The sequence below is a fragment of the Dromiciops gliroides genome, chromosome 6 (genome assembly GCF_019393635.1).
Source record: "Dromiciops gliroides isolate mDroGli1 chromosome 6, mDroGli1.pri, whole genome shotgun sequence".
Taxonomy (NCBI): domain Eukaryota; kingdom Metazoa; phylum Chordata; class Mammalia; order Microbiotheria; family Microbiotheriidae; genus Dromiciops; species Dromiciops gliroides.
In genome coordinates this window covers 14,697,723-14,768,986 of record NC_057866.1, presented here as the reverse complement: position 1 = coordinate 14,768,986, position 71,264 = coordinate 14,697,723, and the positions used below count along the sequence as shown (strand labels likewise).

Below are 71,264 nucleotides of genomic sequence, written 5' to 3'. Positions count from 1 at the left end.
CACAATGTCCTCCCAGCTCTGCTCACTTCACTATACATCGATGTTCATTAGTCTTTCCAGGTCTTTTGGGGATCATCCTGTTTGTCATTTCCTGTAGCACAAGACCATTCCACTACAATCATATAGCACAGCTTTTTCCATCATTTCTGATGGACATTCCTTTGATTCTCAATTCTTAGCCTCCACCAACAGTTGCTATAAATATTTTTGTACAATTTTCCCCCCTTTTCTCTTTTTCATGATTACTATTGTTAACTGTTTCCCTTCCATCCTATTCCCTTCCCCATGATATTTATTCTATTATCCATCTTCTTTCATCCTATCCCTCTTCAAAAGGGATTTGCTTCTGTCTGTCCCCTCCCCCACTCTGCCCTTCCTTCTTTTGCCCTTCTCTATCCCCTTTCCCTCCTATTTTCCCCTTGAGCCAATTCTGATGAGATTGAAGTCTTTGGGCCAATTCTGATGAGTGTTAGGCTCATTTACTGCCCAGATTAAATAGATTACTCCACCCAGTTGGGTGTGTCTGTTAGTCCCTCCTTGAGGCAGCCTTTTCTGATGAGTGTAAAATTCATTTACTGTCCTGCTCTTCTCCCATCTCTTCCCCCACTCCATAAGCCTTTTCCTGTTTCTTTCATGTAGGATTTCACCTCTGCCCTTCCCCTCCCCCAATCAATTCCCTTCACCCCTCAATTTAACCCTAAAGATGTCATCACCTATCTAGGTGATACAGTGGACAAAGCATCACCCCTGGAGCCAGGGGGATCCCAGCCAAAACCCAGCCTCAGACACAAGACAGTCACCCATTTTACCACCCCAGGTATGTCCCCCAGCTCCAATTTTTTTATGATTCTCTAGGGTCTTGTATTTGAAAGTCAAATTTTCTGTTCAGTTCAGGTCTGTTCATCACAAATATCTGAAAGTCTTCTTTTTCATTAAAGTCCCATTTTTTCCACTGAAAGATTATGATGAGTTTTTCTGGGTAGGTAATTCTTGGTTGTAATCCCATTTCCTTTGCCCTCTGGAATATCATATTCCATGCCCTCTGGTCCTTTAATGTAGAAACTGCTAGATCTTGTGCTATCCTGACTGGGGCTCCACAGTACTTGAATTCTTTCTTTTGGGCAGCTTGCAATATTTTCTCCTTGACCTGAGAGCTCTGGAATTTGGTTATAATATTCCTAGGAGTTTTCCTTTTGGGATCTCTTTCTGGAGGTGATCGGTGGATTCTTTCAATTTCTATTTTAGCTTCTTCTTCTAGAATTTCAGAGCAATTTTCCCTGAGAATATCTTGGAAGATGGTGTCTAAGCTCTTTCCTTGATCATGGTTTTCAGGTAGACCAATAATTTTCAAATTATCTCTCCTGGACCTATTTTCCAGGTCAGCAGTTTTTCCCAGAAGATATTTCACATTGCCCTCTATTTTTTATTCATTTGGATTTGCTTTATTGTGTCTTGGATTCTCATAAAGTCACTGGCTTCCATTTGTTCAATCCTAATTCTTAGGCAATTATTTTCATCAGAGAGCTTTTGTACCTCCTTTTCCATTTGACTTTTTAAGCTGTTGACTTTTTTCTCATGTCTTTCCTGCATCCCCCTCATTTCTCTTTCCATTTTTCCCTCTACCTCTCTAACTTTATCTTCAAAGTCCTTTTTGAGCCTCTGGCCTGAGACCAATTCGTATTTTTCTTGGAAGCTTTAGATATAGGGGCCCTGATGTTGACATCTTCCTCTGAGGGTGCCCCTTGGTCTTCCTTGTTACTGAAGAAACTTTCCATGGTCCTCACCTTTCTCTGTTGGCTCATCTTGCCTTTCTTTTTACTAGACTTTTAGCTCCTTAAAGTGGGGCACTGTTTCCAGGCTGCAGTATCCCAAGCTTAAGAAGTCCCAGGTGGTATGATTTAAGGAAAATCAGGTTCTTCCTTCACCCGGCCTGTTCCCTGGTCCTTAGATGACCCCAGACCAACTTGCTAATCAACCAGCTTTGTGTGTTGTGGTCGTTAGCTCTGACGAGCCTGTGCCCCTCCCCCACCTGGGCCACTGTTACTTGAGCCTACCTCCTGGTTCTCAGTAGGGGTGTAAAATCCAAGTTCTGCCTCAGCACCAGCATAGACCCCTGTAGTCTCCCCCCTGCCCAGGGCTCAGCCCACTCACCAGACTGTGAGCTTAGTTCCAGATGACACTGGTGCTTCAGCTGATTCAGAGGCTCTGGGGGTCTCCTTTTCTGGTGAGGCCTTCCTGGGACTGGATCTGTGTGAGGGTGACTGTGGGGTTGGGCCGGACTCCTGTATCAGCACAGCAGCTCCCTCCTTCTGACCTTCCAAGCCATTCTTCATTTTTCACTTTTCTAAAGAGACAGTATATGCAAATTGAATATAGCAAATTCAAAAAGAATTTGATGCTAATAAGCCTTTGTATGACCATACTTAAATTCCGTTTGCGTAAATGCCCAATCCATATCCCTGTTGACATTGAGTCAGAGCTGTCCATATAGAACACGACATCTTATGGAGGAAAAAGTCATTAACTCTCTGATAACTATAGGAAACATGGCACTTAATGGCACTCATTCAACCTAGTTTGGTATGTGCTTCCTGTTTTTTCCATTTTAGTTCCATCCCCCAGGAAAGATAGATAGATAGGCTTCTTCCCCCTCGTCTGGGATAGGATGATGAAGAGGTGCTTTAGTGCTAAGACCCCTCTCATCTCACTGTAAAAAGAGCGAATCTTCATAGCCCAGAATCCCCCCTCCCCCCCCCAAGATATCATCTATATAAGATTCCAGGACTACAAATAGAAAACTAGAATTCTCCTCTGGTACTTTTCTTAGAACTGCAGGAAATTAGGAGCTGGGAGTAACTGGAACAAATCTCCTCTCTCTTTCCCCATACATTTCTGTATGACTGGTCTTTAACAGTCACTGACTTGTTATGAAATAGAACTGTTGCCATGGGCCCAAATGCTGAGCCTCATGACTTGTGTTTCCTCTACATGGACTGGTACGATATGGTAAGATATTAGGCATTACTGAATATCTAGACCACCATCATTGATCAGTTCCCATGATGCAAACACTTTTCACTCTCCATCTGCTCCTCTGCCCATTTTACTTTGGTGGGAGGGAGAGCATGTGAAATCATGAAGTTGTGGCACTGCATGTTGTCAGCAGCACTCATCACTGTGGGCATGCCTGGGACCTAGAATCCTTCAAGTCAGGGGAAACTTTGCCAATTTGCTACAACTATCACCCACACAACTCCTTTTTTCTTCCACCTCTTTCCACTCACTGCCCCTCTGCCCCTGCCATGGTATCCTGGTGTGAGAAGAAGGGAGGCATATTTAGAGATTTGGTCACCTTATCAACTAAGGCTTTTCGAGGATTGTTTCTCAATTCACTCCCATATTACCTTATTTGCTCCAGTGCTCCTTCTATTTGGGAAATTTTAAGGGTCGGTGTCAGAAGGCTTGGCCACTCTTTTCTCTCCACCCCTCCCCCCATGCCCCCACCTGTTGTAAGAGATCCTTACTTCTGCTCCATTCAGCCGCAGCTGAAAGCAGGGAAAAACAACTAGAAATTTTCATTCTTTTGACTCTTCTGCCCATTTTCTTTTCTATCTTTGAGCTCTGGGGCTCGAATTAGTGTGAATATATAGATAAACAAGTTAAAATACAATTTGGAAAGATGATTCTAGTTGCTAATATTTAAACTTCACTGTCAGCTCTCCTTGGCAAAATGTAGGACTTGGAGAATGGGGACTAATTGATATATTCTTTTGGTTTTTGCCCAAAATAAAAGGTTGAATTTTGTTTTTGCATGGGACAGAGTTAAAAGTAGCCATTTCCATTGTTTAGATATTTCAAGCAGAGTTTAGTGAATGTTTTTTTTTAATAGGAAAATGTTATTTCCGCTAGTTTGATGAGTAAAAAGAGTAATTTTTATGATTGTGTATTCAATAAATATTCACCTTTAATAAACAGAGTTCTCTTGGCACATGCTTAATGAAATTTACTCAGCATACCTAGGACCTATGTCCACAGTCCTTTATAGTCAGAGCCTCAATTGTATCTTAGGGTCCTCCAATAGTGTACTTGATTTTTAATTTTAGAATAAGAAATCATAATCCTTTCTACAGTTCTGGGAAGATTTAATAGTTGGTATCATCCTTTAGAGACAGTGCTCAGGTTCTGTCAATTGGCAAAATGCCAATTCTATGGTATTTTTTTTGTTTGTGAAATGTGAAGTTTATTATATCTTTAAACTATCTTTATACACTCTTCTATATCACAGCGATGACCACCAGGTAACCAACATTGTTACACTTCCCTTTGTGTAGCTTATTTTTCTTCCTCAAAACCCATTGGCTTCTTCCTCTTTGACTTCTCAAACTCCTGGGTTCTCCAGGTATAGAGGAAGTAAAAGCCTATAAATGGGGGTGGGGTGGGCAAACTGCAGAATGGAATCCTCTGTCCTGCCTAACATATTTGGGATGCCCTTCATGAAGTAGTTGGGGACAGGCTATAGGAAATGACGTGCCTCACCTGGATCAGCTTCCCAAACTGGTGGTCCAACTTCATGACACCTTCAGTCCCTACAAGGGACCAGATTAGCTAAGGCTCTCACAGTTGATCATTCTTGTTTTTTTTTTTTTTTTTAGTGAGGCAATTGGGGTTAAGTGATAAGTATAATATGCAATCTTTAAGATAGGAACTACAGAGAAATGCAAAAGAGGTTTATGTGAGTTTTGAAGAGGGAACTTCATGGAAACAAACCCAACTTTAAGTGCCAGTAGGTACCATGTGCTGGGAGAATTAAAAAAAATATATAAAAAATTTCCTATTCTCAAGGAACCTACAACCAAGTAGGAGAGATAAGGCTTTAATGCAAATAGATATAAGAGAACAAATGACTATGGTTAACATATTGAAGGAATATAAGAATAGAAATTTAATGTGTGTATGGATTTTTTCCCCATACTTTTTATTTGTCTACTCAGCACTAAGCATAATGTTTTGTCCACTGTCACATAGCACATATGCAGCTAGTCGATGTAGTGGGTAGAGCATGTGCCCTGGATTTAGAAAGATCTGAGTTCAAATCTGACCTCGGGCACTTATTAGCTTTGTGACCCTGGACAAGACACTTCACTTTTGTTTGCCTCAATTGCCTCATCTGCAAAATGGGGATGATAAGAGCACTTTTTTTACAGGTCCTTTGTGAGGATCAATTGATATATCATCCTCATATTATAAAGTGCTTAGCACAGTGACTTTTTATTATTATCATATGTTCATTTATTGTAGGTTTGTTTTTGTTTTTGTTTTGTGGGGCAAAGACGGTTAAGGGTCACACAGCTAGTAAGTGTCAAGTGTCTGAGGTCAGATTTGAACTCAGATCCTCCTGAATCCAGGGCCGGTGCTTTATCCACTGTGCCACCTAGCTGTCCTCTCATTTATTGTCAAAGGGAAGGAAACTAAAAAGGTTATGGAAAGAGTAAGGAAAAATTGAGAGATCAGTGAAGACTACACAGGAGGTGACATCTAGACTGGACTTTAATAAAATAGGTAGATTTAACTAGTTTGAAATGGAGGAAGGACATTTCAGACATACCAAAGATTTTGAGCAAAAGTATGGAGGTCCAGCTCTATTCCTTACTACCTGGAAATAGGTGAGCAGATCACTTAATTTCTCTGGGCCTCAGCTTCCTTACCCATGAAATTGGACAGGTAGACTTGATAAATAAATTTCAATTCAGACCTAAATCTATGCAAGTCTTGTCTTTTAGGGATATGCATTATAAAATAATTTTGATGGTAATTTCTGATGTTGCTGAATTTTTTTTTTAGTGATGCAATTGGGATTAAGTGACTTGCCCAGGGTCACACAGCTAGTAAGTGTTAAGTGTGTGAGGCTGTATTTGAACTCAGATACTCCTGACTCCAGGGCCAGTGCTCTATCCACTGCACCATCTAGCTGCCCCATGTTGCTGAATTTTTATAGAGCACTGGGGTAATTCCAGATTTGTCAGTACAGATGCCACCTCTATTACTGTCTCTATATTTTGTTCAGGGACAGGGAAGAGAGAAACAGTTGACTGAATAAATTCCATGAAATAATTAAAAAATATGTATATTGCTGTGTATTATTGTGGTTACCGTCATGGCCATTTTAGAGAAAAAGGTCAATCAATAAGAACTTTTCATATAAATAAATCACTTATTAAATACCTACCATGAACCAGAGTAACTAACTAGGTATTGGAGATCCAAAGACAAAAGAAAATAGTCCCAGGACTTAAGAAGCTTACATTATATTTGGAGAGAGGGGGAAATCACATTTACATAAATGCATTCATAAAAAACAAAATGATTTTTTAGGAGACCATACTATCCAATGAGGAAAGAGTTTATGTCATTAGAGCAGAGTTGTGAAGGAATCTAAAATCCTGATTGGGGTAACAAACAGTCAGAAAAGACTAAAAACAACAAGAACAACCACAACAAAGGACAAAGAATCCTAACATCAATATCATGAACTGTCAACTTCACTTTTCACCTAGTTGGTATGCTGGGGTTTTTTGGCGGGGGGCGGGGTATATAATACAATTTTTCAATACCTTCCAATATGAAAGTTTTGGACAGGAGGTGAGCTGATATAGGACCTAGCAGTACATAAAAGAGAAAGAAGAAGATAGTTAAGTGGCATGAACAGACAAAGCTCAGAAATGAACTTCTGAAGAGGGGGTCTTGCGGGCACATTGGACAAGATGAAAATTTGAAAGAATTATCATCTATAACAATTATAATACATAAAATATGTAATAATTTAAAAGATCAAGCAGAATAAAGTAAAATAGGTACTTGTCACAGTTAAACACTGAGAGCCTCAAGTTATTTTGTATATCATAGCAAAATTAGTGAACCACACTGGATCCATAGGATAACAGAAACTGGTAGCCTTGGTGTTGAGCCCACAGAACCATGAACAAACCACTTCCCAGACACCAGGCTGGGGTCACAGTGACCCCATAAAATATGGGTGGTCTAGCAATGAGGAAAGAAAATTCTGATGATCAACCCCCCCCCCCCAAATAAACAAATCAAAAAAGAGATCTGAGCAGAGCAGCAAAGGAAGGACAAAGGATTCACTCCCTGTTAGGGAATTTACAGTGAATCAAATGGAATTATTATGGAGATAAAGCTAACATCTAAGAGTAGTGAGTTGCACAGGAGAAAAAATAACATTTAATGAAAAAACACTTGGCTGGATTGAATTTAGGAACATTTTGAAGATCTAATATGATGAAGTGGATAATGCACTGAAGGACATGGTCTTAACAAGTCTAAAGGGAAAACGCTATTTATTTATGAAAGATACTATTAGCTAACTCATTAGTCTCAGGAGAAGAGTCAGAGAGTCCATAACAACCACAAATATTCTATTCACCTAAGCTCCACCGGGATCTAAGAGGACACTAGAAGGTATATTTTTGTGCTCACATAGGCCTCCCTAAATATATCAGTGAAACCAGTAGAGTCACAGGATTTTTAGCTTCTACTATCCTCTGAGTCTCTGAAGAAGCGATCTCAAAAGATATAAACTTTGGGCTGTGTCTAAAACCTAAGAGTGGTGAAAGTAACAACAGTAACAAGACCATATTCTAGAGAGGAGACACTTCAAACTTTTTAATCCAGGTATATTATCTTTATATTACTGACATCAATTTTCTCAGTTGGGTAATGTGTGCAGCCAGTCCATAATTTTTTTAATTTTTAATTTTTATTTTTTTAGTGAGGCAATTGGGGTTAAGTGACTTGCCAGGGGTCACACAGCCAGTAAGTGTTAAGTGTCTGAGGCTGGATTTGAACTCAGGTACTCCTGACTCCAGGGCTGGTGCTCTATCCACTGCGCCATCTAACTGCCCCCCAATCCATAATTTTGATAGATGGATAGATGAAAGATGGTTAGATGAAGAATAGAAGGAAGGAAAGAAGGAAGAAAGGAATGAAAGAAGGAATGCGAAAATGTATTGTCTCAATAAATAGTGAGATTTCAATAAATAGAAGTACAGTTATCTAGGATGTTGTAGAGGGGATTCCCATTTAGGTTGACATGCCTTCTGAGATCTCTTCCAGCTATAAGATTCTATTCATTATTATCTAGATGATTGTCCTATCATCTAAATGAGTTTTAAAGCTTGGTTAAAAATTTAGATAGATTGTCAATGATGATGATGAGAGACAAGAGATATTTACATGATAGAAGAAAGAATGGGCAGATAGACTAATACTAGATATTTAGAACATAGAAAAAGATATGTATGAAAGGATAGACATGGAGAGAGAAAAGGAGAGGGAGAGGGAGAAGGAGAGAGACAGAGAGAGAGAAAGAGAGAGAGAGAGAGAGAGAGAGAGAGAGCGTGAGAGCGAGCGCGAGCGAGCACATTTATTAAGTGAATACTATGTTCCAAGAATTATGCTATGAGTCATTAGATTCCAGAGGAGCAATGTGGCTTAGTGGATGAGATGTTGAACTTCAAGGTATGATACCTTGGGTTGTATCCTACCACCTCTATTTCTTAGCTGTGTGAACATGGACTAATCACTTAAATTCTATGAGCCATAGGTTTCTCTTCTGTAAAGTGTGAAATTACATTGAATTGATGTGCACATGTGAAAGGACTTTGAAAAACCGTTCTAGAGACCTAAAAGCTTAATGCTATTATTACAACAGCAAAAATAAGAATAACTAGCATTTATACAACTCCTACTATATGCCAGGAAGTGTCCAGAGTGCTTAAAAACATCTTTTTTGATTCTAATGAAAACACCAAAAGATAGGTATTATTATCTTCCTAATTTTACAGTTGAGTGAAGTTAGTCTCAAGTTCCATGACCTGTGCAGGGTTACACAGCCAGTAAGTGTTTGAGATCAGATTTGAATTCAGGACTTCCTGTCTCCAGACACAGCCACCTAGACACTATTGTGTATAATGACACCTAGCTGTCGTCATCATCATTAATGTCATTTTCATTATTATCTTATTCACATCTTTTTTTATTAGCTTCCTATAGAAATGGTCCAAGGACAAGTCATGACCTTGCAATTGTTCTTTCATATTTAATGTTCTGCAACCTTTTGCGGAAGTTGATAAAAAGAATGCTTTTTGCATGAATAAGAATATTGGATGTAAGCTCATCTTCTTAGATGCCTTGAAATCAACGATGAAATAATGTGAGGAGCAGTTGGAATGGTTGAGAACATATACCTTTTCCTGTTCCCATATTTTTAGTTTCATTTATTCTGTAAGGCCATCATATTTTGAAAGCTTTTACTGCATACGGCTTGGAGGTTAGGAACATTTGATGAGACATCTATTAAAAACACCCCAACAATTATTGTTTATATATATTTTTGGTAAAGATCAATGCCATGTCCAAGGGAGTAGGCAATCAAGAATCAGAAAAGATGCTTGAGTTCCAGCAGAGCTTTTATGTTGAATTCTTCACATTTTTGTAGGTTTGTATTTGTAGTTTGAGGATGGTTGTCTATTAGCTTATAGAGGACAGCAAACTTCTCATGTAGATTTCAAGATCATGGTTTTCTTACTTTCTGACACAAGACAAATGTTGAAACCTGGAGTGAAAAGTTGCACACTTTTTGTTACTAATATCCATAGATCAATAAATCTAGATGATCTCTTTGATGATAACTCTTCTCTACTTATCTTTCTGAATCTCTATCATAGACTTTTAAATTTATTTAACCTAAATCTCATGACATTATTATTGTTATGATTTTATTTCTAATTTTTTTGTTATCTAGTTCTTTCAAGTAATTTTGATGAGGTTCAGACTGACGTGGTCCTAGAATCAATTGCTATTCTGTGTTGTATGGATTATTGCATAGGTGAGTAAAATAACTTTTTCTAATTGAATAAGTGTTGTTGTAACTATTGTTGTTATTATAGGATATCACGCAATCACTGAATACTTGTTAGGTCTATAGCTCCAAATGTAAATTGTACCCCAAATGAGATGTTCTATGGCTTATAATGGCTTCAAGTTTTGATTCCATTGATTCAACATGTCCCCATTAATTTAAATTTATGAATTCAGAGAAAAAGAGGAAAATTGACCTCAATCAATCAAGTACATAAAGAGTTAGTTTCAAAGCCAGGAAGATGTGGGTTTAAAACCCTGCAGACCTTGCTCTAATAACATAATGACTGTGTAACCCTGAACGATTCATTTAATCTCTTCTTGCTCTAGACAACTTTTTAAGAGTCTTACTTGAAGAGAAGATACAATCCTACGTTGATAGAGGGACTTTGAGAATTCCTCACACCAAAGAAGTCACAGGTCTAGTCCCTTTCTCTAATTATAGCAACTCTGCTTTAGGCTATTTTGACAAAAAAAAATCAGGGTAGTGTATGAAGTAGCAGTATGTATGGACTCAGTCAGGAAGATCTAGGTTCATTTCCTTTACTGGCTTTGTGACTATGGGGAAAAGCTCTTGCCTTTCTAAACCTCAGTTTCCTTGTCTGTAAAATGTGGATAATAATACCTGAGATACCGATTTCATTTGTTAGTGTGAGGCATAAATGAGACAATATATGCTAAGGGATTTCTGTACTTTAAAATATGATCTAAAAGTGAGTTGTTATAGCACTACTATGCATGCAGGTTTGTGAATGTATGTTCTTATATGTGAATGTATACAGCTGTTTGTTTTGTGTGTAGGAGGCTCAATTAATGCATTTACTGGTGTTAGAATGAACTTAAAATTTAATATTATATTTAATAATCAGTGTTAGTCATCTTCCAGAGGGCACAGCCTAAGGGAAATCTCCTAACAAACTTGATATAACTGTCATTACAAACTAAATCTACTTGTAGTTGCATTTTGACAATAAACAAGGTTTATATTTATAAATGTACATGTGATATATGTATGCATATAAACATATATAGGTATAGACATCTCTCTATATGTTATATACATACATATATGTTTATTGTCTCTCCCCATTAGAATTTAAACTCCTTGAGGGTAGGTATTATTTTTACTTCTGCCCTTGAATCTCCAGTGCCTAAGTGCCTGTAAAATCATCACATATCATTGTTGATTGATTTAACTCTCTGGAATAAGTAGAGTATTGTAGTGAAAAGAGCTGTATGTCAAGGAACCTGAGAGCTACTTACTCTAGCCACTGCCACTAGCTTATAGGGCATTCCTTCTTTCTGGTCTTCCCTTTACTAACCTGTAATCAATAAACATTTATTGTGTCTGCTATATACTAAATAATGGGCTACTCTTGTTCATAGAGCATTTTCCAAAACACTTTGCCCAGGACCATCCTGTAGGTCTATATTAGCTGTATCATTATTTCTATTTTACATTAAGGAAATAAAACTTCAAAGAAGTTCAAAGGCTCACCTAATACAACAGAGAGAGGACTTCAGTCTGTCTCCTGGACACAGTCCAGATTTCTATCACTATTCCATACTGACTTTCATATATATGTGTGTATGTGTATGTGTGTATATATGTATATATACGTATATAGATATTTCTAGTTCTCTTCTATCTTTCAAACTGCTTCTCTGAACAATTCCTGCTCCACAACCTTTCTGTCACCACATTTATTGCTTGACAAGTTTCTTGCATAACTTGTTTATTGACTGTCAGTACAATGGATGCTTAATAAAATTGACTATCACCAGGACTTAATTAGATTACATTCAATTCAACAAATATTTTAATGACTTCTTTTGTATAATAAGTCTTAGAAATTAAAGAGAGTGTGTAATATGAAAAACAGTCCCCAACACCTAATCATGACTTATCTTTTTAGCTCTACTACTATGAAACTGTGGTACTTTGTGTGAGGCACATCACCAATTTGTACTTCATTTTGCTTTTTTGGAAATTGAAGGTCTTAGATCTCCAAAGGGCCTTCTAGGTTTAAAGTTCTGCATTTGTTGTGAGTTATGTATTACTAAAAATCCTTATCCATGTGATTGAAGATTTTATGTTTCATTCCCAAATTCTGTAAATTGCCCTGGGACAGAAAGGAAAGAAAAAACTTTTACACAATTCAACCCCTATAGTGAAGTGACAATTATCATAGACAACCAGAAACATGCCTTAGTATAATTTCTTAATCTCTCTCACTGCTTCCAAATCGTTGTAAGTTCCATTCTTGTTGCTCAGCTGTTTCCCACTCTTTGTAATCCCATTTGGGTTTTTCTTGGCAAAGTGGTTTGCCATTTCCTTCTCCAGCTCATCTACAGATGAGAGAACTGAGGCAAACAGGAATAAGTGACTTGTCCAGGGTTACACCATTAGTAGGAGTCTGAGACTAGATCTGAACTCAGATCTTCCTGACTCCAAGCCTGGCACCTATCCACTGTACCACTTAACTGCCACGCAAGAAGGTCAACTTATTGGGTGCTCAGCATTTCTTCCATATTTTTTTCGGATTGTCACTGCTCTCAGTTCTGAGCTAGATAAACATGTTCCCATTTGTCACCATCCCCACCATGGCATGTATGACTTACAATGGTAACTAGTTCATGACACTCCTCTAGGCCAGAAGGTGATGAACTCATTCTTGTAATTTGTAGTCTCAATTCTGCATACATTGATTGAGGGTTTGTAATATCCAGACTCAGTGAAATGGACCTATTGCCAAGATGGCTTTATATGAATAGATATTTCATTTCTCTTCATCCACTGCTCACATTGTCCTTTGGTTCTAGATAAATTGCAACACCTCAGGAGCTATGGTCAACTTCACTGTGATCACCGAATTCCTTCTCATGGAGTATTCCAATATACGGAAGATGCAAGTTTTACATGCTGTGCTGTTCCTCATCATTTACCTCATAGCCCTGCTGTGGAATCTTCTCACCATCACTGCCATTGCCACTGACCCACACCTTCACTCTCCAATGTACTTTTTTCTGAGTAATTTATCCCTGTTGGATGTTGGCTTCATCTCAGTGACACTTCCTAAATTCATTGTGAATTCCCTGACTGGAATACGATCCATCTCCCTATTGGGCTGCATGGCCCAGATTTTTCTCTTTATCTTCTTTGGATCAACAGAGGTTGCTTTGCTCATAGCCATGTCTTATGACCGATTTGTTGCCATCTGCCATCCACTACATTATGGGATGACCATGACACCAGCCAGGTGTCTTTGGGCAACAGCAGGCTCATGGGTCAGTGGATTTATCTATGCCACTATACACACAGGGAACATATTCCGGTTACCCTTCTCAGGATCGAATGAAATCCACCAGTATTTCTGTGATATTCCTAATGTCTTAAAAGTTGCATCATCTGACGTTTTGAATACCGAGTTTGTTCTGCTTGTGGCAGGGTCAGGTTTTTCTTTATTCTGCTTGGCTTTTTTGTTTGTGTCCTATGCTTATATTTTCTCTAGTGTGTTCAAGATACCCTCTGTTGAAGGTCGGTATAAAGCTTTATCTACCTGTATGCCCCAGTTGATTATTTTCCTCTTATTTCTCCTTTCTGCAATTATTGCAGCCCTGAAGCCCCCATCAGATTCAAAAGTTCAAAATCTTCTTGTTGCAATGTCCTATACAATAGTTCCTCCATTCATTAACCCCATTATTTATAGCCTGAGGAACCATAGGATCAAGGTTGCATTGAGTAGAATGATCAAGCAGGTCTTTCTACCAAAGAAAAATATGTCCATCCTTGAGTAAACTAAAAAGGAAATTTAGATGGATGGAGAGCTTTTTTGTTTGTTTTTTCAATATTTAGAATTTTATTTTCCCAAATTCCAATGTAAAATACAAATTTGACATCAATTTTTAAAAACTTTGTGTTCCAAATTCTCTTCCTCCCTCCCTGCCCCAAGAACTCAAGCAATTCAATATAAGCTATACATGAGCAGTAATGCAAAACATTTCCACATTATACAGGTGGTGAAAGAAATCAGACAAAAACAAAACTTCAGATAAAGGAACTAACAAAAAATTATGCTTCAATCTGTATTCAAATACCATCACTTATCTCTCTGCAGATGGGTTGCATTTTTCATAAGACATTCAGAGTTGTCTTGGATCATTGCATTGTTGAAAACATAAGCAAGTCATTCACAGCAGATCATCTTACAATATTGCTGTTATTTTGTATATAGTACATTTCACTTTGCGTCAGCTCATGTAGGTCTTTCCAGGTCTTTCTGATAGCATCCTGCTCATCATTATTTTTTATAGTAAACTACATTTATATAGTACTTTAAAGAGAGATTTCCTTACAATAAACCCGTGGGGTTGATTCTTGCAACAACAGTTACTACCTTATCCCTGACAAAGAATTTTCTTCGCAATAGCCCAGCAAAGTAAGTACCATAGGTTTTGTCATCATCATCAATCAAGCCTCATCTTCATCCAATCCTCATCAGTCCATCAGTCATCATAATCATCATCTTACATTACTCTTGCCTCTGCTTCAAATTTTTTTCACAGTTACCATTGTTAACTGCTTCCCTCTATCTTATTCCCTCCATGTGATATTTACATTATTTTCTTTCACCCTATCCCTCCTCAAGCGTTTTGCTTCTGACTGTCTCCTCCCCTTCTCTGCCCTCCCTTCTTTCACCCCTCCATCCTTATCCCCTTCCCCTCCTACTTTTCCTTCAGGATTAGATAAATTACTCCACCTGATTGAGTGTGTATGTTGTTCCTTCCTTGGGCCAATTCTGATGAGTGTAAGGCTCATTTACTGACCCACTCTTCCCCCACCCCCCCCCCCCCACTCCATAAGCCCTTTCATGCTTCTTTCATGTGAGATTTCACCCCATTCTACCTTTCCCCTTTCCTTTTCCCAGTGCAATACTCTCCCCCCTCATTTTTTTTTTGTGGGGCAATCTGGGTTAAGTGACTTGTCCAGGGTCACACAGCTAGTTAGTGTTAAGTGTCTGAGGCCAGATTTGAACTCAGGTATTCCTGAATCCAGGGCCAGTGCTTTATCCACTTTGCCACCTATCTGCCCCTCCCGCCTCGATTTTACCCTAAATATGTCATCACGGGGTAGTTAGGTGACACAGTGGACAAAGCACCTGTCCTGGACCCAGGGGTACCAGAACCCAAATCTGGTCTCAGACACAGGATACTCACCAACTGGATGGAGAGCATTTTTATGCAAACTGGTATATCAGCTAAGGTGAATTGAAATAACCACTCATTTGGTTATTTTCATCTTGGAGGTTGACAGGGGCTTAGAATAAATCAGAAGTTTCTCCTGTGAGAAGCAAAACCAAAGATGACCAAATAACAGGACAGACATATCAAAGGAATAAGAGACTATTAAAGCTTAGATTGGCTGGCTGGATATCAGGACAAACATACCTAAGAAGTAGGGGGAAATAAAATTCTATAGCAGGAAAGTCAATTAGGTGTGGCTACTACTTGAGCTAAGAGACAGAGATAACCCCAGAGCTCAGGACCATCATTCCAAAAAAAAAAAAAAAATCCCCTTGACTCTCAGGAATATGAAAAGCATCCAAGATTTCTCACCCCACCCCAAAAGGGAACTTTCTATTTTCAGGTGGTTACCCTATTTATCCTTTATAAAAGCATTGTCAGGACAGCTAGGTGGCGCAGTGGATAAAGCACCAGCCCTGGATTCAGGAGGACCTGAGTTCAAATCTGACCTCAGACACTTGACACTTACTAGCTGTGTGACCCTGGGAAAGTCACTTAACCCTCATTGTTCTGCCCACCCCCCCACCCCCCAAAGAAAAGAAAGAGAGAAATTAACTTGTTGGGGCAACTAGGTGTCACAGTGGATAAAGTGTCATTTAACACTAATTGCCCTGCAAAAAAACCCAAACAAACAAAAATAAAAGCATTGTCCTTCATCTGATTCAGGGAGGTAAAAGTTTTAAACTTTTCTCTTGACCAGATTCCCTTGTGCTGAATAAAATCCTTGCTTTTATCTTTAATCAGAATATGTGTGAGTTTTCATTCTTTAATAGAGGAAATTCAAGAACGAGTATTTTTTCCCTGGTATAAAGGGGAACCAAAACACACACACACACACTCTCCATTTATTTTCCCTCATTGAAATCAGTGAATGAGTCATTATTCAAACATAATGTAAACACAAAGTATTCCATCTTGAGCTTCTTACTGTGTTGATTACTCCAATCAGTAATTGGCTGATTATCTAACTGGACATCCAGCATAGTATGCAAAAGAACATTGCTTTCTTCCTTTCTCTGAAACTCTCTTTTGAAAAGGTCCTCAAACTTCAAAATCCTTATCAGATGTCACCTTCCACAGGAAGCCTTCCATGATCCCTTGAGAAGTGCATAATCTTTGATTAGAATTTATTTCATACTTTATTTCTTACCTCTTTTGTATATTTATTTGTTTATTTTTTCATTCATTCATCTATTTATCCATTCATTCATTTATATATCTATCTACTTATCTATTCATTCATTTATCTATCTATTTATATATCTACTTATTTATTTATTTATTTATTCATTTATTTGTTTGTATATTTCTTTATTTGTGAGGCAATTAGAGTCAAGTGACTTGTCTGGGGTCGCATAGCTAGTAAGTGTCAAGTGTCTGAGGCTGGACTTGAACTCAGGTCCTCCTGAATCCAGGGCCAGTGCTCTATCCACTGGGCCACCTAGCTGCCCTCTTTTGTATATTTATTATTGTATTATTTATTTGTACCCCTTTGGTATATTCATTTTTCTATATATGCTAATAGCTACTTGGATGTAAACTTCACCTTACTTAATAGATTCCAAACTATAGGTAAACAATAGATGGCAGGAATTATGTCATTTCCTCCAGCAACTAGTATAACCTTTTGTGCATAAAACTTGATACTTGTCAAATAATGAATAACTTACTTGGTTTCCTATGGTTTCTTTTTTCAGAAGTACCTTTCTGCTCATATAACACTTGTTATGCACTTTTCTAATGTATAAATTCTATACTATTGATGATCAAAGTTACTTGCTGCCTTTTTTTTTTGGTAGTATTAGATTGTGAGCATCAAGAGGTCGATGACAAGAATTTAGCTGGAGTCCTTTTTAGCAAGAGGGAAGATGGCGAGTGCAATTTCCATAGCTATCAAGAGAGACTGATGGGTTATGGGAAGTGGAAGGCATGGCAAATGAAGAGCCTGGGACCTTTGGAGCTTATGGAGCTGCTTCAACTAAGTATTGTTATTAGGATATGGAGTGATTTGGGTCTCATTGACTTTTTTTCATGAATGATTGCCTTGAAGGGTGTTGGCTGTGGAACTGTGTCCTGGTGAATTTTGGTGAATTCCCCTGTCCACTTTATCTCCCTCTTCTACCTCATCACTATTTAGCTAAGTAATGTTATTTCCAGTGAGATGTGTCCTTCTCTCTTTAAATCTGACTTATTTGCTGTCTATATTTTTATAATAGATTGTAACCTCAGATAAGGATAAGCTACTTATTGCATTTTGAAGAAATGTTTGTTATCGTACATTCCTGTTATCATCATATGATTGAGAATTACATTAAATTAAAAAGGTTTTGTACAAATAAAATAAATGTAGTCAAAGTTAGAAGGAAAGCAAAAAACTTGGGGAAAATTTATAGACAGCATGTTAGATAAAGGTCTTATATCAAAATATAAAGAACTTTGTAAAATCTATAAGAATATGAATCATTCCCCAACTGATAAATGGTCAAAGGATATGAACAGGAAGTTTTCCAATGAAAAAATCAAAACAATTTATAGTCATAAGAAAAAAATGCTCTAAATCATTATTAATTAGAAATATTCACATTAAAATTACTTTGAGACATCATTTTACACCTACCAGATTGGCTAAAACCATAGAAGGGAAAAGTAACAAATATTGGAGAGGATATGGAAAAATTGTGACACTAATTCATTGTTGGTGGAATTGTGAACTCATCCAATCATTATGGAGAGCAATCTGTAATTATGCCCAAAGAGTTATTTAACCACTTATATATATACCCTTTGACCCAGCACATCTTGGGTCTATTTCCCAAGATGATTAGGGAAAAAAGGAAAATAACCTATATGTTCTAAAATCTTTATAAAAGCTCTCTTTGTGGTGGCAAAGAACTAGAAATTGCAGGGATGCCCACCAATTGGGGAATGTCTGAACAAGTTGTGGTATGTGATTCTGATGGAATACGGTAGTATAAGTTCTATAAGATATGATGAGCCCAATGATCTTAGAAAAATATGAAAAGACATAAAATAATGAAGAGCAAAATGAGTAGAAATAAGAGAACATTACATACAGTAATAGCAATATTGTTTTAAGAATGACTTTGAGGGAATAAGTTATTTTGTCTATTATAAATACCCAAATTAATTATAAAGGGCATATGAAGAAAGATGCTATATTTATTTTGTAATTTAATTTTATTTTTGTTGTTTTTGACTGTTTTTTGGCGGGGCAATGAGGGTTAAGTGATTTGCCCAGGGTCACACAGATAGTAAGTGTTAAATGTCTGAGACCGAATTTGAACTCAGGTCTTCCTGAATCCAGGGCCGGTGCTCTATCTACTACGCCATCTAGCTGCCCCTGAAAGATGCTATCTTTAGAGAAAGAACTGTTAAATAGAAGTATGTATAGAATAATTTCACAAACATGTTTATGTATACATGCACACATATCATGCATATATGTATGTGTATACACAAGCATATACACACATGTACACATACATAAAACACACAATGCACATGCATATGCATAGACATAGACATAGAGATACACAAACACACACATATATGTATACTTATTTGTGTCTAATGTTATCTCTGAAGAGGGGCGAGGGAAGAAAAAAGAGGAAAAAGACATGCACATGATAATTTTGTTGTATAATTGAAAGGAATAGCAAGTTGTGTATAGCAGATCCACAGGTTCATATTCAATAATCTTTTTTTAAATTGTACTATTTCAGCTGAGCCTTCTTAAATTGAACACAATGGGTCAGGATTCCCCTAGATTAGATCCTCTTTATACATTAATCACAAACAAGCTTTCCCAGTTGGGTGGGATCCCACTCAAGACTGCCATGATTCTACCCTGGTACAGGATGTCAAAAGAAATGCTTATATAAATAAAAGCAGTAAGGTAAAGGAGAGTGGGAATGCCAAGGAATGGCAGGGAATTTTATCATATAGGAATATAATAAAGTAAAATGTAATTGAGATGTAACAAAGAGAAGGGAAAGTATATTTAAGAGACTGAATGGAGTTTGGGAAAGGAATAGTCATGAATAAAATAAACTTTGATTATGAAGTGGTAATTACTAAGGTGTATTTGTGGGGGGAGGGGAGATAAGTTAAATCCCTTTAATCTTTTTTTTTTTTTTAGGAGAGCAATGAGGGTTAAGTGACTTGCCCAGGGTCACACAGCTAGTAAGTGTCAAGTGTCTGAGGCCCTATTTGGACTCAGGTCCTCCTGAATCCAGGGCAGGTACTTTATCTGCTGTACCACCTAGCTGCCCCTAAATCCCATTAATCTTGATGTAAGTTAGGATGAGGGAGAAGGTGAAAGATTTGAATTACAATGTTCCAACCACTGAAAACTAGCAGTGATTTTGTTGCTTTCCTCCCTTTTATTTTTCCTCTTAAAGCAGAGAACAAAGGGATTGGGGATGGCTGAAAGAGAAATTATTGATATGACATGGAAATTGCTGTGGAGAAGACCAGGGAGTAAGACTTCTTTGACTGTGCTATGCTGAAAATGAAGTCATAGAGCAAGGTCATTGTGAGATCTGGCTGATATCCAGGCAATAGTGGGAAGTCAGCTCTTTGGAGAAAGCTGTTGATGAACCATAGACCTGCACCCAAGATTCAGTGGCAGATGCCCTGGCCTACACCTATATGCTGGATTTCTTTTGCCTAAATGTCTGTCATGTTTTCTGCAATGATGTTGAAAAATTCAAGTGGAAACACAATATTGCTGAGGCCATTATTACTGTACTAGTTAAACTAACAGCACATTAGCTAAGAACTATATATGTGTGCCAGTTTTCACAAGAACTGTGGAAGGAAAAACACTGGATGCATAGTTTTGATGTGGGATGGCTTTTAACTGATCAGATTGACCGTGAATTGTCCCAAAAGAATTACAAGACTCAGTGACTCAGTTTCCCATATTTTATTTCAATACTGTGTATGACCACAGGGAAGGCACCATGGAGGTGTCTCTCCAATAAGGGGAGAAAAAAAACCAGTTATATTTATAATTTGGATAAATTGATAATCAGTCTTATTATAATAATCTCCACATTCAGGAGGTACAGGGGAGGGCTTATTCTAATTTAGAGTTCTTGAGGTCCTAGGCCAAACCCTGAGGTAGGTACCTTTTTCTGTGGAGGTGTGTTTTGGGGGTTTACACATCATAAGGTGAGCTGGGGACAAATTTGGCCTTTTTTGTGAATATTACCTCAACTTGCCAAGGTCACAGTGTCCCTGTGTTTTTCATTCCCAGGCCTAGTTTCTGGGTATTAACATTTATCAATTAGGATTTCCATAACCTGTCTCTTTATGTTTTCATTGTAGTTAAAGTCTCTATGACCTCCCTATTTATGTTTTTCTTATAGTGGTGATTAATGAGGGTAATTAATAGGAGTCAGACTTCCAGTTAACAAGAACCTAGGCCCTGACTTCGATGAGATCCCAAGTCTTAAGTTATCCATTAATCCCTTTCAGAACTGGGGCCTGTAAGTTATAGCCCCTCTCGGAGCTCAGATTGGCCTTAGGTTTTTCTGTTAACCCCTTTTAGGTACTATTGATAGCTACTATTGATAGGTTATCTGTTAACCCTTTTAGCCTCCTCCATCAATTTGACAATGAGGTACAACTTGCTTCAATGGAATTAGCATTGATGATCTAGACTAAAATCTAAACTAAAATTCAAGAAAGACTTCTTGAACAAATTGATAATTGACTTGAAATTCAGGCTGTAACTGTTTGCATGGAGAAGGCAAGTTGTAAAGAACCAGAAAGGATATTTGCTGAAGTAAACTGACAGAGCTCTAAAGATAAAATTGTTGATGGTGATAATCAATAAGAAAGAGCTAACCCATTCATTTCCTCCCCCCAAACCTTCAGTTATAATTGCATGATGCAGAAAGTCAAAGCTAATGCTAATTATGTTAACTGAAAAAAAATCAGTGAACCTTCTAATGAAGGCAGAGATGGAGATAGTGGAAAGCAAAAAGACAAAGAATTTGCTGTTATCAATGGTGGAGATACAAGTAATGTAAAGGGGCAAGAAAGTGACAAACAGAATGCAAAACTGGAATCTTCAGAGAGTTCAACATCCATAACCACCCATGGAGCTTTGATAAGTACAATCTTGTTACTCAAGCAGGGCAGAGAAATGGCAAAAAAAGACTACTATATATCACTATTGAATATTGATATAAAATACTGTATTAAAAATGAACAATAAATTTATAGCAATATGTTCAGAAAATAAGCACTAAGATCATCTTGAACTTTTACTAGAAATTCAGTGCTGGTTCATTTTAAAAAATAAACCATAAATATAACAGATTGTGTACATAACATAAAATATACACATATAAAACAAATTTTATGTATATGTATGTTTATATCTATCTCTATATCTATGCTAGGCAGTTAGGTCATAAAGTGGATAGGGTTTTGAATCAGGAAGACTTATCTTCACGAATTCAAATGTGACCTCAGACACTTACTAGCTATGTGACTGTCATCAGTTCACTCAACCATATTTGCCTCAGTTTCCTCACTTGTAAAATGAGTTGGAGAAAGAAATTGCAACTCAGTATTTCTGCCAAGAAAACCCCAAATGGGGTCACAAAAAGTGAAACACATCTGAAACAAACACAAACACCTACCCACACCCACACCCTCCCATGTAGATGCAAACCTTATTGTATTATCTTTATCTTTTCAAATTCCTAGAATATGACATTTATACATGTGTATATACATACATGTGTAAGTACAAATGTGTATGTGTGTGCATATGTATATGTATATAATCTCCCTTGACCTTGTTAGTTATTATATTATTTTCTCTTTTAATTATACAATTCCTGGAACATGTATTTTACTCTTGCTTTTTGAAGTTACCTATTGGTTATATGTTGTAGCTGATGGGACATTCCATTTCCATCTCTATGATATGAATTTTAAACTTTTCAGAGACATATCTTGTTTTCTAACAACATTGGCAGAATTCTGTGATAAAAAGATATCTTTTCTTTCATTGAAAGCTTAGTTTTGTTTGACTCAATGTTTATTCTTTTTTGCCTCAATATTTATTCTTACTGAACTCTTTGTAGCCCTTGATACTGTTTTTCATACACATCTTTGATGTTCACTTCTCTATATTTTTATGACACTAAGCTATCCTTGTTCTTCTACTTGTCCAGTCAATCTTCATTCTCTTTAGCTGAATCTTCTCATCTAGGTCACACCTACTAACCAAGTATGTCTCCCAGGTTTCTGTTCTTGGCTCCCTTTTCTTTTTCCTTTATATTATTAACTTGGTAATCCCTCATCTCTGATGGATTCAACTATCATTTCTATACTAATGATTCTGAAGTCTAATTATCCAGTCTTAGTTTCTCTCATGATTTCCAGTTCCCTATCTTTAGTTGCTCATTTTATTATTTATTTATCTTTATAAAATTTTATTATTATTAATATATTTTATTTAAAATATTTGTAAATATTTTATATTAATGATTATTATCATTATCTTTTCTCTCAAATAGTCCCCCTTTCAAAACTTCCTATTACTATGAAGGATGCAACTGTCCTCGCAGTCTCAAAACCTATGTGTCATCCTCAACACTTTCTAACTCCTAATATTTGATCTGATGCCAAAGGCTATTGATTATCCTTCACAGCACCTCTCACATCTTCCTCCTCTCTCCTCTGATGCTGTTACCACCCTGGTTCAAGCCCTCATAGCTTCCTCCTTGGGCAATTACACCTTCCTGCTGCTTGGTCTCCATGACACAAGTCTCTTTTCTCATTCCATTCTATCATCCACTCAATTGTCAGAGTTAATTTTGTAAAGCACACGTCTGGACATATGACCCCCTGCTCTATAAATGCCGATGTCTTTCTATAACGTCTAAGATCAAATAGAAAATTCTCTGTCATTCAAAGCACTTAATAATCTGACCTCTTCCTCCTTTTCCAGTCTCCTTACACCTTACTCTTAATCACACGCTCTATGATCTGGTGATATTAACATCTTTTCTTTTCTTTTTTTTTTTTGAACAATACACTCTATCTCTTAGCTCTGGGCATTTTCAGTGCCTATCTCCCATGCCTAGAATGCTCTCCTTCCTCATATCTAACTCTTAGTTCCCCTGGTTTCTTTCAAGTTTCAGATAAAATCCCATCTTTCCTGACCTCTCTTAATTCTAGTCCCTCTCCTTGTTTTTATTATTTCCAATTTATCATGTATATAACTTGTTTACACATAGTTGTTTACATGTCATCTTCTCCACTAGACTGTGACCTCCTTGAGAGAAGAGACGATTTTTCCTATTGTTTGTATCTCTGGTGCTTAGCCCATAGCCAGACACATAGCAGGCACTTAATGAATTTTTATTGATTAACTGACCTGAGATGGTTTTTTAATATATTTTTTTCTAGTTTTATAAAGTAATCCTTTGGTTGTTTGATCAGTGGCATGTGATTGAATAAGCAAAATATTTTGAGTAGTATTATAATTTTTACTATACCACTTTGACTCACTCAAGAGTAATTGCTATTTCTCAAAATTTTTAGCTCTGCCTTTATTTGTATAAAGAGTATTTTATAATTGTGTCGGTATAGTTTCTATGTGTGTCATGACCTATAGATTTCAAAGTATTTCTATTTTCTGCATTTATTTTAAATACATGTTTTATTTCTGTCTCCTACTGAATTTTTTATTGCGTGCAGAAATGATTTCTATGCATTTATTTTATACCTGTCAACTTTATTTTTCATTCATTATTCAATTTACCTTTTTTACTTAAATATCTAAGGTTCTCTCAGGAAACCATCATATCATTGCCAAAAAGTGATGTTTCCTCTTTGTCTGTGCTTATTCCCTTTCTTTTTCTTCTCATATCACTATATCTAGCTATTCTAATTTTATATTAAACAGTAGTAGTGCTAATAGAAATCCCTGACTCAGCCCTAATCTTATTAGAAAGACCTCTAGTTTATTTCCTCTACATGTAATAATGATTCTTGGTTTTACATGATGCTACTTATCATATTAAAGAAATATTTCTTGCCATGCCTTCTAGTGTTTTTTTTTAATAAGAATGGGTACTAATTTTTGTCTAAAGCTTTTTCTGCATCTAGTGATATAAACATTTTTGTCACTTATGCTTATAGTTTTTGCTAGCAGTGAACCTGTCTTCCATTATTTGTATAAATCCAAACCGATAGTAATATACAATTCTTGTCGAACTTTGTGCAGTATCCTTGCTAATATTTTATTGAAAATTTTTGAAGACCTATTAATTAGTCAGCCAATAAGTATTTATTAAATGTCTACTATGTACCATGTACTGTTCTAAGTACTAGGGATAGAAAAAAAGGGAAAAAGAAGTCTGCTCTCAAGACCTGAAAGTCTAATGGAAGAGAAAATATCCAAAGAACTCTGCAGAAAGCTATAGACAGAAAGATTTGAGATAATAAAAATGGAAGTAATGAGGATTAAGGGAGATCAGGAAAGACTTCTCTCAGAGGATGAGGTTTTAGCAGGTACTTGAAGAAAATCAAGGAAGTTGGAAGTCAGGGATAAGGATGAGGAGAGACATTATTCCAAACATGGGGAATAGCCAGGGAATATGCCTAGAATAGGAAGATGGAGAGTTTTGTTCAAAGAATAGCCAGTGGCCAGGACCACTGAATCACAGAGTACATTGGATAGTGGGGTAGAGGATAAGGTATAAGAAGACTGGGAAGGTAGGAAGGGGTCAGGTCATGGAGGCATTTGTATGACAGAGGATATTTGATTCTAGAGATGAAATGGAGCTGCTGGAATTTATTGAATGGATTGTCTGGGTGGGTAATGAAATGGTCAGACCTACACTTTAGGAAGATTAGATTGGTGGCTGAGTGGAGCATGTATCGGAGTGAAGAGAAATATGTGACAGGGAGACCAACCAGTGGCTATTACAATAATTCAGGCATGATGTGGGCCTGCATCAGGGTGGGGGTAGTGTAACAGGAGAGGAGACATAGAACAGAGATCTTTGGAGCCAGAGGATATGATGATTGATTGGATAGAGGAGTTAGGGATAATACCTAAGTTGCGAGCCTGAGTGACTGAGATGATTGTGGTACTTTCAAAAATAATAGGGAGAAGAGAAATCTCTTGGAGAATTGACCTCAGGTTTTTTTCAATGAAACTTGGAACAAGGATTCTCATTTGAGGGGCTTCAGGGTGAAAGGGGATCTATGAGAAGTTTGGGAAGGAATGAAAAGGTTTGGGCCATAAGACAATTCCTGGAGCAGCAGAACCCTTTTTGTGATGGAGTGAGATCATTTTCCAGCCAAAGATGGCTTAGAAGATCAGCAAGAAAGGTCTGTTGTACCAGGGTGAGAATGGAGTGCAGACCCAGCCACAGTCCCAGAGACTCAGGCCTCCAGAGCCTTGGAATCAGCTGAGGCAGCAGCTACTCACAGACTGGTGAGGGGCTCCAGTGGTTCCCTGGGTGGAGATTGCAGGGGTCTCTGCTGGCATCGAGGCAGAACTCTGTTGTGTTGCCCGTGCTCAGGCAGTCTTGAGTGGTGGTTCAGGTAGGGGAGGGGCATGGGCACACCCAAGCTTGCAACCACAGTGAAGCAGAATTCTGTTCTCAGGTTAAAGAGTAAGCAGGCCTGTGGTTACTTACAGACCAGAGCACAGACCATGGAAGTGTAGAATATGCCTCTCCTTAAATCGTACCACATGGGACCTCCTGATGCTTGGGACAGTGCACCCTGGAAGCACTGCCTCACTTTAAGAAGGAGTTAAAAGTTAAGAAATAAGCTAGCAAAATGAGCAGACAGAAAAAAATGCTGACTGTGGAAAGATTCTTTGGCGATAGCTGTGATGTTTAAAATCAAAATGTGTGGTCACCTTAAATTAGAAGCTTTAGCACCAGTCTTTGGGCATTAAACATTTATTAAGCATACAAGGTATTATTAAAAGGAGAACACGTGGAGTTCAGAAAGTTAAGAAAAGGTCAATCTATCGTAGAGTTGCAGCCTGGTCTGGTTCTTCCTCAAGTACTCTACCAGGAGCCTGCTTCAGCCACAAACTGGCTGAGCAAACTGAGTGTGGAAGCTTTGTATAGGTCCAGAGGAGAGGCGGTCCTTACACACTGCTTCAAGCTGATTGGTTAGTGTCATCCAAATCTATTGGTTCACTGGACTTGAGGGTGGTCTTGTGTTGATGTCACAGTCCACAGCCTCTGAGAACACTTCCTCTTGGGAGTCAGCCAGGTGTGGCTTTAATTGATTTAACTTTAAGTAGTTTAATCAGCAAAGTCAATCACTCAATCAGTTTCACTTAAGTCAATCAGTTCTAAATTAATATCAGGTGGGACCTTTGGATATCTGCCAAATCCCATTATTTTCTCATACAAGGAAGATCAAAATACATCCTCAGAAGAAGAGAACAAAGTCAAAGCTCCTACATTCAAAACTTCCAATAAAAATATGAATTGGTCTCAGGCCATAGAAGCACTCAAAAAGGACTTTGAAAATAAAGTAAGAGAGGTTGAGGAAAAAATGGAAAGAGAAATGAGAGAAATTCAGGAAAGTCATGAAAAAAAGTCAACAGCTTGAAAAGCCAAACTGACCAAATGGAAAAGAAGGTACGAAAGCTCTCTGAAGAAAATAATTGCTTAAAAATTAGGATTGAGTAAATGGAAGCTAATGACTTTATGAGAAATTAATACACAGTAAAGCAAAACCAAAAGAATGAAAAAAAATAGAAAACAATGTGAAATATCTCCTTGGAAAAACAACTGACCTAGAAAATAGATCCAGGAGAGATAATTTGAAAATAATTGGACTACCTGAAAACCATGATCACAAAAAGAGCTTGGACATCATCCTTCAAGAAATAGTTAGGGAAAATTGCCCTGATAGTCTAGAAGCAGAAGGTAAAATAGAAATTGAAAGAATCCACAAATCACCTCCTGAAAGAGATTCCAAAATGAAAACTCCCAGGAATATTAGAGCCAAATTCCAGAGCTCCCAGGTCAAGGAGAAAATATTGCAAGCAGCCAGAAAGAAACAATTCAAGTACTGTGAAACCACAGTCAGGATAACACAAGATCTAGAAGCTTCTACATTAAAATATTGGAAGGTATGGAATATGATATTCTGGAGGGCAAAGGAATTGGGACTACAACCAAGAATCACCTACCCAGCAAAACTGGGAATTCAATGAAAGAGAAGACTTTTAGGCATTTATGATGAAAAGACCAGAACTGAATAGAAAATTTGACTTTCAACCACAAGACCCTAGAGAAGCATAAAAAGGTAAACAGGAAAAAGAAATCATGAGGAAGGTTAAAAGGTTAAACTGTTTACATTCCTACATGGGAAGATGATACTTCTAACTCATAAGAACTTTCTCATTATTAGTGCAGCTGAATGGAGTATACTTAGACAGAAGGCACAGGTGTGAGTTGAATAAGAAGGGATGATATCTTTAAAGCATTTATTTATTTATTTTTTGGGTGGAGCAGTTAGGGTTGGGTGGCATGCCCAGAATCATGTACCTGGTGAGTGTTGGATGTCTGAGGCTGGATTTGGGTTCAGGTCTTCCTGGGTCCAGGGCTGGTGCACTGTGTCACCTAACTGCCCCATGTTGATATCTTTAAAAAAATAAAATTAAGTGGGGAAAGGAATGCACTGGGAGAAAAGGACAGGGAGAGGTGGAATGGGATAAAGTATCTCATAAAAGAAGCAAGAAAAAGCTTATGGATTGGAGGGAAAGATGGGGAAAGTGTGGGGGGAGTGAGTGAGCCTTACTCTCATCAGAATTGGCTCAAAGAGGGAATAACATACTCATCCAATTGGGTATAGTAATATATCTTGCACTGAGGGAAAGTGGGAGGGGAAAGGGATAAAGGGGGAAGGGGGAAAGAAGGGAGGGAAGATTGGGGGAGGGGATAGTCAGAAACAAAACACTTTTGAGGAGAGATAGGGTGAAAGATGATAGAAAATAGAGTAAATATTAAGGGGAGGGAATAGGATGGAGGGTAATACAGTTAGCAATAGTAACTGTGAAAAACATCTGAAGAAAGTTTGTTTGATAGGCTTCAGTTCTCAAACACTTAGAGAACTGAGTCAAATTTGTTAGAGCCATTCCCCAATTGATAGATGATCAAAAGACATGAAGTTTTCAGATGAAATAATCAGACACCTATATCCATATGAAAAAATGCTTTAACTCACTATTGATTGGACAGATACAGGTCAAAACAATTCTGGGTACTATCTCATAACTATTGGAATGGATAATAGGACAGCAGATGAAATAACAAATGTTGTGGGGGACATGGGGAAAACAAGACATTAATACGTTCTTGGTAAAGTTGATTCAAACATTCTGTAAAGTAATTTGGAACTATGGCCAAAGGACTATAAAACCATGCGTACTCTTTGACCTAGAAATACCACTACTAGGTTGGCATCCTAAAAGAGATTTGAAAAAATGGAATTTGAAATTGGGGTCATGCCCATCAATTGAGGAATGGCTGAACAATTTGTGGGATGAGATTGGGATGGAACACTATTGTGCTGTGGGAAATGATGAGCAGCATGCTATCAGAAGGACTTATGAAAAATGCAGTAGATCTACAGAGAAAGAAGTTATGGTATCTGAACAGAGATTGAAGTATAACTTTTGTTAGTTCCTCTTTCTAAAGTTTGTTGTCTGTTTTCTTTCACAACCTGACTAATGTGGAAATGTTCTGCATGACTACATATGTATAACATATTGAATTGCTTGAATTCTTAAAGGGGGGTGGGGAGGGAGGGAGGAAGAGAATTTTGAACACAAAGTTTTAAAAATTGATGTGAAAATTTGTTTATACATTCAATTTGGGGGAAATTCTAAATAAATAAATGAATGAATAAGGGGGACAGGGAAAGGAATGAAAAGGTTTGGAAAAGCTACTTTGTTGAGTGGGAGATATAAAAGGATTGCCTTGCAGTGAAGGCCCAGTTGAGACCATGTAACCTAAATTTGTAGTATATTTAGCACTGTTTCCTCCCCCCCCCACCCCGCTTTGTTCAGTATTATATGAGTTAGGGGTAAAAGTGGTGGATATTGGGAGTCATTCAAAGCTGGGGTTTGGCAAGGAAAGATTTTCAATAGTATAGAGTCAAGGGACTCTAGAGAAAAGAATAGTATAGAGTTGAAAAGGTGCACCAAAGGACAAGAGGGAGAAAGAAAGAGAACATAGTGTGAGGAACTGGGGAAAAGAATTGAAGCGTGGAAAGAGTGTCTGTCATGGTGAGACTGAAGAATAGAGTTCAATGTTGGAAGGGAGAGGGAGACATAGAATGACAACAGATCATGATAAGATAAGAGAATTTCAGTGTTCATATGGGCATGTGTAGGGATGGGGGTTGTTAAATGTTCAGCAACCTAAGTCTCCAAAAACATAGAGGCATTATATACTTTTAAGTTCAAATTGTGTTACTAACATTTTCTCCTTTGTATTTTAAGTCTAGAAATTAGGAAAACAGTCATTCAAGATGTGCTTTATAGTATTTATCAGTTTCCAAGGTGCAAATATTCACACTGAAAATTTAGCATTAACCTCTTGGGAGATGGTGTTAGCTGGCTCCAGCACATGGATGCTTGTGGGTAATATGAAGGGTATAATAAAAAACGATTTAATAATAATTAACTGATTTTACATGGCACTTTAATGTGTGCAAAGCACCTTAAAATATTTAATTTTATCCTCACAGCAACCTTGGCAAGTAGGTGCTATTATTGTTACTATTTTACAAATAAGGAAATTGAGGCACAGGGAAGTTAAGTTGGCCAGGTCCACACAGTTAGTAAGTCATCTGAGACCAGATTTCAATTCATCCTAGGCTAATGTTCTATCCACAGTGCCATTTAGGTTTTGGTATGAATATGTCTATTTGTAGCTATGGTGGGGTGGAGGAATGGGCCATAAAAAATTATTAAGTTGAAGAATTTGGAGGTTTGCAAGGTGTTTGAAGGTGTATCACTCTGTTTGTCAAAGTTTCCTAATAAGAGAATAGGAGTTGGGGAGGAGAGGAAGACTATGAAACAGTGACTTAACTCCCTGAGGAAGGAAGGAGAGTATTCTGAAGGTCTATAGACAACAGCCTTCAGAATCTTGACTGAATTATTCTTTTTTTTGGGTGGGGCAATGAGAGTTAAGTGACTTGCCCAGGGTCACACAGCTAGTAAGTACCAAGTATCTGAAGCCGGATTTGAACTCAGGTCCTTCTGAATCCAAGGCCAGTGCTTTATCCACTGCACCATCTAGCTGTCCCCTTGACGGAAATATCCTTTTTTTTTTTTTAAAGGCAATTGGGGTTAAGTGACTTCCCAGGGTCACACAGCTAGTAAGTGTCAAGTGTCTGAGGCCAGATTTGAACTCAGATCCTCCTGACTCCAGGGCTGGTGCTCTATCCACTGTGCCACCTAGCTGCCTCTGATGGAATTATTCTTAAAGAAAGAGGGATTACTGAGTGATAATTTTAGAGGGAGAGAGTAAGGAAGTGCCAAAGGAGAGCCAGGAGTAATCTAATTCTCTCACCATGACAAGTAATTTCAGGGCAATCGGTGCTGGAAAAAAAGCCAGGGAAGCTGTATTTTCAGAATGGAGCCATGTACAAGAAGATGGAAGGAGTAGGAGATGAAACAATTTAAGATGAAATCTAACTGTTACCTATGGAGCAAGATTTCCAGAAAGTACAGCAGTTCATAGATCTGAGAAATCTATATTTTCCCCTTTTACTTGTTGGTTTTCAGGCCCAAGAGCCTAGGTCCTAGGAGAATTAGCCATCATTTGACTTTTTTCCCATCATAGACTGCCATGTTGATACAGATGGTGTGATGTAGAACCTACTTCACAAATTCTTGCCATGGTGAAAAAAAAGTAAGTAGATTTTCTTTTTCTTTTATATGTAAAATAGCTATAATGACTTTACTTTTTAAAGTTACTTTCTGTATTTTAAAAATATAGATCTAAATCCCTTATGAAAAGTCCATATTAAAAAAAAAAAGAAAATCCCACATTAAACAACCAGGAATAATTGACATTCATTTGGACAGTGCTGAAAATCACTTGGAAACCCTTGGTGGACTACCAAAGGCCCAGAGGACTATGCATTGGCAGCCATTGGTTTAATGAGTCTAAAGAGAAAACAACTTTCCCTTGTTATTTATGATTACAATATCCTCCTTATAATCATTCTCTGTGGAAATGTCAGAGAATATATTGCAATCAAAGATGTGATAATCAGATTGGTATGTGTAGGTCATCAGGGACCAGTTCCCCAAAGGTTACTAGGCAGTGTATTTTACCAAGAACTATAATCCAAGAGTCAACAAATATCCAGTGAATATGATAGGTTGCCTTTTTGACTTCAACTCCTTCTCTCCTCTGAATCTCCCAAGGTGAAGTGAATTAGGGAAAAGGAAAGCAATAGTTTTTGAATTATGTAAAGCAACTCATAGTTTGAATAGGAGAATATATAGAATATATAGAAAGACATTGAGAATGGAGTGATAGACTTGAATCAGAAAGACTTGCCTTAAAATCTTTCCTCCAATACTTAAAGGCAAATCACTTCTGAAACTCAAATTACTCATTGTAAAAATAGGGGAAATAATAGTTGTGGCAGTTTTCAGGGATATTTTGAGGTTCACATAAGAAAATAAAAATAAAATGAAAAACAAAACCAAAATGAAACATGGTTCATACCTTGGGTCCTATAAAGACAGATCTCAACGTCTAAATCCAGTCAAATAAAAATGTAAGCACACTCCAGTTGGTAACCGGGGATATTGGAAGCATGAGTCTATAACATAATCTTTACAGTAGAATCTTGCAAAGATAAATTGAAAGCAGAGACCCCTGGGTTTCTGGTCCATTTTTTATCATTTTAACTCTCTACACCTTCGTGTTCTTTCCCACCCAGGGAGATGATAAAAACCTGTATTGCCAGTCTCCAAAGACATCTATTTAGAATACAATGAAAGAAATTCCATATTTGAAAATGCTTTGAGGAAAAGTTAGCTAAGTGGTATAGTGTATAGGATGCTGGACCTGGAGTGAGAAAGTCCTGAATTCAAATCCTACCTCATATACTTGTTAGCTATATGGTCATGGAAAAGTCACTGAACCTCTGTCTGTCTCCGTTTCCTCCTCAGTAAAATAGGAATAGTGTCATCACCTACCTCCCAAGATCATTAAGGATAAAATGAAGTAACATTTGTAAAGTGCTTTGTGAACCTTAACACACTAAATGAATGATATTATTATCATCATCGTCAAAAGAGAAAATCATTGTAAAGTGCTTAGGACAGGGTTTGGCATATGCCAAGTAGCATATACACATTAGACGTCTTTATTATTAACAATAGGTGATTGCAATATAAGAAATAACAATAGTATTAAGTTTATATGTGCAAATTGTCACTTATAAATAGCATGTTACTTCTGAGGGTCAAATGATCATGTGCAAATATAAAGAATGATTATTAATTCCTTATATTTTGTAACTCTCTGCAATATTTGGTAAAGCTAGGAATTTGGGGCCAGTGAGTTCTTCTCTGAACATACACATTCTGAAAAATTGGAAAACTAATCCAATGAAGAAAAGGCAACAATAACAACAATTAATTATTTAAATAATACAGGGTGAGGACAATCTTGACAGTACAATTAAATGTCTCTTTGGTGATTTGAACTTTGTTCTTGCTGCTTTCTGCAGCATTTAATCACTCATCCTGCATTTCTTTTTAAAAATAATAGTTTATTTTTCCCAATTACATGTAAAAACAATTTTTAATATTCATTTAAACATTTTTGTTTTGTTTTTGAAGGGCAATGAGGGTTGCCCAGGGTCAGACTAGTAAATGTCAAGTGTCTGAGGCTGGATTTGTACTCAGGTTTTCCTGAATCCAGGGCCAGTGCTTTATCCACTGCACCACCTAGCTGCCCCCACCATTTTTGAGTTTCAAATTCTCCCCCTCAAAATCGATTTGGAAGTCCTTCAGTAGGCATTTAAAGAATGCTTGTTGAATTGAAGAAAATTATCTTCACTTCCCATGATCATCTGCATATCACTTCATAAAGTTCTTTGTTTTCATTTCTGCAACGTGATAACTCTGTACTATTGTGCATAAAAGTTCTCTAAGTGTGGCTTATCCCAGTATTAGAACGTGAGCTTGACGAGTGAGAACAATCTAGTTTAATCTAAATATGAGATTTCACCCATGAGGGAATTGACTCAATTTTCCTATTGGACCTTTTCCCTTTCTAACAGGAAATTTCCTGGTTTTTGGCATCTGGTTACTCCATGACTGGCTGTTAGATAGGACTTGTGCCTGGAATCAAATAGAGTGAAGGGAGTTTTTCCCCTGCTATGATATGTATCAGGACAGTTGGTGACCTTGAGGGGTGATTGTTATAACTGTGTCCCTTCTTTTCTTTTCATAGCAAATGTATTTTTTTTTGAGAATTTAAAAAGTTATTCGTATTTCATTTTTATATTATACTTAGATTACTCCTACTTTGTAAAAGGTTTTTTATAACAAGAGTAAAACAGTTAAGTAAAATAAAAAATGCAGTGATGTTATATGAAACTTCAATCAACACATCAACATTCCCCAATCACTATTTTAAAAAATGAAGAGTAATCAATTTTCCCATTCATCCTCTACCGAATTGGAGAAAAGATTTATTATAACAAATACAGCTAAATAAAATTCCAATTCTCACAATGGTTGAATAAAACATGTATGTTTCATTCTGTACCCTAAGTTTTTCACATCTCTGTAATGGATAGGATGTTTCACCACCAGTCCTCTGGAATGACAGTCATTTTATTGATCATAGTCCATTCAGCTTTCAAAGTTTCTTTTTTTAAAACAGTGTTATTGTATAAATTATTTCCCTGGTTCTATTCATCTCATTTTTAATCCTTTTATAAGAATCTTAAAATTTGGTCATTTGTATAATATCGATGATAGGGAATAAACTTTCTGGTTCTGCTTATTACACTCTGCATTAGTTCAAGTAAGGCTTTCCATTAAAAAAATTTATATTGATGTTTTTGGTTTCGTATATGACCATAGCATTCTGCTTTTGGTCTGCTCCTTTCCTCTCCCAAGAGCCATCCCATAAAACAAATAACAGTTTGTTTGGTTTTTAGAGAGTAAACAAATAATCAGCATAATTCATCTATCTAGATTGAGAAAACCCCAAAACATGTGCAGTGAGTGGGTAACATCTGTGAACCTCCCCCTGCCACCAGGTTGTAGGTTGGAGGCATCTTATCCTATCTTTTCAGTTGTGTCCCACTTGATCTTTATAATTTTTTATGTTTACTTTTGATTCTTTGGTAGGTCATTGTTCTTTCTATACATGTCTTTTGAAAATGAACTTCCTCATTCATGCATTTTCTAAACTCATGTAGTTTACTTAGCTTATTCTGTTTCTCATCTGTGGACCGTCAATATGTCTTATGCTGACCTCCCCCTAGTATGCAGTACATTGCCTGAATATTTTAAAATAAGACAAATTTTTCTTGCTCCCAAAGTGAAGTACATAACAATAAATGGGGAGGGGGATAAAGTTCCTATGGTGGGGTGTATGCATGTCAGGGACTGGGTTTCCTTCTGGAAGAAGTTTCCAAGGAAGTATCTTTATAATAGTCTTGTTCTGAGGTTTCTTTAGCCTTATCTGACACTGGGTCAATAGTCAGAATGTTTTCATTGTGGAGCAGAGGTGAATGGAAAATATAGGCCAGAGAAGCTCTCAAAAGGAGCTGGTGAATGTATAGATGAAGCAGCTCTTCTCTACATCAGAAAACACTATGTCTCCTGCCTCATAATCCCAAACAATCTGTACTTCAGTTTCCCTCCTAAGGGAATTCTGCTCCTGGGCATGGTACAGACTATATACTTATTTTGTCTTAGACTCAGAAGCTAGTATCCAGTAGAAGAACAGGGTAAAACTTGTTCAATTCTACTTACAGAGTTCTTACAAAGACCAACATCCCAAGCAGAACTGTTCCCCACTGTCACTTCCCAATAATATCTTCCAGACTTGAAGCTCTGAGTTGCTAGAACAGGACCACATAGATCAAATCTCTCCACAGTACAATCTGATTTCTTCCATGAATCTCTTTTTCTTGTGGTTTTCTTACCTGTGGATAAGATGATTTTAGGTTGGGCATTTTCAGGATCCAGACTGATTTCCTCATGGAATTTTGTCTTGATCATTTTTCTCTGATTCAGTCTTCTTCTCAGGTAAGGTTCAAGCAATTTGAAGGACCGTACCACTCTGTACAGTTGTTGATTGGGCCAGAGGTTTTGCACAATGAAAATTCTCTGGCACTCAGGACATTTAAAACTGTCCTCACAAGTCATATGAATGTGCTGGAGGATACATTCTTCCCAGCAGTTTTTGTCAAACAATGAGTTTTTGTTCCAAAAGCTTGGATCTTTCCATTTATCATATACTAGATTGCTATCGTAATTTACTATAGCATAATTTGTACCTATTCTATTCCACTGATCAATCTTTCTATTTCTTAGATAGTACAAGATTGTTTTGATGATTACCACTTTATAATATAATTTGAGATCTGGACCACCTTCTTTCGTTTTTTTTCCATTGATTCCCATGATTTCCTTGAACTTTTTTTCTAGCTGAATTTTGTTATTATTTTTTCTAGATTTTTAAAATATTTTGAGAGTTTGATTAGTATAGCACTAAATAAATAAATTAGCTTAGATAGGATTGTCATTTTTATTATATTGGCTTGGCCTATCCATGAGCAATTAATATTTTTCCAATTCTTTAAATCCGAATTTATTTGTTGAAAAATGTTTTCTAGTTGAAGGATACATTCTCTGCAAAAATTCTGACCACATTCTATAGACGTGGAATTTGTGAAGAAATCTAGGCAGATAGCACACATCAGCTTTTCTGACACACTTGACCTAAGATATGAGTCCATCATTCTTTTCATGCTTTCTTATTGGGTCTTTCCCTGTGTTTTATCATAGCAAATTTCTAAGAAGATCAAGACACAAACTTAGAAAAAGACAATGAAATCAAAATAACTACAAGCAAAGCCTAAAAGACAAATAAAATGTCAATTGGACACAAGATATGGTGCTAAACACACTTAATAAATATTCCCGTGTTTTGTTTATGGATTTGGGGATTTGGTTTGTGTTTTTTTTTTCAATTTTGAGGGGATTAACTCTTACCAGTGCCTTCACATACATTAATAATCTACCAAACAGTATATATGTATTAAGTACCTGGTAAGTGCCAAGATCTATGCTAAAATATTTGTTATATGCAACTTCATACATGGCACAAATGCCAATCTGTTCAGTTCTAGACTTGTGCTTTATGAACTCAGAATCAAGTTGGTAAGAGCCCCAACTCCCTCAGACTGGGAAGAAGATAATGCTAACAACTCCTTGGGAAAGGTACATAGTCATAAAACCAGCCTCAATAATGTCTGAGAGTCGGTAAAGGGTAGTAGAAAAGGAACTTCATTGTTGTATTATTATGTCAATTTGATCAAAATAGTCTTAACCTATTACTTATTTTGTTTTTTCCTCGTTTGTTGGTTTGTGATGTAATATTTCTTTTAATAATAAAAATCATTTATTGTTAGAATGACTATACAAAGTTCAGTAAAAATAATTTTATTAGTTTTTTCTAGCCATTAATATTCATTTCCTGATAATTAGTAAAAATAGTTTCATCATATAGAGGAAGGCAGCATTAAAAAACACAATCTTTACTATGTGAGAAACACACAGTGTGCTACTGTCTCATCTTATCCTAGGTTCTTTGTTATTTTTGAGGATCCCACCATCCTCCCAATCGCCCAGGCTCATAACCTATGATTCATCCCATAGACAAGCAATTTGATATAGGTTGTACATATGCAATCATACAAAATATATTTTCATATTAATCGTGTAAAAAAGGCATACATGTACATACACATACACACACATGAACCCCAAGAAAAAACTTTAAGAAAGTATGCTTCAATTTGCATTCGGACTCCACTTCTTTCTTTGGCATTGGATAGCATTTTTCATCATGAGTTCTTCTGAATTGTAATACATTACTGTATTACTAAGAATAGCTAAGTCATTCACAGTTGATCAGAAAATATTGTTACTGTGTGCAATTTTCTTCTGGTTCTTCTCACTTCACTTAAGATCAGTTCATATCAGCCTTTCCAATTTTTCTGAAAGCATCCTGTTTGTAATTTCTTATAGCACAATAGCACTTCACCACAAGAATGTGCCGTGACTTGTTCAGCTATTCCCCAGCTAATGGGCATCTCTTCAATTTCTAATTTTTTGCCACCACAAAAGCTGCTATGAATATTTTTGTACATACATGTTATTTTTCCTTTTTCTCTCACATTTTTAATGTCTTTATTTGCTGGGTCAAAGAGTATGCATAATTTTATAGCCCTGGGCAAGTCGCTTAACCTTCATTGCCCCACAAAACAAAAACAAAAGCAAAAGATTATGGTAAGGAATCTATAAATGCCCATATATCTGAGTTATTATTTGGTTATTAACTATTTTGAACAGTAGTAGTTTGTATTTTAGTTTTGTGAATTATATATCCATAGTTTTGAAAACCACGAATCTTAAGTATGATGTGTTAAGTAAATAATTTTGTGCTGCATCCTACCATTCATACATATGTATATATGCATACATGTATATATCAGACATGTACATATATGTATACATTCATACAATGTATGCCCAAATATCCCGTATATGCCATATATTATATACATCACATATTACTATTACATCTGAGTTATATACATATGCAAATACCTATAACTGAATTCATATCTACCTATTTACCTATCTATTCATTCCTGCAATGAAGCAAATGAGAAAAAAATATTATATTTAGGGCTCATTTATTTTATTGCTTTTTCCATGGCATATATATATATATATGTAGTTGTTTTAAAAAATGTGTGATTCATATATTATTCTATTTATAAAATGTTACTTTGTGATTTTTCAAGTAGATCTAGCTTTTTGTTGTGGAAAGCACAGTTAACAAAAAACCAAATTTAGTTAGTCTTCATTTTGGATAAAAATGAAAATTGCATGGATGTCCCTCATGGGCTCTCAGAGACCCAAATGATGAGGAACTGATGGACACTCTTAACAAGACTAATGGGAAAACTCAATTTCCTTGTTATGTGTGAAAGGTACCACTCCTCATCTAATTATTCTCAAGAGAAGGGCCATAGAACTTACAACAGCCAGAGATGATGTCCCACCTTGGCTACTGTGGATGGTGAAGGGGCTAGTTTTTGAAAGGTCTTTTAATAAGCACATTTCTCCAGTCAGTCATATAAGAAACACCAACTATATCATAGAAGCCAGCAGCTTAATGTGTAATAACTTTCATTCCTTCTCTGCTCTTAGGAGTCTGTTAACTTAGTGAGGAGACATTAGGATCACTACTATAGTAAGGGCAAAAGTAACACTCTGGAAAGAAAGGAGAAACTCCATACATCCTAATTCACATTTTGGTTGTCTTTTATTTCCCCTTTCCGTCCATCCCCCCCCAGACTGGCCACGTTGCTCACTTGATAAAAGTGTGTAACTTAGATCATGGTTTGATCACTTATGAGTCATTAGTTTCTTAAGAGGCAGTACATATGGATATGTGCTGGCTATCATTTGGATAATGGATTGTGTGCTGGATTTCATTTAAAATGATGAAAAAAAATATTTCTCCAGTAGTTACTTCCTATGAGACCCTAGGTAAGTCATAAGTTATCCTTTCTAAAATAAGGAAAATAATACTTGTGGATGTACCTTGAAGTGTTAATGTGAGGCTTTAAAGAGATGGTGTATGAATCTCAAGATCAAAATAAATGCCTGCTATTTTAATAGTGGTGGTGGTGGTGATAATGATGGTAGTAGAGTAAGAGTAGTAGAAGCAATAGTGGTACTATCACTTTGTTCTACAAATACAGATCTACTGTCTAATTATAATTAGATGCAAGTGTGCAGTGCGTGCTGTTAGTCAAAGGGAGAATTTGGTCCAAAGGATAAATATTGCAAAGCAACTGGGGGAGAATTAAGGAATTAAGGAGGCTTGGGTTTTAGTTTGAAACCTGTCATTGCCCTGTGTTTCCACATCTTATCTGTCAAAGGGGAATGATAGAGGAAAGAAGAATCTAAGGGCAAATGATAACAGTGTCAAGATCTTTGAAGGTTTGGCGAGTGAAAGAAGGATTGATCTGGTGATGTTTTGCCCTATAGGGAAGAACTAAGGAAAAGGTATGAAAGTTGCAAAGAGGACAATTTAAATTGGGAGTCAGACACGATATGAGCAGCAGCAACAAAATTTCCTAACAATGTGAAATATCATTAAAATGGACTGAGCCAAAATAAGGACTAGAGAATGACTGTCACTGAAGGTCTTCAAGCAAAGACTGAATGACCACTTGTCAGGTGTGTGCTGGATGGATTAGTTGGATGCTCTGTTCAACTCAAAATTCTGTTCTTGGTTCAACAAGTGTGTTTGTGTGTGTGTGTGTGTGTGTGTGTGTGTGTGTATGTGTGTGCGCGTGTGATTGGGGATGGAGAGGAAGTATTAGAGAAACTAGCCAGGCAGTAGAGAAGAGCATATTTGCTCAGTGATATGAGTTATTAGAAAGAAACCTTTATCAGAATTAATTGAATTAAGTTATTGATAAGAGCAGACACCTAGGTAGTAACCCTGCTGAAGATAGGTTTAATCACAGGAGACCTTTGATATTTTATTTATGTTAGATAAGGTTGAGGAAAATATAGAACCCCATGACCAGAGGAAGTTCCTCACATATTATTCTTTGAGAGGCAAAGTTTTAGTGACTAATGAAAACTCCTGACCCCATTTTACATATGAAAGTCATTATTCCCCCTTCTAATTACTTCCCAGAGAAAGTTAAGAGAATTCAGTCGCAAGGATGGGTTGTACATTTGAGCATGATATAGTGAAAGAACACTGGAAGTGAAGTAAAAAGACGTGGATTAAAATCATGTCTCTATCCCTTACTATCCCTTTGGCAACTGTCCTCTTTTTTTCTGCAGGTTCCTCATCTGTAAAATGAGAAAGGTGGATTAAATAGTCTCTAAGGGCCTTTCCATTTCAGAGTCTATGGCTTCAGTTGCTAACCTTTAGAGTTACTTCTGAGAGTTGTGGTTAAAAAAAAAAGACCAAAGTTTGGGTATCCATTAGTGGTTTTTTAAAAATGCCATTGTCATTTCAAAGAACATAGACATAGATTGAATGGCCACATTCCTGTGTCATCCACATTAGCTCTGAACAATGAGAATTCCATATATATATATATATAATTATACACATATATAGATGTGTGTAAAGTATATGCCTATATATGCTATATACTATATATATTTTATATACATATATAGTGAGGGGAAATGAGGAAGAGTAGTTATGATAAATTACAAACTAGCTAAGTAAAGACCATTATATCTTACACACAGGAACATTATAAGATATGGTCTAGTTTGTCATAGTGAAGACCTTGATAATGACCAAAATACTCACTCATCAAACATTTATTAGGCATCTGCTACATGTCAGACATTGTGCTAGGTATGAGGGCTACAAAGACAAAACCAAATTAGTCCTGTCATTGTGCTGGAGCTAGATGATGAAAAAATAATGGAAGGATACAAATATAACAGGGAAGGGACAAAAGCTCAACAAAGGGACTTGCTCAATATGAAGTGAAATCAGCAACAATTCTAAATTGGAATTATCATGATAAGAGAGGGAAAACACACAGGTACTTTCACTCTCTTTGCTTCACCATGGGGTTATGCTGTAGCAGAATGTCCTTTCAGTAAATATATTTTTGGGGGGCAGCTAGGTGGTGCAGTGGATAAAGCACTGGCCCTGGATTCAGGAGGATCTGAGTTCAAATCCAGCCTCAGATACTTGACACTTACTAGCTGTGTGACCTTGGGCAAGTCACTTAACCCTCATTGCCTCACCAAAAATAAAAGGAAGAAAAAAGAAAAAAAGTATTTCTGTGTGTTTATGGAGTGGGCGACTATGTTTGTTAAGCCTGAATATGTGTAGTGTAGGTATTTGGACAATGGTGAAGTTGTAGTTAGTAACTGACTTCATAGCAATTAAACTTGTGTAGTGAGACTGAGTTTGTCTGTCATATGAGTTTAAATGCAGGTGCCTGAGGTGAGGTTTTTTCAGGGTTCATTACATTTAAGTTTGTATGAAAAATTCAGCAAGAGTTCTGACATCTAGAGATGAGTTGTTATGTGAGAAGTTGAGCATGTGTGTTGGAGGAAAGTGTAACAAAAATACAGCAATCTGAAGAGTGTGATAGAACAGTCATTTAGGAAAGGCAACCTACATTCATTTTTTTCTACGTGTATGCATATGTGTGTATGTGTGTCTGTGTATGTGTCAAAAAAATCAGTCATAATATCTTAAGAAATCTTAAGAGAAAGCTGCCCAGATCTTTAAGAATCAGAAACCTGAATGGAAATAGAATCTACCACTCACTTCCTTATAGAAACCTCAAAATGAAAACTCTGGAATATTATAAAGAAAATCTAGAGCTTCCAGGTAAAAGGGAAAAAAAATGCCATATACAGGCAGAAGGAAAGACTTGAAGTACCAAGGAGCCATAGTCAGGGTCATATATGATTTAGCAGCTACTCCCAAAAGGAATGGAGAGCTTGGAAAATGATATTCTATAAGGCAAAATAACTTACCTATAAAAACTGAGTATAATCCTTCAGGGGAAAATGTATATTTAGTGAAACAGAGGACTTCCAAGAATTCCTAATTGGGGGGAGGGGAATGGATTTGTATTGAAATTTTGAAGTTTTAAACTCTAGTTAAGAAATATAAACAGGTAAACATGAATAAACAATGATAAAGGAACAAGCAGATAAACTTCTTACATTCTAATATGGAGAGATGATATATATTTCCCTTCTAAACCCTATCATTTTTTTGGTTTTTTTTTAAGTATTTTATTATTTTCCAGTTACATATAAGGATAGTTTTCAACATTTATTTTCATAGGACTTTTAGTTCCAAATTTTTCTCCCACCCTCCCTTCCCTCCCTCCTCCCCAAGATGGAAAGCAGTCTGATATAGGTTATATATGTACAATCACATTAAACATATTTCTACATTAGTCATCTTGTGAAAGAAGAAACAGAGCACAAGGGGAAAACCTTAAAAAAGAAGGAAAAAAAAACAGTCCAAAAGTAAAAACAGTATGTGAACCACATGCTGCATTCATAATCCACAGTTCTTTTTTCTGGATGTTGAGAACATTTTCTATCATGAGTTCTTTGAAACTGTTTTTTAACGTTGCACTTCTGAGTAAAGCCAAGTCTATCACCATTGTCACACAATGTTGCTGTTACTATGTACAATGTTCTCCTGGTTCTACTCCTCTCAGTCAGCATCAGTTCATGTAAGTCCTTCTAGTAAATCCTATCATTATTAAAGGATATAGGGGGAGTCTAATTAGATGAGGTCTAGAAGAAGTTCTGTTATGTCTTGATGAGCTTAATACAAGAAGAGGGGAAAAAAGGAGGAAGAGGAATGAATGTACTGAGGAGAGGAAAGAAGATTGGGGGAAATTATCTCAGAAAATCAAGGAGTAGGAGACACTGAGGGGAGTGACTAATTTATGACCATCATTCTCATCTGAGCTGCTCAATGAGGGGAAAACACATACACAGAATTATGTACAGAAATATATTTAACTTTACAGGAAAAGAAGAGAGAAAGGAGACAAAGAAGAAAGGTGAATTAGAGAGAGGCTAGACTAAAGAAATGAATTTTTGCTGTGTCATTTCAATAGCCATGACACCATTTGGAGCTTTTTAGCAAAGATACTGGAGTGGTTTGTTATTTCTTCCTCCAGCTCATTTTACAGATAAGGAGACTGAGGCAAATAGCTTAAGTGATTTGCACAGAGTCACACAACTAGTGAGTGTCTGAGGCTGTATTTAAAATCCAGGAAGACTCTGGGCCCAGAGCTCTATCCTCTGCACCACCTAACTGCCCTAAGAGGAGGATTAACCATAAGCGAAACAAAGAATAAAGATGTGCAAAAATATTTCTAGTTCTTTTCAAGTGAAAAAGAATGTCAATCTGAGGAGGTGCTAATAAATTGGAAGATAATTGAATAAATTATGGTATATAAAAATTAAGGAAAACTATTATGCTGTAAGAAATGATGAAAGGGATGGTTAAAGAAAAATGACTTTGAAAGACTTAGGGACTCTGATCAGTAAAAAGATCAACTATCATTACAAATAACTTATACTGAAGCATCCTACCAACCTTCTGATAAGGAGGTGAAGGATTCATTACATAATGAAACATTTTTTGGACATGGCCAATGTAGATTATTTTTTTCCTAGACAATCCTTATTTTTAATAGTGATTTGATTTTTTTCTTTTCTTCTGATTTGGAATAGGGGAAGAAGGGGAATGAGAGAAAAAATTTTGCTGATAAAAAATAAAAATATATTTTAAAAAAGAAGGAATTGATATCTTTACAAAATTAGATGCCTTTAAATCTAGAGAAAACTATCAAGGATTAGACACATAATGGAAATTCTTTAAATGCCCTATCATCACTATTTCTTTTTTTAGAATTATATCATTATTTTGCTCACTTTTCCCATATTACTTGGAAACTAATTGATAGTCAAAAAACGTATGACCCTTACTTGCTTGTATGTACAACCCAGCCATTTAGCTTTTCCTTCTTTGAATTTGTCTTTCTTCACACTTGCCAGCTAGGACTTTTTTGGGGTCATCTGCCCAACCACAACTAATAAAAATAATAATGATATTTTATAGTGCTTACTACGTGTCAGGTACTGTGCTAAGTGATTTACATATATTATTATCTCATTTCATCCTTACAAGGATGTTAATGTGGAAACATAAAGAGAAGGTGTGACTTGCCCAGTTGGAAGGTGACTGAGGTTGGATTTGAACATACATTTTTCTACCTCTAGACCCAATGCTCTATCCATTGCACTACCTAGCAGTAGAACACTTGCCTTTATAGTAAAAAGACTCTACAGTATCTCCAGATGGTAGCTAACTAATGGCTCAGCTCTAGAACCAGCATCTCCCTCTTTAGCATCATCAGTTCTAGTCTCAGCTCTAACACAGATAAGACCTCATTTTTGTTTCTGGATTTTTTTTAATGGAACAGATTTCTTTTCATGACTCCCCTCGGCATTTTAGCCTTCTTTTTGTCTCTCTTTCTTCTACTCATGCTATATTTCCCTTTTTGATAGTTAACAGGGCACCAGCAAATATGGTCAACTTCACCATCATCACAGAATTTCTCCTCATGGAATTTGCCAACATCCGAGTGCTTCAGATCTTACATGCAATGTTTTTTCTCCTGGTTTATTTAGCAACATTAATGGGGAATTTTCTCACCATCACTGCAGTAGTCACTGATCAACAACTCCATGCTCCAATGTACTTTTTTCTAAGCAATTTATCCCTGTTGGATATCTGTTATATCTCAGTCACTCTTCCCAAATTCATTGTTAACACCCTGATAGGCTCTCAATCCATCTCCCTTCTTGGATGCACTGCTCAGATCTTCTTCTTTCTCTTCTTTGGATCAACAGAATTTGCTTTCCTCATGACCATGTCCTATGACCGATTTGTGGCCATTTGCCATCCCTTGCACTACGGGATCATCATGACACCAGCCCGGTGCCTTTGGGCAGCACTTGGTTCATGGCTCACTGGGATTGTCTATTCTGCCCTACACACGGGGAACATGTTTCGCTTGCCCTTCTCAGGGTCCAATGTGATCCACCAATTTTTCTGTGATATACCACAAGTATTGAAGGTTGCGACCTCTTCTGTGTACAATGCTGAATATGTCCTCCTTGCTATAAGTTCATGTTTTCTATTATTGTGTTTTGCCTTTTTAATTGTATCATATGCTCACATTTTCTCCAGTGTGCTTAAGATCCCCTCTGTGGAAGGACGTTACAAAGCCTTATCTACTTGCTCCCCTCACTTGATTGTCCTTCTCTTATTTCTTCTTTCTGCAATTATTGCGGTCCTGGGACCAACATCAGATAAATCATCCATTCAGACCCTTCTCATTGCAATGGCTTACACAGTACTGCCCCCATTCATGAACCCCATCATTTACAGCCTGAGAAACCAGAAGATCAAAGTCGTGCTGCTTAGGATAATCAAGATGGCATTATTTCCTAGGAAGGGTGTTTCTAACCCTGAGAAACCTAAGAAGACAACAAATATGCAGCTGGGCTGCTGAATATGCAAGATGGCACAACTACTAGATAAAAAATAAAGCAAATAGTTAATATTTTTATCTAAAATATGACTAAAGAACAAATGAAAGGTTAGAAATTATTCCATGGAATTGAATGAATCAACTATTTAAAGTGAACACAATATGTATTTGGTGATGCTGCCTTTATCTCGTCTAATTCATCCAACCATAAAGAAGCTATTATCTTCAGAGGCTTGAGACGAGCATCGATTATGTTCATGGACCCCAGGAGCCCATTTCAAACTAAAATCATCAACAAATGACAGCAGATATATTCTTCCTGAAACATATTTGTCACTTTTCTTTTACATCTCTTCTTTTCCTAACAGAATTCTATGGGCCTCTTATAGCAATCACCAATTTGTGTATTAAAACTTCCTCATCCTCAGTAATCTGTGGCAGATTTTACTTCTTGTATGAAGTTATCCTTAATGCAAGCACTAAATTGTCTTTACTGAGACTCTCTCCACATATATATGTATATACAACATATGTGCATATGTGTATATATACATATATGTTTGTATGTATGTATGCATATATACATATATGTATACACATTTTGTATTTTTTTGTTTGTTAGAGTCCAGTCTTCCCACCAGTGGTGAATATTAGATGTTAAGCCTTACTTGACCCCCATAACTATTCGATAACAAAAGTTTTACAAATTTCCTACAGGCTCATGTCTGTCTTGTTACTTGTAAGATTCTCAGCCTTCTTTTCACTCCTTCCAAATAAAAAAGTGAAATAAAAATTTACAGTAGCAAATATATATGTGTGTGTGTGTGTGTGTGTGTGTGTGTGATATATATGAAGAGAGAGATGAAGGAAAAAAATGAATTTTCTATCCCAAAGAGGAAAATATACATTTAAGTCCCAATTATCTATACTTCCCTCAAATGTTTTGAATCAAACCACACTTGAGAAGGCTCCTCCAAAAATAAAACTAGTCCACGTGACTAGTTTTAGCTCATTAAATGTTAAGGAAAATAATGTACATCTGTTCAAAAAAAGTAAGACAAGAAGGAAAGAAGAAAGGAAAGAAGGAAGGAAGGAAGGAAGGAAGGAAGGAAGGAAGGAAGGAAGGAAGGAAGGAAGGAAGGAAGGAAGGAAGGAAGGAAGGAAGGAAGGGAAGAATACTCATTTTGAAGCTGTCCAACTTTCCTTACATGAGGGTAAATATTTTATTTCCAAATAAAAATAAAAGAAAACATAAAACATTAAAAACTCAAATACCATTCTATAGTACCCCTACCCACCCTCAAAAACTTGTGAGTACTTTCTGAATGGGAATTGACACTTAGGATCTATGAAAATTCTACCCCTCATCCTTTGCAAAAAGTTGAAATAAACAACTATGGTTTTTCATTTTGAGAGAAGAGACTATCCTGTCCTGTGCCTCTGTTCAGTGAGGGGTTATATATGGATACTAAGATTCTTCTCACCTCCAAAATATATGCTTTTTTTCTGTGGAGTGTTTGTGTATGTGCATGTGTGTGTGTGTGTGTGTGTGTGTGTGTGTGTGTGAGAGAGAGAGAGAGAGAGAGAGAGAGAGAGAGAGAGAGAGAGAGAGAGAGAGAGAGAGAGAGAGAGAGGAAATTTGCTATTTTCTTTTTTTGTGTGCAAAATTTGCTCTTTTCAATTGGATTAGAAATTAATTTAGTGATGACCTAATAGAGCAGATTGATTCCATGGTGCCATATATGAGACAAACCACCTGGATGAAAAAATAAAAATCAAACAAAACCCAAGGAAAATCAGTTGATCGTCCAGTTTTTGCTGCTTCATGATTAGATTGAAACCTTTTCCCAATATGATGGTGCTGGACATAATCCTTTGAGGTCTGATCATCCCCTCTAATCAATTATATACCATGGGTTACATTTTCTGGTTGCTTTAACATAAATAAAAAATGGAAAATCTGAGTCTTAAGTAAGAAACTTTATTAAAATAACCCAGCACTTGTGGTGACTTTTGTACTGTGCTCACTTTTGGGGTTGCTTGTGTTCTTGCTTTCATCATCACTGTCATTGTCATCATCCTAGTTTTTATATGTATATAGGCAGTTTCACTCAGTCCAGAACTTAGCCCATCATTGTAAGGGTCCTTTGGCAGAGCCACTGGGGCTACCAAAGGGATGAATCATGAGTGCTGTTGAGTGCAATCTGAAGAGGCAAAAGATGTGAAAACTCTTTGAAAATCCGAGTCCCTTTGTTCTGTAAGTGTGCAAGACTGAGTAGAACGTACATAATGAGTCTCCTGGATGCTTTTCGGAGGCACTGAGTGCCTGGACATTCTCTGCCTTCTGACACAGTGCTCCCCACAACTAACTCCACCAAGTCCTCACTGGAGCCTGCCACAACCTTAGCCTTGGAAACAGAAGGTTGTGAAGCGCACTAACATGGTAGCTCTTATTTTGATAGTGAAGGCCAAGGAACAAAGCCTACTTGTATAAGACTGACTTCCTTGGTGGAGATTGGTCACTCAATCTTCCATGCCAGTGTAAAAGGTGGAGCTGTTGAGAGCTTGGGAGAGAAGAAATCCTTGCACTTTTGGCATCTATTCAAGGGGAAAGAAATGGGATTTTATATTCTCTTCAGAGAAAGTTCCTTGAAGGGATATAAAAAGTCTGGAAGGAAGCCAATATGTAGAGAATCTTGTACCTCTGTCATAGCCCTGTCCCCAACTTAGTATACTAAAGTCTTCATGGATTTGCCTATTGAGTGAGATCTAGGACTCTCTCTCAATCTCTCTCTATCTCTGTCTCTCTTTTTCTCTCTCCCCTTTGGTTGAACTGAGATAGCTTCCTTCCAGTGGGAGAGCTCATTAGTTTTGTGTATTGTCTAGTGTATTCTCATTTGTATACCTTCCCCTGTTGCTGTTGACTATCAGCCTGAATAAATGAATTTACTTGCTAGTAACTACATGTGCTCTTTCTTGAGTTGACATTTGGTAGAAAGGGAGTCAAGCCTTGGATTTAGCTTGTGTCACTCCTTCTTTGATAACTGACAGCAATCAGGAATACACCTTGAACCTAACAAAATATACTCAAGATTTTATATATATTACATATAACATAAACATTATAGTATATTTTATATATACATTATATACACACAGAGATAGATACAGATAGGTAGGTAGTGTGGTGATTAAAATTATATAGGATCACCCTATTACTGTCCCAAGTTTTAGGGAAAATTAGCTGGGGTTTTAATATGTAGCTACTTAGAAATTAGAGGCCACTGCACCAGTTTGGGGCATTAAGCATTTATTGTTTGTTTGTTGGTTGGTTTTTGCTGGGCAATGTGTGTTAAGTGACTTTCCCAGGGTCACACAGCTAGTAAGTGTCAAGTGTCTGAGGCCGGATTTGAACTCAGGTCCTCCTGAATCCAGGGCCAGTGCTCTATCCACTGCGCCACCTAGCTGCCCACATTAAGCATTTATTAAAGCATATTAAATATTAGTAAAGAGAGGGTCTCAGACACTTGACACTCACTAGCTGTGTGATCCTGGGCAAGTCACTTAACCCCAATTGCCTCACAAAAAGGAGGGGGGCACATGGCTCAGAAAGTTAAGAAGGAGAGATAATGAGGAGCCATAGTGGGTGGTGTCTGCCTAGACCAAGTTTCTGGGCCAAGAGATAGTGTGACTGTAAGCTTCTTGCAGGCCAGAGGAGAGCCCGCCCTTACACATTCCTCAAAGCTAATTGGCTAGCATCATTCAAATCTATTGGTTTACTGGATTCGAGGGTGGTTTGGCACAGTGTGTGCTGATGTCAGAGTATGGAGCCCTCTGAGGGGGAAAAGCCTTCAGCTAGGTGTGGTTTTAATCCCTATTCACAGTCCAAAGTCCAACCACATTTTCTTTGAAATTCTCCTTACTCTGGGCTGGCCTTAAGAAAGGTCTGGCCAAGCTCTCTGGGTCTCATGGAACCCCATTACTTTCTCACAGTAGCTAGATAGCTAGGTAGATAGATGGATAGATAGAATTCTAATCCAGTACCACTTCTCTCTGAGAAGAGCAGAGAGGCTAGCCTTTGGCCCAACCTTCTCTTTCTCTTCTTGTCAGGAATCAAAGTCTCCCTTGGAGAAGCATGAGCAGACTCCAGAGATTTTGCTCCTAACTTCCCAACAATTCAATCTAAACAAACCCATGTGGACATACATAAACTACAGATGTAAATAATTAGAAAAATATTAATTTCTCATCTATATACAGAACCAATATAATAAAATGACAATTCCACCTAAATTAATTTGGTTATTCAGTGCCATACCAATAAAGAAACCAAAAACTATTTTGTAGAGCAGAAGAAATGATAACAAAATTCATCTGGAAGAATACCACTTCACACCTATTGGATTGACTCATGTGATAGAGAAAGAAAACAATAACCATTGGATTGGATAGGGGAAAATTGGGACACTAATATAGTGTTAGTGGAGTTGTGAACTTATGAGGTAACTTTGTAGAGCAATTTGGAACTATGCACAAAGAGCTATTTTTATAGCTTTGTGTATACCCTTTAATATAGCAATACCATTACTAGGTTTATATCCCAAAGAGATGGGGAAAAAGGGGTTAGGGAATGGTTGAATAAGTTGTGGTATATAATGGTATAAAATAATGAGCATAATGATTTCAGAAAAACCTGGAAATACTTACAATAAATGATGTAAAAGGAAGTAAGTAGAATGAGCACATTGTATACAGTAATATCAATATTTCAAGATAGTCACCTGTGAATGACTTAGCTATTCTCAACAGTACGATGGTCGGGGGGCAGCTAGGTGGCACAGTGGATAAAGCACTGGCCCTGGATTCAGGAGTACCTGAGTTCAAATATGGCCTCAGACACTTGACACTTACTAGCTGTGTGACCATGGGCAAGTCACTGAACCCCAATTGCCCAGCAAAAAACCCAAACCAAACCAAACAAACAAACAAACAAACAAAAATATGATGGTCCAAGGCAATTCCAAAGGACTCATGATGCAAAATGCTATACACATCCAGAGGAAGAACTGATGGAGTCTGAATGTAGATGAAAAGACACTATTTTTCATTTTCTTTCTTTAATTTTTTTGGTTTTTCTTTTCTTTTACAACACACCAATACTGAAATATGTTTTGCATGGTCAAACATGTATAGCCTATATGAAATTGTTTATCTCAGAAAGAAGGGTCAGAAGGGAGGGAAGGAGAGAATTGGGACTTCAGGTCTAGCACTTTATCCACTCTGCCACCTAGCTGCCCTCACTTTACTGAAATTGAATTGTATATAATTATAATGATCAAATTTTCTTTGAAAAGAGAAGGTAACACTTTCCTTTTGCTTTTCAAAAAGTGGAGGATTATGGGTCTATAATATATTTTGAGACTAATTGGTATGTTCCCTAGTTTGGTTAAAATATTTTCCCACCCTCTTTCATTGTTTTTGTAACAGAAAGACAATGAGAAGTATATAAAGAACTGCCTTGAGAGCTAGAAAGACTTGAAATGAAGTTTGCCTCTGAATCCTATAGATTTCATGATCTTGGATAAATCATTAAATCCTTGTGTGTTAGGAAACTCCTTAAGTAAATAAGTTGCAAAGAAGTTGTAGGCTTGCATTGATAGAGCACTTTGTTCACTTTAGAGTTCCCTATCTCAATGAAATTGAAGACCCTTTCCTTATCTCTACCACTACAAGGGAGTTGTTGTTTAGGTGTGTCTGATTCTATATGACTCCATTTAGGGTTTTCTTGGAAAAATACTGGAGTAATTTGTCATTTATTTCTCTAGCTCATTTTTCAGATGAGGAAATTGAGGCAAACCAAATGAAGTGACTTGTTCAGCTTCACACAGATAGTAAGTGTATGAGGCCAGGTTTGAACTCAGAAGATGAGTCTTCTTGACTCCAGACCCAGCACAATATCTCCTGTGACACCTAGCTTTCTGGAAAAGGCAAGGCAAGATGATATATTTGGAAGTATAAATAATGGAAAATTCAAATATATCAATAAATAACTTAAAAAAGAAAATAGTTGGGGCAGCTAGGTGGCGCAGTGGATAGAGCATTGGCTCTGGAGTCAGGAGGACCTGAGTTCAAATCTGACCTCAGACACTTAACACCTACTAGCTGTGTGACCCAGGGCAAGTCACTTAACCCCAATTGCCTCACAAAAAAAGAAAGAAAGAAAGAAAGAAAGAAAGGAAGGAAGGAAGGAAGGAAGGAAGGAAGGAAGGAAGGAAGGAAGGAAGGAAGGAAGGAAGGAAGGAAAGAAGGAAGGAAGGAAGGAAGAAAGAAAGGAAGAAAGAAAGAAAGAAAGGAAGAAAGAAAGAAAGAAAATAATGAAAAGTTTTATATATTAATTTATAAAGTGACATAAATGTTATGTTGTTAGTCATTTTTTAGTATTGTCATATGAAAAAAATTATAAATCACTATTTGTTAGAGAAATGCAACTAAAAACTTTGAGGTACCATATCATGTTTATCAGATTAACTAACAGGACAGAAAAGCAAAGTGACAACTGCTGAAAAAGATGTGGAAAAATAGGGACGTATGCACTGAAGTTTGACTTGTAAACTGGTCCAATCATTCTAGAAAATAATTTGGAACTATGCTCAAAGGTCCATAAAACTGTGAATACCCTTTCACCCAGCAATGCCATTTGTAGGGCTATTTTACAAAGAGATCAAAGAAAAAAGGAAAAGGACAGATATATTAAAAATATTTATAGCACCTCTTTTTGTGATGGTGAAGAATAGAAATTGAGGGGAAGCCCATCAACTGGGGAATGACTGAACAAATTATCATATATTACTGTGATGGAATACTATTGTGCTGTAATAAATTATTAGGAGGATGCTTTTGAAAAATATGAGACATATGAACTGATACAGAGTAAGCTGAGCAGAATTAGGAAAAAGGGAATTAAAATATTTGTTATTTATTACTTTTAACATCAGGAAAAATTGAGCTCTAAATTTTCTCCCTCCTGCTCCTCACCTCTCCCCTGAGAAGGCAAGCAATATGACATCAATTATACATGTGAAATCATGTAAGACATATATCCACATTAGCCATTTCACAAAAAGGAAGAAAAATAAGGAAGTGAAAAAATAATACTTCAATTTGTACTTAGAGTACACTAGTTCTTTCTTTGGAGGTAGAAAGCACCTTTCATCATGAGTCCTTTGGAATTGTCTTGGATCATTATATTGATCAGAGTAATTAAGTAAGTCTTCCATAGTTGATAATCATTACAATATTAGCATTACTAGGTACAATTACCTCTTGGTTCTGCTCACCTCCCTCTGTACCAGTTCATATAAGTCTTCCCCTGTTTTTCTGAAACCATTCCCCTCATCCTTTCTCATAGCACAATCGTTCTTCATCAGTCATATACCCTGGCTTGTTCAGATATTCCTCTATTAATGGGCATCCCCCCAATTCCCAATTCTTTGCCACCATAAAAAGAGCTTCTATAAATATTTTTGTATGGCAAAGTCTTTTTCCTTTTTCTTTGATCTCTTTGGGGTTCAGACCTAAAGAAAGGAATGTTAATAAAAATTTTAAAAGTGAATTATGAATTATTAATAAATGAATTAAACATTTAAAAATAAACTCATTGTGAAATCACAATATCCTGTGATTGAATTGATCATACTACTCACATTTTATTATTACCCTTTACCCCTCTGATTGGACCCACCTCATCCCCACCCCCATTTCCTTTACACTTAACAGTGCCTGGCATATAGTAGGCATTCAATAAATGTTTATTGACTATTGACAATCAGGAAAATGGCAATTAAAAATATTATTTACTTATTTTTGACTTTAAGGAAAAATGTGCTCTAAATTCTCTACCCCCCACCCCGCCCCTCACCTCTTCACTGAGAAAGCAAGAAAATATAATATCAATTATACATGTGAAATCATGTGAGACATATATTCACATTAACCATTTCACAAAAAGGAAAATAATAAGAAAGTGAAAAGAAGATACTTTAATTTGCATTCAGAGTTCATTAGTTCTTTTTTGGAGGTAGAGAGAATCTTTCATCATGAGTCCTTTGGAATTGTCTTGGATCCTTGTGCTGACAAGAGTAATTAAATGTTTCATGGTTGATCATCATTATAATATTACTGTTACTATGTGGAATTATCTTTTGGTTCTGCTCACTTCACTTTGCACCAGTCCATATAAATCTTTCCTTGTTTTTCTGAAACCATTCCCCCCATCATTTCTCATAGCACAATAGTTCTCTATCAGAATTGCACACCACAGCTTATTCAACCATTTCTCAGTTGATGAGCATCCCTCCAATGTCCAATTCTTTGCTACCACAAAAAAGAGTTTCTATAAATATTTTTGCACATGTAAATCCTTTTCCTTTTTCTTTGATCTCTTTGGGGTACATATCTAAAAAAGGAATGTTACATAATAAAATTTTAAAAAGTGAAGTTGGAATTATCAATAAATGAATTAAACACTTAAAAAACAAACTTGTTGTGAAATCATGATATCCTGTGAGATCAAATCTACTATACTACTCACATGTTATTACTACACTCTAACCCTTTGACTGGATCCTCTCACTGGATGGTAGAGTCATGACCTCTAAAAATTTCATTTAATGGGGGAGCCCAACTCAGTTTCCTCCTCATTTACTATCAGCTGTAATGCCTTTGTACTTTTTCTCATGACCTTGTGCTAAAATTTTTTTTTCTAAATCACTATTGATTAGAGAAATGCAATTTAAAATTTGAAAACTTTGTGATGCCATGTCATGTTTGTCAGTTTGACTAATAGGACAGAAAAGCAAAATGACAAATGCTTGAAGGGGTGTGGAAAAACAGGGACACTAATGCACTATTGGTTGAGTTGTGGACTGGTCCAACCATTCTAGAAAATAATTTGGAGCTATGTTCAAAGGCCTATAAACCTATGCACATACACTTTAACCCAGCAATATCCTTTTTAGAACTTTCACAAAGAGATCAAAGAAAAGGGAAAAGGTGCATCTTCCATTCATCTTCCCCACACCCCCCCCACCTTCTTTGTACTTAACAGCGTGTCGGGAATATAGTAGGCATTCATTAAATGTTCACTGACTATTGATTAAGACTCTCATGGACTGAGAGACTCCCAAGAGCCTATACCTTTATGGCAGATATTTTAATGAGTCTAAAGAGAGAATATTTTTCTCAATGTTGTTTATTAAAAAATTATATACTATCTAACAATTCTCAAGAGATGGGCCAGAGAATCACAGCTACCCAAGATATAATTATATTTAACTTGAATACTCAGGTGATTTCAGAACACCTTCTCCAAAGGACACTGCAGAATATATTTCATCAAGTTTTATAACATGTGGATCATCAAAAATCCCTATAATGCCTGTAGGTTCAGAGATTTAGACTTCAGTACCTTGCCATACTTTTAAATATTGCAGTGAGAATGGAATTTATTGGTGAGGAAAGAAATGTCCAGAATGTGTGTAGAATTGTAAGTAGGTAAAGAACCCAATGACAACATAGAGTGGAGTATATACAGCAGAACAAATAACTCAGGTATTTATATTATGATTATGATTATTTTTCTTTGTGACTGGTAAGTTTGCTTAGATGCTTGGTGTGTGAACTGAAAGTCATGGAATGATTTCTATGTAAGTGATTCTTTTTTTTTTGCAAAGGTAGTTTGACATCATACTTTGGGTAGAATGGTAGGTTGGAAATAAGTAAGAACTTAGTCCAAATTCTGCTTCTGGTTCTTATGAACTGTGTAATATTTTTTCCTTCCCACTGAGATTATCTCCAAGTATTCCTACATATATCATTATACCTATTTATTTACTTGCCTTCTCCTCCCCATTGACTGTGAATTCATTGAGGTTGGGGCTGTCTTTTGCTTTTCTTTATATACCTGTTGTTTTCCAGTGTTTGGGCCATAGTAGGCACTAAATAAATTCTTGTTGACTTACTGTGACTTGACTATGGCTACGCCTCAGCTTCTCTGCATCCCCTTGAACATGCCTGTAACATGTGCATAGTATTATCTTTGTAGCTCACAGAATCATTTGGAGTTCCATCAGAGATAACATATGTAACATACTTTGTGAATCTCAAGAGTGTTACAAAAACATGAGTTATATTTATTTTCCTGATCAATGATGACAGAACCCAGTTCTACTTTTCTTTAATTGCAGATTTGTGTTGCTGGTCACAAGGAGAACTGGGACAGAAGGTCAATTCCTTGCTGTACTTTCTTTCTCTGTAGCTTAATCTTTGTGATGGAGCACTGCAGAGATAACTGGAGGACACAGGAAGTGTGTCAGTTCTAACTTCATCTATATTTCCTCCATTCCTCCTCTTTAATTTAATTCTGTTGTGACCAAGATGGAATTGACTTCTGAATACACTGAATAGAAGGAGTGCTGAATTTGGAAGCAGGAGACAGTTATTTAACCCTGTCATTTCCATTTACAAACCAGGGAACCAAAAATCAGTCACTGAATATTCCTATTCTTCTTTAATTCTTCTTTAATTAATAAAGGGACTAGATAATGGAACTCCAACTTTCCTTCCAGTTTTGAGTTTCTTCTCTTATGATCACATTTGAAAGATACATTGATATAGGCATGAGAGACTTTACTGAGGGTCTCAGCAACTCCCCAGCTATTTTCAGATGAGAAAATGGATAGTTATATATGCAAGAAATAAAGTTGCAGTGGAGAGAGCACTGGCCCCGGAGTCAGGAGGACCTGAATTCAAATCCGGCCTCAGACAAAATTCAGGTCCTCCTGACTCCAGAAGTTTGGACTGTAGAGTTGAGCTTATCAAAGGAAATAACCGCAAAAAAATATGAGGAACATTTTGGAACAGAGGACATTTCTACTGTCAGGTTTTTTTCTTTAGCCTATGACAAAAATCTTTAACTCTATCTCTATCTCTATCTCTATCTATCTATCTATCTATCTATCTATCTATCTATCTATCTATCTATCTATCTATCTATCTATCCATCTATCTATATCTATCTACCTAAAATTTGAATAGCAGACAGAGTAATTTAATATCCTCAAGTCAGAAAGACTCAACTTCATCAGTTCAAATCTGACCTCAGACACTTAATAGCTGTGTGACCCTGGGCAAGTCCCTTAACCCTCATTGCCTCAGTTCTTTATCTCTAAAATGAGCTGGAGAAGGAAAAGGCAAACCACTCTAATATCTAAGCCAAGAATTACTCCAATGGGATCACAGAGAGCTGGACACAACTGAAAAATCACTGAACAACAGCAATGTAATTAATCACTGTTACTGTTTTCATGGACATTTGTATTTCCATTTTTTGAATAGGAGGGAAATTGCATTTAAAGTCAGAATAATTGGCTTCACGTTCTTACTTTACTACTAATGGTCTGAATAAGTTTGGGCCATGCTTTACCATCCTGTGAAATAACACTATCAATAAAAGTAATTAAAGAATATTTGAATGTTTTCAAACCATATACTGTACATAACCATCAGGAATATGTATTAATATATGTGTATAAATGTATATATGTATGTGCTCACAAATATGTGTGTCTGTGTGGTGTGTGTGCCTATGTGTGCATGCACACATGAACAAAGCCCATTTCCACCCTTGGTGGTCATAGTCCTCTTTATATGTTTTATTTTATTTTATTTTATTTTTTGTGGAGCAATGAGGTAAGTTAGGTGACTTGCCCAGGGTCACACAGCTATTAAGTGTCAAGTGTCTGAGGCTGAATTTGAACTCAGGTTCTCATGAATCCAAGGCCAGTGCTTTATCCACTATGCCACCTAGCTGCCCCCATAGTCCTCTTTATTATCTCTGTTGTGGTACCATTCACTTTCCTAATGTTCATCATGTATAAATTTCTCTACTTATTCTGCAGAGCTATGTATTTAACACTCTTTTCCAGAACTACTGGATGCATCTTAACCTCATTTTTTCCACTGCAAGCCCTGTCCTCAGCTGGTTTTGGCCTTAAAATATACCATGATTGGGGCAGCTAGGTGGCGCAGAGGATAGAGCACTGGCCCTGGAGTCAGGAGTACCTGAGTTCAAATCCAGCCTCAGACACTTAACACTCACTAGCTGTGTGACCCTGGGCAAGTCACTTAACCCCAACTGCCTCACTAAAAATATATATATATATATACACCATGATTTTGCTTTTGTTCAGGTTGCATGGGACAGCATACTTTAAAAAGTTTATCTGCATAAATGTTTTAATTCATTCTTCTTTTCAACACTTTTTCCTGCTACTCACAGGATTATTTGATTTTAATTCAATTACAGCACAGCAGCAAGGATGGCCAACTTCTCAATCATCACAGAATTCCTCCTCATGGAGTTTTCCAGCACGTGGGAGCTGCAGGTCTTACATGCTGTGCTGTTCCTGGTGATTTACCTGGCAGCCCTGATGGGGAATCTTCTCACCATTGCTGCAATTATTACTGACTCACACCTTCACTCTCCTATGTATTTTTTTCTGAGCAACTTATCTCTGCTGGATATCTGCACCATCTCAGTCACGCTTCCTAAATTCATTGTGAATTCCTTGTCTGGCACTCAGTCCCTGTCCCTCCTTGATTGTGCTGCTCAAATATTCTTCTTTCTCCTCTTTGCAGCAACAGAGTTTGCTTTGCTTGTGGCCATGTCCTATGACCGATTTGTGGCCATCTGCCACCCTCTCCACTATGGGATCACCATGACACCAGCCCGTTGTCTTTGGGCAACAGCTGGCTCTTGGCTCAGTGGGCTTATCTATTCATCTCTGCACTCAGGGAACATGTTCCGTCTGCCTTTCTCAGGATCCAATGTGATCCACCAGTTTTTCTGTGATATCCCTCATGTCTTGAAAGTCTCAGCCTCTGATGTGTTTAATACTGAGTTTGTATTAATTGTAGTGAGTTCATGTTTTTTGTTATGCTGCTTTGCCTTTTTAGTTGCAACCTATGCTAGTATCTTCTCCGGTGTGCTCAAGATTCCTTCTGTGGAAGGACGTTCCAAGGCAGTTTCAACCTGCTCCCCTCAGTTGATAATCCTCATGTTGTTTCTTGTTTCTGTAATTACTGCAGTCCTCAGGGACGCAGCAGACACATCACCTATCCAAAACCTTTTCATTGCAATGGCCTGTACAATACTGCCCCCACTATTGAACCCCATCATCTATAGCCTGAGGAACCAGAAGGTCACAGTTGCCATGGGCAAGATGGTCAGGAGGTTGTTTTTTTCCCATGAAAGAAATGTATATCCTTGAAAACATAAAAAGCTGACGAATATGTATTTGGCCTATCAAACGTGCAACATAAGGTAGTCGAAAATAGGGAGAAATGGCAGCAAAAAAATGCCACCCCTTAGATGAAATGTTACATGAAATGGAATGAATCATTTATTTTACCATAGCATAGACCCATTTATAAGTGGTTATTGTCTATAGTGGCATTATCATGACACTAGTCCATTGTTTTGGGGCAACAGTGCCATCAGAAGAATGGATGGAACATTTCGTGATCCCCTGAACAACAGCAGAGAAGCTTAACCAAAAGCAGCCATCAAGATGGTTTTGTTTGTTTGTTTGTTTGTTTGTTTGTTTGTTTGTTTCTCCTCCCCAGCATATATCTTCCCTTTCCACTTTTATACCTTTGCTTCCACTTATCTTTAGGATGGCAATGTCCTTCTACTTCCTTACTTGTTGAAGATCTACTTATCCTTAGAAATTCATTAGTTCCAATACCTCAAGTCAGGATACATACATATATACATTCAGACTTATGCACATGCATGCATGCACATATATATACATAAACATGTATGCATATGCATACATGCATATGTACACAGAGATATTTGTGTATATGCGCATATGTGTATACATACTTATGATAAAAATATAACAGATGTAGTTTCTGGGTAATTTAATTACTTTATTAATAGACCAGCAAATTATTAATAAAACAATGGTCATTTATCTGTCTCTCTCACACTAAAACTCCTTAATGGTGGTGAGGTCACCGAATATATTCCCTTCGAGGAGGAGGTATTCCTGAGTGATGCCTAATTACATCTGATGGACCATTTTCATTTGAAGGTAGGCTATATTAAAATAAAGGCTGATAGTAGCCCACCCCCAACCTAAAGCTAATTATTCATATTCACCCCAGAACAAATTTTTATGGCTCTAACAAGAAATTAGAAGCGTCGTTATTTTCTTATCAAGATTCATAAAAATGTGTAGATGTGATCAGGACCAAGGAGAGTATTTGTGATGAAATAATGGGATTTAGCAGATACTCAAAGACCCACCTGGAGATTAATCTATACTGATTGAATCAAGTGAGAGTGATTGACTTCTGATTAAGTCTACTTCAAGTTAATTGGATTGTAATCACACTTGGCTATCCCTTAAGAGGTATTGTTCTCAGAAACTAGACTGTGAACTCAACTTGAGAACACCTTCAAAGCCAATGGATTTGGATGATGCCAACCAATCAGCTTGAAGTAGTGTGTAAGGATCGCCTCTGTTCCAGACCTATAAAAAGCTTCCACAATCAGTTTGCTGGAGAGAGTTCGTGATTGAAGCAGGCTTGTGGCAGAGGACTTGAGGAAGAACCAGACCAGGCTGGAACTCTAGGCTAAATAGGCTTTTTTCTTAACTTTCGGAACTCCATGGGAATATCTGTATGCTTTAGTAAATGTTTAATGCCCAAGGACTGGTGCTAAAGCTTCTAATTTAAGGCGACCACAATTTAGATGTTAAACATCACAGTTCAAAGAGAATTGACTTTATTTTATCAAGAAGGACTTTGGAATGGGGAGAAGTAAGGATTATTTCTCCAAGATATTAGTTACAAAAATAATTTCTCATATATATATATCTCCAATTTGTTTATATATACATATATGTACACATATATACATAGATACATGTATACACACATATATGATATAGATACATATGTGCATATACACATAATTGTAGTTTCCCTTGAATGTAAACTCTTTGGTTCCAAGTTTTCTCATTTATAAAATGAAGAGGGTGGCCTTGGTGACCACTATAGTCCCTCCATCTCTTTTTTGTGCTTGATTTTTCACAAAATCATTCCTCGTTTCTCAAGTTATAAGTACTCTTTCATTAATATAACTTATACATTATTTACATTTTTTCTTATGTGCTTGTTGCATTTTATTATATCTAACTATCTTTCTCATGGTTGATTCTCTGTTCCCTCTCTTAATAGCATACATGTAGCTGAAATGGTACAAATAATGGCTTTCTTGAAGTGATCATGCATGTTTTCATTGGCACAATTCGAAGTTACAATTACACAAGATGTGGTAATTTGAGGGAAATATCTGGTCTGAATTTGAAAAATTAACCACTTCAAGTGATGGAATACCGTTGTGCTTTAAGAAATGAACAGTGATATTGTAAGACGATCAACTGTGAATTACTTAGCGATTCTCAACAATATAATTGTTCAAGACAATTCCAAAGGACTCATGATAAAAAATGTTTTCTATATCTAGAGAAAGAACTGATGGTGTCCGAATTCAGATAAAAGCATACTATTTTTCACATTTTTTATGTCTTTGGAGTGTTGGTTGTTTTTTTTTTTTGGTTTGTGTTTTCTATTACAGCATGACTAATACAGAAACACATTTGCATTGATCACACATGTATAACCCAAGTGAAATTGCTTATAATCTCAGGAAGAGGGGACTGGAAGAGGGAGGAAGAGAATTGGGACCTCATTGTTTTAAAAAATGGTGTTAAAATTCCTTTTACATGTAACTGAGAAAAATATCATTAAAGAAAAAAATTGAAATCAATTGGATCTATACCCAGAAGCAAGTGGTTCTTTGGGCCATTATATTGGGATATAATATAATGGGTCTGGTCTAAAATGCAAACACATTTTTTTTTAACTGGCTGAGGATGATTAAATATTTTAAATGGGCAATAGGCAAGAGAGGGCAGGAACATTAGACAAGATCCCACCCTACCATGCAACCTCCTTTCTGGAAAAGAGGAATGGTCTCAGAGGGATCTATTTCTCCCCCTCTTCAGCAGGGAAGATGGAGCAGTGGAGATCAAGAACTAACTGGTTCTGGCCCATCTAAATACCACCATTTGTTTAGTTCTTTCCCAATTATTGGATTTCTAATTCCTTGCTATTATAAGTGCTGTTAGAATGACTTCCATGAAATAATAGAATACATGGTAAGCAATAACATGAAAACGTTATGCACATTAACATCAATATAAATGCAAAGAAAAGTCTTGATTACACTTTATATAATACTGAAATTGTTGTTATTCAGTTGTTTCGGTTATGTCTGACTCTCTGTCACCCCATTTGGGATTTTCTTGGCAAAGATACTGAAGTGGTTTGCCATTTCCTTCTCCAGCTCATTTTACGGATGAGGAAACTGAGGCAACCAGGGTAAAGTAACTTGCTTAGGTTCACACAATGAGTACTGTCTAAGTCCAGATTTACACTCAGGAATATGAGTCTTCCAGACTCTAGGTCCTGGCACTCTATCTACTCTGCCACATAGCTGCCCTGAATTTACTGAAATTGAATTCTATATAATTATAAATTTTAAGTTTTCTTTGAAAAGAGAAGGGTGAAAGAGAATATGACACTTTCCCTATTTAAAAAGTGAAGGATTGTGGGTCTAGAATATATTTTGACACTCAATTGGTCTGTTCTTTACTCTGGTTAAACTATTTTTCCCACCCCGTTTTATTCTTTATTATTCTTTGTAATAGAAAGGCAACGTGGCGAAGTACATAAAGAGCTTACCTGAAAGCTAGAAAGACCTGATTTGAAGGAATAATACAATCGTACCTTTCCAAATATCAAACCAGTATTACTCTTGTCTTTTGCTTCCTACACTCTTGTTCATGAGTTGAGGAATAAAATTGGTGAAAGACATCAAAGCTTACTGCCTGGATCTACAACAAATTGAAGTAATCCAGTAATCTCAATAGTACACTCACTATAACAAAGCAATTCCTTCATGTTTCCATAGTTTATTCATTAATCCAATCACCACATGACTATTCCAAACATTTTTCAACCTCCTCAAGCTTCTTACAACACCCCTCCTCCTACAGTTTAAGAAACTTTGCCTTAGAGGGAAGGGTGCTTCCCTTATTGTGAGAATAGCCATTTGACAGAGAAAAGGATATTACATTTGATATTAACAATATTATAGTTAAACTTTCCTGTAATTGAGGTCTGTTGCAAGTGCATGGGGTATGTTATGCAGCTCTATATCCAGAACATGGTGGTTCGTGTGTCAGGAGGTACTGAGTGAGCATAATAGAAGTGAGGAATTATTGGCATACTCTGCTGTTAATTCATTGATTTTTTTACCTTGTTTGAGCTCTTGGTGTCCTAGACCATGGCAATAGCTAAAATTGCCTTATCTCTTGTTCAAATCTCCTATTTCTTTTTTATGATTATGTAAAACATTACCATATTTGTCATTTTGTAAAAGAAAGCTTGATTAAAATGAAAAAAAATGAAAATAAGTGAAAAATAGTATACTGCAGTCTGTTCCATCAATATCCATTCTTTCTTTGGAAGTGGATAGTATGTTTCATCAATAGTCCTTTGGGATTATCTTGGATCATTGTATTGTTGAGAATAGTCAAGTCATTCACAATTCTTCATCAAACAATATTGCTGTCTCTGTGTACAATGTTCTCTTGGTTCTGCTCACTTCACAATACATCATTTCATACATGTCTTTCCAGGTCTTTCTGAAGTCATCCTGCTTGTCATTTATTATAACACAATAATATTCCATCACCATTATATACCACAATTTATTTAGTTATTCACCAATTGATGGGCATTCCTTTGATTTCCAATTCTTAGCCACCACAAAAAGAGCTGCTATAAATATTTTTTTACAAATAGGTCTTTTTCTCTTTTTGGGGATGTCTTTGGGATATAAACCTAGCAGTGGTATTGCTGGATCCAAGGGTATACACAGTTCTTTAGCCCTTTGGGAATAGTTCCAAATTGCTCTCTAGAATGTCAAAACTCCTATTTCAAAGAGGTTTGAGAGGCTTGAAGAATCTGATTCTGCTTCACAGATTCTTGGTATCTCATGGAGTCATTAGTTTCCATATACCCAATTTTAATTTTTAAGGCATTATTTTCCTCAGTAAGCTTTTGCATCTCCTTTTCCATTTGGCCAATTGTATTTCTTAAGGAATTGTTTTTTTTTCAGTCAATTTTTGTGCTTCTTTTTCCAGCATAACTATCATTTCTCTCATTTCCCCCCATTTTTTCTTCTACTTCTCTTATTTTATTTTGTTTTTGCAGGGCAATGAGGGTTATGTGACTTGCCTAAGGTCACACAGCTAGTAAGTGTCAAGTGTCTGAGGCCAGATTTGAACTCAGGTCCTCCTGAATCCAGGGCCAGTGCTTTATCCACTGTGCCACCTAGCTGACCCTTCATTTGATTTTTTAAGAGCCTTTTTGAGCTCTTCCAAGGAAGACTTTTTGATCTTGAGATAAGATCATCTTCCCACTTGGGTCTTCACTTGTAGGCATTTTGACAAAGTCATCTGAGTCTGTGTTTTGGTCTTCCCTTTCACCATGGAACCTGTCAATGGTAAGGGTCCTGTTTAGTTTCTTACTCATATTGTAGCCTATTTTTAAACTTATAAAGTTGAAGTCTGCTCCTGGGGCACAGGGGTCACTGTTGCAAGCTTCTTGTGCTGGGGGATAGGGGTCAGGTTACTGGCTTTTTGTTCTGAGGTCTCTGTGGCTTTTGGATTCCTCAACACCCTTGGCTTGCTCCTTGTGTTGGGATGGCTTGGCTAAGTCATGCCTGTCCTTTGGGTCATTCTCTAGCCGGCAGTTTGCCCTCTCAGTTAGGGATAGTGGGTCTCACAAATGGCCTGTTGTGCCACCAGCTTTCTGAATCAGGGCCAAGGGGCCTAAGCAACTTATTTATGCTGTGTCCAGGAGCCTCCTGCTGACCTACCCAGACCCCATCTCCTCAGCGTGCCACTTTCAGTTGTACCGAGCTGCCCTGTGCCAAGCTGTGCTGAGCTACTGTCCCCTTTTCTCAAGTGAGACAGTCCTTTCCTGAAGTCTTCTAAATTATCTCAAGTAAGAAGATTGTGTCTGTCTTTCTGTAAGTTCTGTAGTTCCAGAATCCGTTTAGTGACTTGATTTAATGTTGTTTTTGAGGGGAACATGAGAGAGCTCAGGCAACTTCCTGGCTTCTCTTCACCATCTTGGCTCTACCCTGAGAGGCTTGAAGAATCAAAGAAAATGTCTAGTCTTCTATCTTGCTGGTTATGGGATACCATTGTGCTCCTTCACCATCTCAGATCTTCCCAAATGTTTGCTCTTCAATTAAATCTCTGGATTTCTTCAGAAACCAAAAGCCTTTTGTAACACTTGAGTAATTATATTCTTCATTTATCTCAATTCCTATTCTTCATATCCCTACACCCACATTTTTTCCTTTCCCATAATACCAACTCCTTCCCTTTGCCTTTCTGTGCATTACTTATTCTTCTATATATTAACCTATAGTCATTTTCCTACTTTTCCCATGTCCTCTTGAAGTATATTGACTGAAACTTGCTCGACCCATTGGGATCTAAGTAATACAGAATTACATTGTAATATTAATCTCCATTACATGGTGGAAATAGCTCTGAAATTGTGTCTGCACATTCAACTTAAAGCTTTGATTCTCCACTTTTCTTATTCTTTCATTTGAGTTAAAAAAACACTTTATTTTCTGAGTGTTTCTTCATTTTAAAAAATGAATACAATAAAGACTTTTTATACTAAGGTTCAATAAAATGAGGTAATGTATGTCACAATATTTGTAAATATAAACTACGATGAATCCCAGATAATTTTCTGGGAAAAAAGATAGAATGTGAGCCCTAGAATACATGGTCTTTTTGCCAAGGCCAAAACATTTTTGGGGAATTTTTATAATATCAAGTAGCTATTATCATTATATTTTAAAAATTACATTTGTATACTTTTCACATGTGAATCTAAATCTCTAGTGGAAACAAAATGGAAAGGAGTCAAAATTAGCAGATGCGTATTTTAGAAGAGTTTGAATTTTTCATTGATCACTCTTCTACACTACCTAATAGACTAAATGTTGATGACCACTGTTTTAGCAAGATTAAAGGAAAAACCATTTTATATATGAAATATTCTTTTTGTTGCATTCTTCATTTGTTTCAGTCATGTCCAACTCTTTGTGAACCCATTTGGGGCTTTCTTGGTAGAGAAATACTGGAGTGGTTTGCCATTTTTCTTCTCCAGCTCATTTTACAGATGAGGAAACTGAGGCAAATGGGGTTAAATGACTTTCCCAGGGCCACATAGTTAGTAAATCTCTGAGGCCATATTTGAACTCACGAAGATGAACCTTCTTGATTCCAAGCCCAGTGTTCAATCCCTACCTATCCCAATGAGAGGGTCTATGACTATCTAATTATTCGCAAAAGAAGGGTAAGAAAATCCATAGCAACCAAAAGGTATTGTTCCTTCTGGCTACAGATAGATATACAAATATGTGTATATATGTATGTATAAAGATATATATACATACATATATATATATACACAGATAAATGTCTATATATAAACTCATGGTTATCATTATTATAATAACTGTTCTTGTTATCATCATGATTCTTATCATATCAAACAAAAGGCATAATACATGACTAATATATATTTTAAGATTAAATAATTAGATAATGTGGATAATAACAAGGAATATAATTCTCCCACTTTAATGTCACATCCCTATTGTCCATTTTACCCTGAATTTATTTATTCAAGGGAAATAAAACTGGAAAAAATAGAAATAAAGAGTTAGAAAATGGGAGAACCATGTTGATGATAAAACTATGTCCACTTATACGAATTATATGGGGGAAATGTGATGTGTATTGATTAAAAGAAAAAAAGGTGATGGACAGAAATCTACAGATAATATACTCACTCTGTGAATATATCTGCTTATGCAGAGAGTACAAGGAAGGCATATATAGGTCTCTGGTTTACTTAACTGCCTCTAATTGGGTCCCAGCTTTTTTATGGTCAGGAGAAATAAGGCTATACATTAATGTTCTCCTAAAAGGTCAACTCTACAGAGACATATTTATGCATATGTATATGTAAATCATGCATAGATAGGTGATTGGTAGGCAGATAGACATTCATATCTTCATATATTCGATATTTTTCCCATGTGGATCAATGTCTCTCCTCTAAAGTACACTTAAAAGAAACCAAGTTAAATGGATTAGCCTTTTGGGCAAGACTAAAGGCCACCTGGAAGATCCACATGGACTATAGGAGTCCTAATGGACCACATAAACCTAAAGGATGAACTCATTTTTCCATGTTATTAATAAAAGGACCTCTCCCTAAACTAATTATACTCAAGGGAAAGGTCAGAGAATCTGTGGCTAACAAGGATGAGATTATAATACTGGCTCATCTGGAGACTTCAGGAAGCATTTCTGCAAAGGACACTGGGCAGTACATTTTCACTCACCTAATGTTCATGAAATATTTCAGCAAATGTACTAGCTTCCCATGGTAGTTTCAGCTCCCTTTGCTCTCTGAAGCTCCAAATGAGAACAGAACCAACCAATTTAGTGAGGATAGAGATGATTTTTTAGTGCTGTCTAGCACCTGTGATTCGGTAAGAAAAATAATCAATACATATATTGAAGAGGAGAAATGCTACAACTCTTCATTCAGGTACTGTTTTGTTTGATATTTCATTTTGGAATGACCAATTTGCTTAGTGAATTAAGTGGGTATTAGAAGTCTAGGGTTTGATCTCTACCCTTTAGAGAGTCACTTTGGTATGGCAGACTTGAGTTAATGAAAACTGCAGCTTACATCCTTGCTCTAGGATAATGGCAGCTATGTAACTGAGGACAAGTCATTTAACCTCTCTGAGCTTGAATTTCTCATCCATAATATGGGTGTAAAACCTGCAGCATCTCACAGAGTTTGCGTGAACCATGAACATTATATTGGTAAAAACATTTTGCAAAATAGTGCCATGTAAATATTAGTTGTTGTGGTTGTTATTGTTATTATTATATCATACATAAACGGACTCCACCTCTAGCTGAGGCAACTTCAGATGTGTAGATTGGGATAAACTACACATTTTTGTCAAAGCAGGATAAGATCTGTTTTCCCCCTTCCCTCAGGGTTATGAGAATGAAATTAGTTCCTTTGAAGAAAGTGTACCAAAAAGTCTAACTTGTTATAAACGTGTTTTGTACCAATAAAATAATTCTTGTTATACATATTATCATTAAAATTAATATTATCTCTATCATTATTAGTTAACAGGCAACATGACTGTAGCTAAAGAAATGATCTTGTAGGAAGAAAGACCTGGATTCAAATCCAGACAGAAACTATTTGGGGGACTCTTCTAAATCGCTTAACTTCCCAGTGCTTGAGGCCACTAAAACTATTTTTAATCGCCATCACTGCAGTTACAGGAGAGATTTTCTTTTCTGGTACATTCCTACTTTGATAAGATCACAGGTCTCATTAAATATTATTATTATTAGAGAGCGAATATAATATACCAATTATAGATAAACATACACATACACATACATATACCCATACACATACACATACATATACCCATACACATACACATACACACATATATATGTATATATATGGAGGGAGAGAGAGAATGATTTCCAATTTAAATGACAAGGACAAATATAGGTAGCAAGACTGTAAATCTACTAGAAACAAAAATCTTTACAGAAAATTCCTTAGAGATTCTCAATGGATGGCAGAGAACAATGGGATATCCAATCAAAATCAATTTTAATCAGTGATGAATTTTTTGTTACTACATTAAATAATAATGACAAGAATTCACAAGAATATAGTACCTTAAAGTTTGCAAAGATTTATCTTTATTTTTCCTGAAGACAGTATCCCCTTTTCTAATTATGCTCAAGAGAAAAGTTAAAGGATTTAAAGCAACTAACTATGGCCATACCTTTGAGAAGATCAAAAGGAAAGATTACTACATTTGGAATCTGAAGACCTGAGATTACAAATTGGCTTTGTCACACATCACCTGTGCCAACCCAAAAAAGTTCTGTACCTCTCTAAGCTGCCTTTGTAATTAAGGGAGCTGGGTATGTTACCTCTAAACCCCATGCAGCTCTGAATCTTTAATCCGGTGATTCCATTTAAAAGATCCCTCCAAATAGCAAAAAAATCACTTCTTCCAGGGCCTCAGCAATTCCTCAGTTATATATTAAGGAGTTTCTGACCATTCAGTGGAGGATTTAGGTAGGTCTCTGCTTTAAAGAGGCTGAAACAGACACCAGAACTTTGACATCCTAGAAAGTAGAAATGCATATGTACATGGAATAGACAACGTTAAGGTGCCAAGTGTCACTGAAAACTAAAGTTTTAGTTAGCATAGTGTGACTGGCAATTCTAAGTATTCAATAAATGGTCTTTCTATATATCTATCCATCCATTCATCCATCGACCCATCTATCATCTATCTATCCATCTATCTATCTATCATTATGATCTATGTATATCTACAGATATATGTTTCATATTGGGATATGGAGGCATCTTGCAAAGGGGAATCAATCTGGCATTATAGTGGGGCGTGTGTGTATGTATATGTGTGTGTGTGTGTGTGTGTGTGTGTGTGTGTGTGTGTGTGTGTGTGTGTGTAGGGCAAGTCAGAAGTGGAGGTCCTATTGAGTAAGTCAATTCAAAGAGAATCAGTTTGTACAATGGGGTAGATATTTTCAGTTTATGAATTGAATGTGACACTTGGCACCTTAATGTTGTCTATTCCATGTACATATGCATTTCCACTTTCTAGGATGGTAAGTCACATTATAGCCTTTTTAAATGGTCTGATTGACTCTGTAACATGGTGAGGAAGAATAAGTTGAAGGTCATGACCTTTCTATGTAATAACGTGCTTCTGTGTTCTCTTTTTAGAGTCTGGTATCCTCTATTCATGTTGTTTTAAGATGAATTACAAGACTACAGGAGGCATGATCAATTGTAGCGCCATCATGGAATTCTTCCTTATGGAGTTTTCTAGCATCCGAGAGCTGCAGGTCTTACATGCTATACTTTTCTTGCTGATATATATTGCAGCCTTGATCGGGAATCTCCTCACTCTCACTGCCATTGTCACTGACCAACACCTTCATTCTCCAATGTATTTTTTTCTGAGTAACTTATCCCTGTTGGATCTTGGCTGCATCTCAGTCACTCTTCCTAAATACATTGTGAATTCCCTGATAGGCAATCAGTCCATTTCTCTCCTTGGTTGTGCTGCTCAGATTTTCTTCTTTATCTTCTTTGCTGCAGCAGAATTTGCTTTGCTTGTGGCCATGTCCTATGACCGATTTGTAGCCATTTGCCACCCCCTACACTATGGGGTCACCATGACACGAGTTCGTTGTCTTTGGGTGGCAATTGGTTCATGGGTTAGTGGGTTCATCTATTCAACTCTACATACAGGGAACATGTTCCGTTTGCCTTTCTCAGGATCCAATATTATCCATCAGTTCTTCTGTGATATTCCTCATATCTTGAAAGTCTCAGTAGCTGAGGTTCATGATACTGAATACATACTCCTTGCCATAAGCTCAACTTTTGTTTTATTCTGCTTTGGGTTTTTAATTGTATCCTATGCTCACATCTTCTCCACTGTGCTCAAGATGCCCTCTGTGGAAGGACGTTATAAGGCTTTGTCCACCTGTTCACCACAATTGATTATCCTGCTCTTATTTCTTCTTGCTGGCATGGTCACAGTTTTAGGTCCTCTATCAGACACTTCACCAGTCCAGAATCTTCTGATTTCAATGACCTACACAATATTGCCTGCATTCATGAACCCTATTATTTATAGTCTGAGGAACATGAAAATCAAGGCTGCCCTGGGTAGAATAATCAAAACTATCCTTTTTCCCAAGAAGGAAATGTCCATCTTTGAGAAAATTAAAAAGTAAGAGAATGTATGAATGAGATGTTGCATGTCCAAGGTAACCAAACAAGTAGTCTAAAAGTAAAATTTATAGTTAATGTTTTGTCTACAAATAAAAAATAAAGCACCAGAGTATCCAGGTTGGACAATTGTTTTATTGCAACAAAGATATCATTCATTTAAAAATTTATTATTAAGATACATATTAGGAGACCCTATAAATCTATGTCTCTGACAATTCATTTGGTCATGGACCTGATAACAAGGACTGAAATCAAGAGAGAAGTGGATGGAAAGTTTATTGTCCCATGTACAACAAAATTTCAATGCATAATCCTGAATGATAAAATGATGGAAGGATTCTCTTCCAAGAAAAAACGTTGGTTTCTCACCTAGGTATCATTATAGCTAGTCTTTTTGTACCTCTGTTCTCATCCCTAGCTGTTTGAAATGTAGTGATGTTTCAAAATTAGGTTCA

At 36.7% G+C, this 71,264-nt stretch overlaps 3 protein-coding genes and 2 pseudogenes across 3 annotated transcripts; all 5 read left to right on the top strand.

Annotated features, from left to right (window-relative positions):
• The first annotated feature begins 12,783 nt into the window (after positions 1 to 12,783).
• Positions 12,784 to 13,734, top strand: LOC122731813 (olfactory receptor 14I1-like). Its single transcript, XM_043972084.1, has one exon. It carries the CDS (start codon positions 12,784 to 12,786, stop codon positions 13,732 to 13,734), a length of 951 nt encoding a protein of 316 aa, XP_043828019.1.
• Positions 13,735 to 19,273: 5,539 nt separating this feature from the next.
• On the top strand, positions 19,274 to 21,487 carry LOC122731812 (annotated as a pseudogene).
• Positions 21,488 to 44,700: 23,213 nt separating this feature from the next.
• On the top strand, positions 44,701 to 45,690 carry LOC122731811 (olfactory receptor 14I1-like). The gene has a single exon (XM_043972083.1). It carries the CDS (start codon positions 44,701 to 44,703, stop codon positions 45,688 to 45,690), a length of 990 nt encoding a protein of 329 aa, XP_043828018.1.
• A 12,356-nt stretch (positions 45,691 to 58,046) lies between these two features.
• On the top strand, positions 58,047 to 58,997 carry LOC122731810 (olfactory receptor 14I1-like). The gene has a single exon (XM_043972082.1). The coding sequence runs from the start codon at positions 58,047 to 58,049 to the stop codon at positions 58,995 to 58,997; it is 951 nt and encodes a 316-aa protein (XP_043828017.1).
• A 10,848-nt stretch (positions 58,998 to 69,845) lies between these two features.
• LOC122731809 lies at positions 69,846 to 70,695 on the top strand (annotated as a pseudogene).
• Positions 70,696 to 71,264: the final 569 nt, after the last annotated feature.

Excerpts from the sequence above, each read along its gene's own strand:
- LOC122731813 (XM_043972084.1), top strand. The coding sequence starts at position 12,784 with ATGGTCAACTTCACTGTGATCACCGAATTCCTTCTCATGGAGTATTCC.
- LOC122731811 (XM_043972083.1), top strand. The coding sequence starts at position 44,701 with ATGGTCAACTTCACCATCATCACAGAATTTCTCCTCATGGAATTTGCC.
- LOC122731810 (XM_043972082.1), top strand. The coding sequence starts at position 58,047 with ATGGCCAACTTCTCAATCATCACAGAATTCCTCCTCATGGAGTTTTCC.